This window comes from Triturus cristatus, chromosome 12 (assembly GCF_964204655.1).
Source record: "Triturus cristatus chromosome 12, aTriCri1.1, whole genome shotgun sequence".
Taxonomy (NCBI): Eukaryota; Metazoa; Chordata; class Amphibia; order Caudata; family Salamandridae; genus Triturus; species Triturus cristatus.
The window spans coordinates 42895205-42967293 of record NC_140595.1 but is presented as its reverse complement, the minus strand read 5'-3'; the positions used below and the strand labels follow the sequence as shown (position 1 = coordinate 42967293).

The 72089-nt window shown below is 48.1% G+C and overlaps 1 non-coding gene and 1 pseudogene across 1 annotated transcript; both read right to left on the bottom strand.

The window, feature by feature from the left end:
- Positions 1 to 40897: 40897 nt before the first annotated feature.
- LOC146772372 (28S ribosomal RNA) lies at positions 40898 to 48773 on the bottom strand (annotated as a pseudogene).
- A 381-nt stretch (positions 48774 to 49154) lies between these two features.
- Positions 49155 to 49307, bottom strand: LOC146772371 (5.8S ribosomal RNA). Its single transcript, XR_014973798.1, has one exon. It is a non-coding gene; the product is annotated as a 5.8S ribosomal RNA (ribosomal RNA).
- Between the last annotated feature and the right edge of the window lie 22782 nt (positions 49308 to 72089).

Sequence of the window (72089 nt, the reverse complement as noted above, 5' to 3'; positions counted from 1 at the left end):
AAACCGTGGTGCTGTTGCACCTGCTGCTGTATGTGCTGGAACCTCGTCACGAGCACCCCCACCCACAGGTGTATCAGATACAATTCTCTACTACTTCCAAGACATTTGAACAACTCTTCTGGAAGATGTGTGCGCTTTATGAGACGGGTGGAAAAAAACGACATTTTAAAATGCAAAAGGTACTTAACCTGTGGTGGAACGGAAGATAGCTGTAAACACAGCGAGACAATAAGGACTTTTCAACCCACAGCACTCTAATGCCGAGATTTAAAGGCCTGCACTCTAAACTGAAACTACAAGTCCCATAATGCAAAACGTTGTGGTGAAAAGTCGGGGTTGACTTATGGTGTCGAACTTGGTAGCTGACAATTTGTAATGTGTCTAACCACCCTCCGAGGTTGTTAGATCTTTGGTCATGCGTGTTTTGGGTGTGGAGTACAGAGGTTCATCCAATGTCATGAAGCCGTGCTGACTCGGGTTAGGGTGTCCTTCGCAGTGGTGCTGGGGGGCGGGGGGGGGGGGTGGAGTACGAGTACAGCACTATTTTCACTGCTGGTCCCTAGTGGGGAAGGGAGAAGCGGAGTTCCATCCGGCACTCGAAGTGGAGCGGACACCCCCCTGCACATTTACGTGTGTTATCGTCAAGGATTTCCCTACAATGGGAGTGCACGTTCACGGCTCATGAAACACTCAGGGTATGTGGGGAGGAGAGGCTTAGGTAAAGGGAGAGGAGGTAGAAAACTGGAGAAACAAGATAAAGAGAGCTGGAGAACTGAGAGGGCGATGATACCATATAAATACAGACAATGGTGAATGGGTAAAGAGGGAATCAAAATTTAGATCTAAAATATAGAATAACAATTGGAAAGTGAATGACGGGTAAATCGCGTAAACATAGTGCAAAGAGACTGAAAGAACATTGCACTAGAGAGTGGAAGATCAGAAAGAGACACCTACAGACGCTGTAAAAAGACGAGAGCAAACCTACGAAGTTGGGTTGAAGAGGAGGGAAAGAAATTAAACACATGGCTAAAATAAGTAAAGTCCAGATAGGAGGAGAGCAAGAAACGCGTGAGAAAAGACGACAATGCTGCGTGGCGTCAAGGTGAACGTTAAAGATGAAAGGATAAAGGGACACATAGGGAATGGAGGAGGGACCTGCAAAGAACAAGCATTGGCCACGCAGCCGTGAAAATGACGTGGCCGCGAAAGTGACGCGGCCGTCAAAGTGAAAGTGATCGCGATCGCGGGCTGTAAGCGATGCACTTAATGAGCCATGACGGCTCGTCACTGTGCGTGTAACCGCACGCTCTATGCCACACAAAAAGCAGTGGTCGGCTTTTTAAAGCCCACTCACTAAATGTCTCGCCAGAGCAGCGCATGCGATGGCTCAGGCAAGACCTAAAAATGAAACATTTGATTTGTTATTTTGAAACGTATCCCAGGCTGCCTTAAAAAAAAAATGAGTGCTTTTTTAAAAGCAATCATAGACATGGAGACGTGGTGGTCTGCTGACCCCAACAGGCCACCATCCCTGTGATGGCAGCGAATTTAAGTGGGTCACAAATTGTGACCTTCCCTATTAATATTCATGAGGTAGGTCGTATTGCGACCCCCTAAAAATCGGTAATTTGCAAAAACAAACTATTAGTACGTAGGCTGTTTTGCAAATTACTACACTGATCTCAAATATACTTTTTTGTGACCAGTTGTACGCTCTTCTAGCCCTAAGAAGCTTATTTACAGTTGGGATGATGGGATAATCTGTCACAAACATGGCGTATGCCCCATGTGCCGTGTTATATGCCTATTGTAGCCGCTGAAGCCTGTAATACGGATATCCACAAATATGATGGAGTATCCTGTTTGCCAAACTCTGAATTAGGCCCTAAATCAGACTTTCTATGAATTTCTTAGCTTGCCCACCAGCGCGCGCATGTTAGAATTTCCAGCTGTGCACAAAGCATAGGGGTTGGCTGGTGCTCTTGTGATTACTGCTGTAGATCGGGTGTAGAAGGGTTGGGTGTCTGCCGGGAATTGGGATCTGACTGGGGATGTTTTTTCATTATTTTTGTAAAACAGGAGCTGACTGGTGGTTGCCTGGACTTTGGTTTGAAAGCCCATTTGCAGTTGGCTGGTGAGCATAAAGACTGTTCTCTCAAATTCTCTCCTTGAAATTCCTCTCTTGCCCTTGTTGCCATGTTAGGTGTTATCTGGTGGGTGGCTTTATGTTAAAGTGGAAGGATGTATGCCAATGATGACACTGGGGTGAGGCCAGCTCAGATATAGGGGCTGTTTTATTGACTTCCAAGGGGTTTTTAAGGCACCTCTTTCATATTTTTTGTTGATAGTCCCTGGATGGAGCTAAGGATTACTTATAAAATCACATTCTAGAATCAAAAACTGCTTTAGACACAATTAGGGCTGTGTGGCAACCAAGGTGTTTGAAAAGTAGTCGGGCCATCAAACAAATGGACGGTCCCTTGGGGTTTCCAGATTGTGAGAAAAGGAGGCTTCCTTTGGTACCTGGTGAGTAATATGAGAGGGTATAATCCTAGTTGAATAACCCTTACTTTCCTTTTTGTTAATAGACCCTCACACTCAAACCCAGCCTGGTACCGCATCACCGAACCCTCAGACAGCTGGCTCATGGGTGCGTACACTTCCTAGGCCCAGGTCAAATTTTCATTATGTTGGTGCAACCTGTCATAACTCCATAAAGTTCGAGTTACGCTTGTTACTGGAGATTCCCAAAACTACACCATTATGCCACGTGGTGAAATTACATTCAGTTTCCAGCAAAAGTTTAGCACAGGACAACCACAACTCGGACAACCATTGTTTGTGTTTTTTGCCCTTTTTTTTAGTAGTGCAAACTGCGTTCGCATTTCAAAAATGGACGTGACGAGGTATTTCACAATAAAATATTGGGCTAAGTGCCAGTTTGGGATTTTGCATAATTTCAAGTAATTGTTTTGCAGAACTTCAGGTAAAAAAGCAGATGTCATGAACTTTGCCCACCCCCATCACTCACCCCAGCCAGATGAGCACCAACCCATGAACCTGCAGAAGGGCATTGTGGGACTGGCCACTCTGGTCCAGGCTTTGGCATCAACTCCGCCCCCCGGAGCATACCCATTGGTGGCAAAGGTTCCACTTCGCTTACGCGTCTTCATCACCCGCCCGCGAGCCTGGCCAGTGCCACGAACAGAAATAGCTCTCCCCATCCTAGGGAAGGAAAAAGGACAAGAGCTCTTTCAAACAGAAATTATATTATGTTCTATTAAACCATGATTAAATTATGTAATCAAGAAAGCGGTCCTGTGTGCCTAAGCTCTTAATTAGCTCACTGCGCATCGCGCCACGGATCTCCTGCTCGAGTGTTTAGAGCTTCGCTTTCTGGCGCTTCTAACAAGAACACAAAGTCTCTACCGCTTGTATTTGTTGTATGAATTTTATTGTAAAAGGTGTGGGAATGCCAGCTGGTGATTTGGACCTCTGCTGTGCGAGGCTTGATTTGGCTTTACCCCAACCTTCTGCCATCTTTTTTTTATGGGATTATTGACTTTCATATTCTATTGGGTTTTAACTAGGCCTGGGTAAAATGTAAAATATTCTAGCGAAAGTCCTAAATTTTGTGTTACATGAAATTTGCAAAGTTTCTCAAAAATTCACATTAGACAATTTCAAGTAGGATTTGTGGGAGGCTGGTTGGTGCGTATAATGTCTCAACAAGAGACATTTTCTGCCAGTCAGTCTCCTGCTAGCATCTTGGAAAACTCCTTTATATGAAGTTCACTTGCAACTTGTGCAAAAAAGTTACATGCAATACTGGCAAACCACATCTCACTCTGAATGTGTAATGTCATGGAAATGTGAACAGTTTCACAAACAATTACGCAGTTTCTCACATCTATAATTTTAGCTTTTTGCTTTTAGGGCCCTCCAGTTAAGGTTTGCCCTTTAGCTTCATATGGGGTTATCTGGTTGTAGATAAAGTCTCCCCAGCCTAAAATGTCAGCTATTTTTCTGACCCCTACAGCACAGACAATTACAAAGATCCAGCAAATGTTCTTATACACACTCTTGGGTCGAAGGCTGAATTGCTGGATGTGAGTTTTCTAGGAGAACTGCATGTTTGCTTGATCCAGGGTCAATGCCTTTGCTAGGGAAGAGGTTCCCAAGATCATCGTTACGGACAGTGGTGTGTATTTTGAGTCGGTGGCAATGAAGACATTTTTGGGAACCAGTCTATTGAACACAGAAGAACTACTCTCAATTCACCGAAGGCTAGTAGTCTTGCAGAACGCATGAACAGGATGGTCAACTCTTGTCTTGGATCAAAAGAGTCTACTAAATGAGATTTTGAGAGAGACTTGGTGGGCGCATCGTGACGCTCATGACTCTATTACTTTGAGGTATCCCCTCTTCCTTCTGACAGGAAGAGTTCCTAATGCTAAACTCAACCCAGCATGGCTAAGTACTGCACAAAGGACAAAGCATGGCAGGAGGACTTTGGACAAGAAATGTGTTATGACCAGGAGGGGGAGTTATCACAGGAAATTTAAAGCTAGGTATGATATTAATAATTGTGAAAAAGATATTGTGTGGAGAGTTGGTGAAAAAACAGGGTTTGTTCAAAAAGGAGCTTTCGAATTTTCTGGTCCAATTGTGATGAAAGATGTACGAAGGGATGTTGTGGTCCTGGATAAGCAGACGTGTGGAGCATGTCCAGACTATTAAAGTCTACTGCAGGCTCATCATCAGAAGGGGGGATGAGTGACATAGATGGTTGTGATGCTCCAAGATGTTTAATTCCTGCAAAGAAAAGGGGGAACTGTGTAGGTAGGAGGAAGGGTGGAAGGTCAAAGCTGTTGAAAGATTATGTACCAAAAGAATCTGTTTTTCGGCCTTTATTCCTCCTTTGTTTCCACACTGTAGTGTGTTTCTCCACCTTTGTTTACACACTGATTAGTGTGCAAATTCATCTTATTTTTTGAGGTCCTCAAATGTATTTAAATTGTTTAGAAATTGTATTGCTGATTTATGTTACTTTTGTGGTTTAGCTGAGCTGTGCTATAGTTCAGTTAGTGTACTTCTGTTAATTTATTGGGTGGGAGATGTGCTGTGGTTAACCTTTGTCGGTAGCCGTGCAGTCGTCCTTCTGTAGAACGTAGAACCCTCGTACGGCTTGGATAATGCCTTGAGGTATTCCTGGGAGATCTGTTGTTTCTGGCTGCCCTGCTGTGTAGTCAGTGGTTTACGTTATACGACTTGCCAAATAAAGGCGGTTACACCGCTGCTATATGATCTGGGATGTCAAGCAACTTAGCAGTCTATTCCTTGGTACAAGCACTCTGGGGAGCTAGCTGCTAATGCCGTACCCTCAGTACCAAGCGTCCTGCCATCCTTTCAGCCAGTGAGTCACATCAATTTATGTTAAGTATAGCTTTTAATGTAGAGAAATCAGTATGGGACATCAGGCAGGCAAAATTAGTGATATATACAAAATGCAAATTTAAACAACTAATTATTGTTGCCTGAAACTGAAGGAGGAGCTTCTAAATTTGAAGAGCAGGAGTGGATTGCTTCTTCATTTTGGTTGTTATCTCAGATATTAAGTTTCCTTGCCAAAGTAGGCATATCTTGCAAATCCCACAGACTCCCTAAAATCATGGCCTCCTCAGCAATGAAAGTAGGCAATTAGAAATTGTGCACTTGAGAGTCAGACATACTGCATTTTACATTATAAGTCGGTAAAGCGGTAGCTAGTGTCACATCCTGAAGCTAGCATGTTAATTTCCAGTTGCCCATATCCTAAGATGAGCCTGTCCAGGAGGCAACAGGAGAATAGTTGAGTTAAAGACTATCTCTCCGGTAACATTCAGATCTCTTTGACATCTCACTCTATCATCTTATCATCTTATCTGGGGATACTAGACTTTCACACTAGCTTGTCTTGGAGAGAAATTACTTTACTGGAAGATGCTCAAAATTAGTGACCAGATTTATTTTGAAGGATTCAATTAATACTTTATTCTTATTTGCTACTTAGCTTTTTCAGCCCTATTTCTTGGTCTTATGCACAATATCGTATTGCATAAATATTGTCTAACATAAATTTTGTGTCCTAATTTTTCTTTACAAATGAAAATATTCATTGAAGCGCAGCAGAATTAAATTGATTTTGCATCAGTTTTACTATTTAGGTAATAAGGGAAAAAAGCTAATTTCACCAATTTGCAGAGGGCAAACATCTGGGCTACACACGATGCACCATCACTTTGCTCTGTTTAATTATATATAAGCTGCAAAATAATTTTGTTTGCTTTGAGACCATCTGCACACTGTAAGTAATATGGTTCCATTTGTTTAACTAGGCCAGACATTTTCATTCACAGGGAGAGTTTAAATACATTTAGAGTTCTGCGGATCAATCTTTTACACCGTCTGGATGGGGGAAGACAATACCTCCATCATACCGAGGAACCTCCGCCTGTCAAAGTAAGAATTGTCTGCAAACCACTCTCTACATTTACAGGAACCACTGTCACAACGATTCTTGCCAAATTAGGAAAAGTTTGACGGGTAGTGCCATCACTCATGATGGCCAGCCGTATAACTAATCCAAATGTTTTTGTTTTTCAAAAACAAAAGAGGAAATTTGTCTCTGAAAATACAAATGGTTTCCACACCGTGGGAGTTTTTTCCACCAAAGTGTGTTTTTTTTCCTGTCCTTTACTGCCAGGGTTTTCCTGGAGATGATACACAGAAAAAATATATATTTCACCACCTACCCTAACTAGAGCACGTGGTTTGAAGTCCTTCCTCCATTTGGACGAAGTATTCCATCGAAAGAGTCAACAGGGGCTTCATTGACTGACTAGTTACATTCCACTGGACTCTAAATGAGGCGGGCAGGCCAAGAGTTTGGCAGGCAGGGTACGCTGTTGTGTTTGTGGAGTAGAATCCTATCTGCCCATAATTTTAAATGCCAGAAATCCATTTCCTAGCCCGGGACCTCTGGAGGACGGAATGGATAGTGCACGGCTATTTCAAAGTTTCCCCAATGCCACTCAGGGCCAAGGGCCACCCTACGTGGAAGCTAGGAAAAATCCTCCCACTGTACAATCAGTTCGCTGCAGCCAGATGTCCCGCCCTTCCTTGGGACACCCGACTGCAGGAAATCGGGAGCATTTAAACTGCACGAATGGTAAGCATACTAAGAAACTTTACCCATCTTCATGAAGTTGCCAAACTCGTAAGCGAAGTTTAAATTTGCATACCTCCAACCCGTATCACATTTTTCAGGATATTCACTTAAGAAGAATAGACATAAATCATTGTAAATAGAGATCTTTTCTATAGCCAGTGATTTCCACGAAAATCTGGCATGGATCTGGCCATCCTGAATCAACATCAGAGATCCAACCGAGCCCTAAATAGTGCTCCAATACCTGGTCAATCTTTCCCTTTCAGTTTTTTAAAAAGGCACTGGCTTTGAAACCCCTTTAAAGATCCCTACTAGGTTGACAGAAATTAATATATTGACATCGCTGCCGCTGTGCCCTGACATTGTTAAGTAATCAACATTTTTTGAATCAATGCCGGAATCCTGCAAAGAAGCAGCATTATCCCCAGCCCTGGGAATTACCCAGACTTCCGAAGTTTGAACAACTCCGGGCTATGAGAATTGCGCTCCGCGGTTATTAACTTCCCATCTGGTGCTCTTTTTTCGAAAGGGAGGATGTTTACATGTTTCCTGCAGAGAAAAGCTGTTCTAGTTCAGAAAAATTGTACGTTCTCAGAACTAGCAGATGAGACCAGTTTGAGCAACTGGGGTTATAGGTTTCGCCAGCTGCCCTTTTATTTCTAAGTATGATTGGGCGCTTCAGACTGACACCCATTATCTCGCTTGAGGACTTGGCTCCTGACAACGGGCGCTTCCATCCCTCGCGGGCTCGCGGCAACAGAAATAAGACATGTCTCCTCCCCTCCCCGCCACGGTGCCCGCGCCCCGGAGGCCAGCGCCTCCATCTTCGCTACAATGAGATTCTGAGACCCATCAATATTGAGAAACGCTGGAGGTGAGGGCCAGATGTTGGATCACTTGTTAAGATAAATTGAGTTATCACTGCTGTTAAGCGCACAACAAGGCACTGGTTCCTTTTTGTTCAATTCCCATCAAACACCGTTATTGATGTGAGTGGCCATTACCCCGCCTGAGTTCGAGAATTTAATGGCTGCAAGAATGCTTGAGAGATTTGTGGTTTATCATTGTATAGTTTGGAATAATTCCTATATTCACCTCCCTCCACTGGTGGAAAACAGCAAGCCTCAGAGTTTTATCGGCTTTACTTTCTTTGCTCTCTCTTGTTATGATGCTTACACAAATCAGGGTTTTAAAATACTTCAAACCAAGCTGTGACTTTCTTACTCAGAGAAGCTAAGGGCCTGGTTCATTGGCTGGCCGGTGCTCCGCCGTCCAACAGGGTGATGGAGGACATGACATGCCACCCTGGCAGACCACTGCCTACCACACCAGGGGATCACCTCTCCCATCTCTGTGCCTTAACAGGAGCCTCCATCATAGAAGCTCTTGTGAATACACACAACTTTGGTGAGCATCCACCGTGTTCCGGAGGGCCACGCTCCAAACGTTGTTTGTTTTTCAACAACAAACTCTCAAAGGGGGAGCTTGTTTCTGAAAACAAAATACTAAAGACATTGACAGCCTGGGAGTTTTCCCTGATGGTGTGGGGGTCGTTTAGTAATTTTTATTTTCTGTTCAGGACTGCTAGTTTCTCCGCCATCTTTGCAGCCGGGTACCCTGTCTGTCAAAGTATAAATCAAGCACTAGATATAAATTCATATGTTGGTGTCAGAGCGAACGCAGGACACGCGCCTACGCTTTCCTTTCCTTCAGTCCTGAGACCCAGATTTCTTGGAGGAGGGCAGAATCCATGCCAGATTTTCCTGATACTCTGTGGTTCCCTCTCTTTCTATGTGTCTCTGTCTCTCTCTCTCTCTCTCTGTTTCTCATTGTGTCTCTATCTCTCTTGTATCCCTGTATCTCCTATCTCTGTCCCTCTCTGCCTCTCTTCACTCTTTCTCTATGTCTCTTTTCTTTTTCTCTCTGTTTCTTTTCTCGTTCTCTCTGTCTCTCCCTACATCTCTATCTCTCTCTCTTGTTTCTATGTATCTCTGAACCTCCTATCTCTCCCTGTCTCTCATTTCTCTTTCTCTGTCTCTCCATGTGTCTCTATCTGTCTCTCGTCTGTATTTATTTCTGAATTTCCTCTGTGTTCTGTACCTCTCTGACTCTTCTCTCATTCTCCCTCTGTTTTCTCGTTGTCTGTCTCTTTTCTCTTTCTCTCTGTCTCTCCCTCCAACTCTATTTCTCTCTCTCGTCTGTATGTATTTCTGAACCACCTCTCTCTTTCTCTCTCTCTCTGCCTCTCTTCTCTCGTTCTCTGTCTATGTCTTTCCCTGTGTGTCTCTCTCTCTCTCTCTCCTGCCTCCATGTATCTCTGCATCTCCTCTGTTTCTGTCTCTCTTCTCTTCTCTCTCTTGTCTCTAAGCGCTGATTCTTCTCTCTCTGTTTCTCCTCTCTTTCTATCTCTCTTCTCTCTCTTCTCTCTTTCTCCCTGCCAATCTGTCTCTCTTGTCTCTATGTATCTCTAATTCTCCTCTCTCTCTCTTTCTCTCCCTCTCCCTGTCTCTCATCTCTATGTATCTCCTCTCTCTGTATCTCCCATCGCTGTCTCTCTTCTCTCTTTCGTTCTCTCTCCAGAGCTTGCCCCCTTGAGAGGCGAGAGCCGAGAGCCATGTCAGGAGCCTAAGGCAAGTCCGGCTCAGTTGGTTTATACTCCGTCATCAGCTGCAAACATAAACCCATCTGAGGATGAATTTTCGCATCACCCAATAACCAAACAAGCAGATTATGAAATAAACAGCCGGAGAAAACAAGTGCCACTAATGTGTTCTTCACCCTTCAGTGTGCTTTATTGCCCAATATCTCAGAGGAGGAGGAGCAAACATGAAAGCCTTGTTTCATTCCTAGAAAGTCTCATAAACTCGTCTGGCGTGAAGAGACCCTGCGCAGTGACACAGAGCTAAACATGATAAAGGTCTTTTTAATGAGACTTTACAGCCACCTTTGATGCACGCATGCGAGTAGGAATAATAAAGGAACGTTTCTGAGTGTTTCCATACCTTTTATTGGGTATACGGGGAAGAGAAAGACCAGAAACAATGATACAACGATGCATTTCTCAGATGCTGCCAACATCTTGTTGTCGACATGGCCATGTAACACCCACCTCCGTGATGTAAGGCCTTGTGAGCCAATCAGACAATAGAAAACAACGGTCCTCAGGAGAAAACTCACTAAACTCTCTAGGAGAAATAACAAGCATTGAAAATGCAATAGGTCTCGCCTTTCATTAAGTTAAAGCCATTTGCTTTGCTATACAATACCATTAGCAAAGCAAATGGCTTTAACTTAATCAAAGGCGAGACCTATTGCATTTTCAATGCTTGTTTATATAGGTATTAAAATGGCGCCGCGTTCAGCATAAGACACCCAGACGCCCTGTTACCTCTGTACATGTCAGGTACTGCATAATAGTATCATAAAGATATATACTCCGGGGATTAAGTTAGTGAAAGTAACGCGGAATACAGATCGGGCGTACTGCTTCTCATACGCATTGTACTTTAGCGACCTGGACTTATCAAGGTCAGTGCTGTATACGATTGGACCTTATCGTGTTTGACTTTTTGTGCAAATTAACTTTAAATAAGATCATTCTTTCTGTAGCTCTCGGGGTTCCCGGGGCGAAGACTTTAGTTCTTTTGAACTTTCCTCTGGATGAATCAGTTTTACTACTTAGAAGCCTTGAAAAAGTTGTTGAGTACGACGAAACACGTGTCTACGAAACACGTGTTGGCTGTTTGTGTGATTTTACTTGCATCTACATATAGAATAAAAACTAATGGAACCATCGTTTTTCTGTGTTTACCTTATGTTTATTTAAGTTTATCCTACTGGAACGGTCCCTTTAGAGTGACGGACCTCTTACTTCCCATTGTGGTTGTGCTCTGGACATTTTTTGGATTTTCAACATGAGACACACACACACAGGCCAAGCCGACTTGTGCCTCTGAGCCAGAACCCAGGGATTTCAGGGTGAGTAATCACACCCTGAACCCAAACCGACATAACGGCCTAGGAAGAGTGGGCAAATATAGAGGACTTGTTTAAATACTTTACAGGTCTGCATCTATGACAAAATAGCACCTTCCTTTGCCCGCTGCATTGCGGGCTGACCGACAGTCCCCGCAGGGGACCCTCATAAGAGGGCGGCCCCTTTAGTGCCACAAGAATGGGACACTGGGCAGCCTAGTGTTAGGCCTGAGCCCCTGTCGGGGTCCCCTGCACGTCACTTCCGGCCGGGGGGGGGGGTCAGGGAGAGGTATATATTCCTCCCCCGCCCCCCTGGTGGCCTCTTTGTCCCCTCGCTCTGACGCCGAACAGGTATCCCTGGAGCTGTCAAGAGATAGGTATCACGCACACCAATTATTTGTCAAAATCTCGATAAATCTTTTGCAGGTAATTTGCGTGCTGCTGGAGGAGCGACCCCTGAACCTAGGTCGGTAGATAATGTTAGTTGCACTGCCCCATCCGGGGTGGTGTCCCTCTATGCGCACAGCACTATGGGGTAACGAAGTTACCAGTCTTCACAAGCATAAATTAAATCAAAGGTTCATTTATTCATGATGAAAAATATGTCTGCCATATTATAAACTTCATATGTTGAGTCACAACGATATCAACGGATATCCTCTATGCATTTCGGGTAAAACCCTTCGTCAGGAGGAATCCTGTAACAGAAATAGGAGATCATGTTGCTAGCCCCCTTGAAATTACAATAATTAAACAAATCATACAAAAGAATGAATGACATATCCCTTCCATGAAAGATCAAAGTTGAACTATGCGGAGTTACTCGAAAGAGTATACTGAAAGGTAACAGTGTTGCGGTAAATGATAAAGCGAAGAGAAACATAGTAACAGTGAACATTAAAAAATAAGGCACAAGTGAAATTAGATGGTGAGAGACACCACGTGTTGTGATGCAACAGTGAGTTCAACACATAAACGAAATAGTCAAGTTTTGAATAAACCTTAATCAAACGCGGGTCAATAAGTGAAGTGGTAATAGTTAAAAATGCGTGTGTAAAGTTATGCGTATGAAACGCTAAGGTGGGTTCAACGCTTAAAAAAAGTACTCGAACGTTGTGAACAAGCTAGTAAGCGTAATAAGATCAAAAAGAAACAAGGTCAAAAGAGCCAGAGTTAGAGAAGAAGGTTACCTCGATTCGTTGGTTAAACGGGCATGGTGAAATTGTGCCGATCGGGAAGACCGTGAATAGTAAAGGTCGCCATGTTAAATAGGAAAATAAGTGATTAACAAAAAAAGAGGACTCAAAGTGCGGCGGCCATCTTAAAGATGCGAAGTGTGTTAGTAGTTGTGAATGTGAACCGAAGTAAAAAGCGAGAAGTTTGTGTGATAACAAAAGATTAATGAAAGTTTACCAAAGCAGCTTGAAAATAAAATGTCAGATATTGAATAGAAGACATGTCGAAAACACTAAGATACAGTTGAAAGGAATAATAAAGTTAAAAAATGTTCAAGAAAATAAATAAAGTTGGGAAAAAAAGGTCAGAGGTGTTAGAAAAGTTGAAAACGAAGGTTAGAAATTGAAGATTAAGGAAGGTTAAAAGAAAAAAGATAAAACTGAGAAAAAACAATAACATTGAAAAAGATCCAATGAACATTGAAAGATAATCAAAACATTGTAGAATTAAACGTAAATACATGAGTTTTCACACAGGCATCGATGCAAAGTTAAATAAAGCAACTGAGTTCGAGGCGGTCATTCAGACCATGTGGTACCATCGAGTTCATTTTGTATATCCAAGATGTTTCTCTTTGGATCAAGAATTTTCGATTGTCACATCCATCTCTTAATGGGACAGTCTCGCACACTAGAAAGCGTAATTGACTGACATTGTGTTTGTGTTCATTGAAGTGTATTGCTACTGAAGATTTGAGATTGTTATTACGGATATTGCTTTTGTGTTCATTTAATCGTATTTTCATCTTTCTTTCCGTCTTCCCAATGTATGGAAGACCACATGGACACTTCAACGTGTACACGACGTTTTTGGAATCGCAAGTTGCTGACACAAAGAGTTTAATGTTATGACCCTTGGTTGGGTGCTGTATGTTGTTGCCTTTGATAATGTTATTGCAGTTGCCGCAGTTATGGCAGGGTGTGGTGCCCTTATATTCAGAAATGCACTGTGGTGAGCGTGTCGGTTTCAGTAGATCCATGAGATTCTTGCTCCTTTCATAGGCAAACAGTGGTTGATCTGAAAAAATTTGATTGAAGTCAGGCTCCATACTTAACAAAGGCCAATGCCTAAGAATGGATTTTCGTATGTTGAAACTTTCAGTTGAAAATTTAGTAACCATAACCAATCTCGCATGTGGTTCTGAGGATGTTGGTTGGTTGGTTAATAATGATCTCCTTGGCTTGTTTAGCGATTTCTCAATGGCCTTTTCTAGAATTTGTGATGGATAGCCTCGCTCAGCAAAGCGTCGTTCCATGTCTGAAGTTTGTTGGTTGAGTTGATCCGGCTCAGAAATAATGCGTTTTATCCTGAGGATCTGTGAGTATGGTAAATGACGTTTCAGTGATGGCTGATGAAAACTGAGATAGTGTAGCAAGTTGTTTCTATCAGTAAACAAGCCAAGGAGATCATTATTAACCAACCAACCAACATCCTCAGAACCACATGCGAGATTGGTTATGGTTACTAAATTTTCAACTGAAAGTTTCAACATACGAAAATCCATTCTTAGGCATTGGCCTTTGTTAAGTATGGAGCCTGACTTCAATCAAATTTTTTCAGATCAACCACTGTTTGCCTATGAAAGGAGCAAGAATCTCATGGATCTACTGAAACCGACACGCTCACCACAGTGCATTTCTGAATATAAGGGCACCACACCCTGCCATAACTGCGGCAACTGCAATAACATTATCAAAGGCAACAACATACAGCACCCAACCAAGGGTCATAACATTAAACTCTTTGTGTCAGCAACTTGCGATTCCAAAAACGTCGTGTACATGTTGAAGTGTCCATGTGGTCTTCCATACATTGGGAAGACGGAAAGAAAGATGAAAATACGATTAAATGAACACAAAAGCAATATCCGTAATAACAATCTCAAATCTTCAGTAGCAATACACTTCAATGAACACAAACACAATGTCAGTCAATTACGCTTTCTAGTGTGCGAGACTGTCCCATTAAGAGATGGATGTGACAATCGAAAATTCTTGATCCAAAGAGAAACATCTTGGATATACAAAATGAACTCGATGGTACCACATGGTCTGAATGACCGCCTCGAACTCAGTTGCTTTATTTAACTTTGCATCGATGCCTGTGTGAAAACTCATGTATTTACGTTTAATTCTACAATGTTTTGATTATCTTTCAATGTTCATTGGATCTTTTTCAATGTTATTGTTTTTTCTCAGTTTTATCTTTTTTCTTTTAACCTTCCTTAATCTTCATTTTCTAACCTTCGTTTTCAACTTTTCTAACACCTCTGACCTTTTTTTCCCAACTTTATTTATTTTCTTGAACATTTTTTAACTTTATTATTCCTTTCAACTGTATCTTAGTGTTTTCGACATGTCTTCTATTCAATATCTGACATTTTATTTTCAAGCTGCTTTGGTAAACTTTCATTAATCTTTTGTTATCACACAAACTTCTCGCTTTTTACTTCGGTTCACATTCACAACTACTAACACACTTCGCATCTTTAAGATGGCCGCCGCACTTTGAGTCCTCTTTTTTTGTTAATCACTTATTTTCCTATTTAACATGGCGACCTTTACTATTCACGGTCTTCCCGATCGGCACAATTTCACCATGCCCGTTTAACCAACGAATCGAGGTAACCTTCTTCTCTAACTCTGGCTCTTTTGACCTTGTTTCTTTTTGATCTTATTACGCTTACTAGCTTGTTCACAACGTTCGAGTACTTTTTTTAAGCGTTGAACCCACCTTAGCGTTTCATACGCATAACTTTACACACGCATTTTTAACTATTACCACTTCACTTATTGACCCGCGTTTGATTAAGGTTTATTCAAAACTTGACTATTTCGTTTATGTGTTGAACTCACTGTTGCATCACAACACGTGGTGTCTCTCACCATCTAATTTCACTTGTGCCTTATTTTTTAATGTTCACTGTTACTATGTTTCTCTTCGCTTTATCATTTACCGCAACACTGTTACCTTTCAGTATACTCTTTCGAGTAACTCCGCATAGTTCAACTTTGATCTTTCATGGAAGGGATATGTCATTCATTCTTTTGTATGATTTGTTTAATTATTGTAATTTCAAGGGGGCTAGCAACATGATCTCCTATTTCTGTTACAGGATTCCTCCTGACGAAGGGTTTTACCCGAAATGCATAGAGGATATCCGTTGATATCGTTGTGACTCAACATATGAAGTTTATAATATGGCAGACATATTTTTCATCATGAATAAATGAACCTTTGATTTAATTTATGCTTGTGAAGACTGGTAACTTCGTTACCCCATAGTGCTGTGCGCATAGAGGGACACCACCCCGGATGGGGCAGTGCAACTAACATCCCTGGAGCTGTACCACATTGCGGTGAGTTGGTGAACTCTGTATCCGCCCCCCCCCCACTTTCTTAAATGGCATGGATCCTGCGCCCGGCCATCGCCGCGGCTGCGGATCGCCAAGTGTGTGTGTGGGGGGGGGGGGGTGGTTGGTACAGCTCCATGGGTCCACATGTGTCAACCCTGGGCGTGGGTTGCGGTTAGGAGGCGTCTCATCACTGACGCCGTTCGGGTGCCCCTCGGGAGCTGCTGACTCGATTTACACGGTAAGCAGTAATGCATAGCTATACCCCCCGTTTCTTCATTTGGCTGTTGTGCGGGCCAGCTTTGTCTCGGGCCGCCTGTGGGTAAGGGAGGGGGGGTCGGGCAGCTCCGTTTTCTCTGGGGCGTCTCCGTCGGGCTGCCCTCCCCGTCAGCTGTGCCCGACACCAAGTCCCCCACTTTCCGGTGCCCTTTGTTATTGAGCACAGGCGGTCAGGAGCATATGGGGCTTTAGGCCCGTGTTGCGCGTTGGGGCACAGAGGATTCCGGCGGTGCTGGGGGCGGAGCTTTATGCGGGACACCTTCCACAGGGATTTAGGCCCGGGACCTCCTGCTTCCATGCGCGCTGCGGTGAGGTTGTGGCGGGGTATCCCGGCTCGCCCAGTGCCTGCTCAAGCTTGTGGCTTCCCCCTAGCGCAAGGGGCAAACAGTCCTTTCGCGGGGCACGTAGGGGAGGGGGGCAAAGGGGAGGTTTCAGGAGGTCCCCCCCAGGTACATGCCGCCTTTTTAACAATGGATCTTGCTCCTAGGGTAAGACGTGCAAGTTCTGCATGCGTGTAACACATGTGGCGGGCCCCACACAGCGGTGTCCTGCCATACCAAGCGGGATAGGCAGCCAGCCGACAAAGGCGGCCAACAAAGTTGAGGCAGGAACACAACCGTTACCAAGATCTCTCCCCCCCCCACATTGCAGTTTATACAGCACCTGTGTGCAGGGCTCTAGTGCCTTATGTTGTTATTTGTGTATGGAGGTAATTTAGAGGCATTACCGAAGAGGCATACTTCAATCCCAACGTGCACATATCGCGCCCCCCGGATGGCACGTGAATTGGTGAACCTCCTCCCAAGAGAGACAGTTTCTCCCACCAGACATTTCGGGAAGGGGCAGAGGTATAGGAGGCCAGGCTAGTTTTGGAGAGCCCGGTTCCGCTGCTGACACCTATGTCTTTCAGGGAAGGGGCGGGCTGCTATTGTTTCCTGTTCAGGCCCTGCAAACACCATTACACAATGAAACAAGTGCTCCAAGTCCGCCTAATTAGTCACACCCACAGCGCTGCTCTTGAGCCCGCCCAATAAAACAAAAAACAATCTAGGGCTGGGGGTTGTGCATAACCTGGAGATCAGGGAGTTACAGTGCCCGAACTCGAACAGCACTGCAAGACCACTCTAGCGACAGCAGAGCGCTATTCGGATCTTTGTAACATTATTGTTCCCGTTTCACAGAGGAGAGCGGGACGGGGTGCCTGTGGCACCGTCACGAGTAGCGGCCCTGCTGCGTGGCAATAACTGACAGCGTGCAGATGATGACGGGGTAGGGGTCTGTCTTCTCTGGTCACTCCCCGCTAATAACCCCTCCCCTCTGCAGAGATCACCCCGGAGAGAGCTCCCCCGGGGGGAGTGCATGAATGGGGGAGGGCATGAATGGGGGAGGGGATCTCCTCCCCCGCGCACAGACAGATGCTCCTTTCACAAGGCCCCGCTACGCAGGCGGAGGCCGACATATCCCACTATATTATAACACCGTCCTTTCGTTGGCAGGTCTGCACCGCAAACATTTCAATCTCACCTTCTCCAAGGCCCATACCTGGCTGTTTAAAGCCCAGTATCTCCTTCTGCCAGAACCACATGTGGCATCCCCACCTCCGCTCACTCTGTCATATACATTACGGGTATATTTATTATCTCCAATTTGGGTCAGCATAAAGTTGGCTTAAGATAGGATAAGATAAGATAAGAAGATGGGATGAGATGAGACTGGGCGGGACATGACAAGGTAACATAAGATAATAATAAGCAGGGCCAAATGTGGCTCAAAAAACCACCCCTAAAGGGCATAAAGGCCCCTTCACAAAAGTATAGACCCCAGCAATAGCCTTATATTTGGGAATAAGCATTTATTTGTGTTACGATTTTGCACTGCAAATCCAGAAATTTACTAGTGCTTTAACACTGAACACACATCTGAAATGTGGGTTCTGGGCATTTTCTTTTAGCCCACTTCATACTTTCAAACGTTGAAAAGTTACTCCAAGCCACAACATCCTGATAAAAAAAAACATGAATTTGACATTAATTCAGGAACTAGACAAGAAAAAATTCTACTTGGTGAAAAAAAAGTTAAAGTCCTTAGAATGGAACCCTTGTTTTGGGTATCTTCAGTTCAGCATCATGTACTTCTGGCCCAGGAGTGTGCTGGGAGAAAATTGGTATCCTTTGTACCTGGGAAGTCCATCCTGGCAGGAGGGGTGCATGAAAGGAGCTATAGGGACCTTCTGCTCCAAGTAGCCTCTGCCTCGACTGCCCGATATAGACCATTTTGAAGAAGCGCTAGCATAAGGGGTTCTTTCAAGCAGAGAGATGTGTGCCCATCATTGCCATCCACAGCTGCTGGTGGCCATCCAGAAGTCCATCCGGCTAGGGATTCACTTCGATCCAATGTCCAACCTACCTCCCCTCATCAATCTTCAATTTCTGTATCTATCCTTGGGTCCCTGGGTTTCTCTGTGTGAATTCCATTGCCGACGGCCTATCAATCTGCCCCCTATCCAGGTGAATTAGTGCACCCAGTATGGGCTACTGCCCACAACCATCAGCATTTGTGAATTGGAGCCGAGAAATTCAGGCCTTTTCCTGTGGCCAGTGCTGATGAAAGGAGATGAACAATTATGTGTGTGGGGTAGGCAAACAGTTGCATGGATCAAGGTGCAACAAAAGTCGACGGTGGCTATTGAGCGGCAGGTTCCAAAAGAACTCAGCAAAATATTCCATCTCAGTGAAACCCTTAGAATGCAGCAACTAGTTTCCAAGTACCTGTACTGCTGGTGAGCATCACCTCCCTGGTCTAGAAAAACATGGCGTCTGCTGCAGGACAAAGCAACAAGCAACTTCTGAATGGTGACTCCATTGTCACACACCTTGGCAAGATGCCACAGGTATACTGGTGAGGTTGTGTGGTCATCCATACAGAAATCACCTTCTGTGAAACCTTGGCTGTCAAACCAATGTTCTTTCCATTAAGGTTGGCCTCCTTTCTGCAAAGGTTCCACTGATTGGACATGGGCAAGACGCATGAGTACTAATGGTACCTCGGGATGCTTGCGTTCCTGTTCAGAGGGGATGCAGCCTGACAGTTTGTGCTGGACTGTTCCTATTGGAGAAGGCCAAGAGTGCTTGTTTTGATGTGCAGTTGCTCTTATATTGTGCTCAATAGCTTTCATGAGCTGCCAAGGTACTTTTTTGCAGACAAGTAATACGCAACTACGTACATTTTGGGCCAAGAGAGAGCGCTCACTGGGATTACTATGGACTTTGATTTTCAGATTTTTTTAAATGGCCAAGATAAGACTGGTTTCAAATGGTTGATGCCAAAAAATATGGAATGCACCCAGAATCATGGTGCAGATATGCATACTTTGCATAGGCAACACGCACTCAATGTAGTTTGTGGTCCCACAGAAAGGCGGCGCCAGCAAACACCTCCTTGTGCGCCGCACAGATTGCTAAACTCCTCGCTAGACAGCATCCTAGTGCCAAATGATCTGCGCCGTTTCGCATTATTTCCACTTAGCGTTCATTGTGTAATTACACCAATACTTTGCTTCCATGTAATTGACAATTTAAGTCTGCGCTGTAGAGGGAAATCGCTCATCTTCATTGAATGTTCCATAAGTAATTGCTGTTCACACATTGACTAATTGAGCATACAAACCTTGGTAGGTTCCTCAATGATTAATTGGAAAAGAGGCTATCTGCCACGTATAATGTTTCTTTTCATTCAAGAGCTACTTTCTAATGAAGAACACAATTCTCTCGGCCTGTCCTTTGTGTGGCGGCTAACAAATGATTCACCATTAAATTGGTGCGCCCAATTCGCTACAATGCTTCGATTACTTACTGGTAATCTCATTAAATGGATTCTCCTTTCTCGTCCAAGTCCTTACGTCATGAGGGGTGTTGCCACCCTAGAGGCGGGCACCTTGTTGCCAACTTAAAAAAGCAAAAGGGACACTCCTCCCTATCCGTGTGTGCCACTTTTATCTATTAACCGTCTGAGTCAACCACCAAAGCACCCCAGTGAATAATGTTACAAATGAGTGGTGTGTTGAGGGGGTTTCACCATTTTAACTATGATTTATGACAGTTTTTGTGTTTTTTCTAAGGTCTGGTAAAGGTTATCTGATGATTATTGATACATAAAGTAAGGAATGGATCATCATCAATTAATACTGCCCCCTCTTTAACCCCTGTATTTTGCCGGCCTAAGGCTTTGCCTGGCATTCCCAGATGGGCACTGGGCAGGGGTTGCCTCGGCTCTTGGATGTTTGATTTCTGGCTTCTGGTTCTCCAGTGTTTCTCAACCCACTTTCCCTCTATACTGGAAATCCTGTACTTGGCTGGTCTTGCCTGTGCTCTGATGGTGGTAGACACACCTTAGAGCATTGCATGCATGTATTTTATCTCGTGACCTTATCGCTTTCAATGGCATGCTGGGACCTGACTTTATTTTTAATCGAATGTGCCTGTTCCTTTGAGTCAGATCTTTGCCCTCTGTTTTTTTAGTTTTATAGCGCAAACTCGACCCAAAGGTATTGAAGCGATTTACATAAACATCAGTTTAGGACAGCAGCCAAGACCGCAAACCCTAGATACCTAACTACAAACCCATCTAGGTGGACCCTTTCAATGACCATGTATGAGCAGCAGAGCCGATAGCCCCTCCTTACAGCAAAGACCAAGCTAACACCATAGACACAGATGAGCAGGGCTGTCAAAGAAGGTACCAACATCATGACCCAGCAAAATGCAGGAGGAAACCCACAAAAGGCACATGCCCCAAAGGAGAGGCAAGCAACCGCTGCATACCCTTTCAAAAGATCCCCAAAACCCCGACCAACAAATTCACTTTTTTTTAGTTTAGTGAGCTTCACGAAACACGTAACTCACAAGATTTATCCCCTAAAAAGAAGTTGAAACTTTATTGACCCTTTGTGGCAGAAGGAAACTATTGCCCTAAGAGGCCACAGTAGTCAGTCGGTGACCGCTGCTGGACAGCCACCACCTGCTCCAAACCTACACCGGAACAAAGTCCTGGTCTTCACCTCACCTGAACTGTGCCACTCTCCATCTCTAAATTCCTCTCTCCTCACCTGCAGCACTGTCCCCTTATGATACTGACACACAGGAGTCCCAAACAACTATCTGCTGTCGCTGTAGAGTAGGAGGGAAGGTTTTCATTGGCTTCCGCTCCATTTCCGGCTCCGCGACGTCTCGCCTATGTAACATCTAGCAGCAGGAAACCCAAAGATCCAGTTTGCCAGGTGGGATTTATTACGCCTCAGGTGAAGATGAACAAATGTGCCCACCTTGACAGCTAAGGCTCCACACAGCCCATGTTATGAAGTGCACTGGTGATCCAATCCATGAGCACAACTCAGAAACAGAACAGCAGCCAAGACCAGACCAATCTCACCAGCCATGCCGCTGCTGCAGTTACATTTCTTAAGTTCAAACAAGACATTTTCCATACTGGTCACTCTCCACTCCCACACCACTCAGCACCACTTTACTAAGCTTTGGAGGTGATGCAAATCCACTCTCGCTGTCATACAGCTATGAAACAGACGGACACAGCCAAGACTTCTGACAAGAGCCCTGGGATTAAAAGATCTCTAGGCTGTGAGAATTTGAAGAGCAAATCCATTGCAAAACAGTCACATCCAGCAGGTGAAGAACCTAGCTCAGTGCTAAAGAAAGTCAACTAAACTTTCTACGCGATAAGTCATTTAGTGATGGGGCGGACATGGTAGAGAGAAGCTCTGCGCTCAGGGGCTGCCATCCTCTGTGCACCAGCACACTTTAGAACTTTGAGATCTGGGACACATCTCTGGGATGCAATAAAGAGGAGAACTCATTTGCAGAATCTTTGTTTCCACTCCATTTCACCTCCTCCCAAGGTAGAGCCTTGCCCAGGTCAGCGCTTTAAGTGCCTACAGGCTGCATTAGAGTCTGGGGGCCTGAAGCTACTCTTTATCCGTAGGAGTGACAGACGCTTCTCCTCGCGGAGCGTCTACGAAGAAGGGGTTGTTTGCAGGTGGTTGATGGTGGCAGTGTGACCAGCGGAGCAGTCAATACTTCAAGTGAGCTGACCCCTGCAGAGTCGGGCAAGCCCTTTGCACAACCTACATAGATCCAGGCACTCACAAACATTTACACCCATCAATAAAAGAACAGTGGCCTGTACACTGTAAGGAGGGTCGGGTGTGGGGTATTTGTCACGTTGTGTGTGTGGCTGCATTGTTTTCACACGTACAATCACAATCAATGTCTCACTTACGAGCTTTTGGATGTTTTAAATCCCAAAAAGTGAAAATAGAAGTAAAATAGTCAAATTGTATTATTTTAAAAATATACTTTCCAGCTGTGGAGCCTCAGATGCGATATTAATCTAGTTTATGGATATTTCTTGAAAGTCTCTTTCTACTGTCTCTGCGAGTTTATCCAAATCGATGTGTTGCTCTGCCACTTACTTTGATTTGAAAGTTTAAAAATAAAATGTAGATGGATTCTGCCCAGCCCTTCATCTAACTGCCCACTTTACTTTTTGGACAACCAAGTCTTTTACACGTCCCTAAACTCAATGCCTCGAACTTTTTAAGCAGGTCATGTTGTAACTTCAGCTCTCAAATGTTCAAATGAAGGACTTGTCCCACACACAAGCCTTGGCAGACTGGCCCAGTCACTGTGCACCCAGGGCAAAGAATGCAGACACTTTGTTAGTTTGTTAGTTTTGCACTCGAAGCCAAAGATACACCATTTGTTGTTATCATGAGTCTCACATATAGGATGCTAAAATGACACAAAGTGTTCATTTGACCCACTTCGCGTTCATTTGAATTAGTTTTGGAGTCGAACCATTGCAGCTCTGAATATCTGATGACCAAAGCACCGGTGATCCCACTGCATCTGTTAATTAGTTGGAGTAACTCATTAATTGAGGTTCTTGGTACTTCTGTAGAGGTATCTGAAAAGCACAAACCTAGCTAAAGAGCAACCAGACACATTGCAACGTTGGGAGCCCTAAGATACAATCCAGAGTGTTTACAAAAAGCTGAATTATTGTGGGAGGGGAATGCTATCGTGTAATGTGCTCTGAAGAGGGGTCCTCAACTTGTTATGAGTTTCATACATTTGGGGAAAGTTCTGATACTAACTGGGATGTTGTCCCAGATCCTGGGCATAAATGGTAATGTCTTTCAGTTTCCACTTGTTTACAGTTTTTGTTTACAGTCTTGCAGGGTCCTGGCTTCTCATGGGGTGAGGTCTTCCTCATGTGGTTTCATTTCAGCGTGCATTCAGCGGTGCCCCCCTTGCATGTGATGCAGCTTGTCTTGAGAAGATGAAGGCTTGGTGAGGGAGTGGGCACAGCTCCTCCAGGTTTGGGGTGATGTGGTCAAAGTTCTTGAGGCTGATGACGAGACATTCTGTAGCACATAGGATGCCTTTCACTACAGTCTGTGGGATATCGGCGACTCCTAAGAGCTGGGCTTTGACTCCATCCAGGTGTGAGACGACCAGGGCATGGACTGTTGTTCTCAAATCATTTTCTGGAAGGAAATACTGTATTTTCCTCCTCTGGAGGGAGAAAAGGTAACATGCAGTCTTCATTTTCTTGCCGATGTGTTCTTTGAAGGAGTGGTCGGTGTCAAAGTTGAATCCAAGTGTTTTGCCTTGGATGTCAGCTGGAGGCAAAAACCACCCAGGTTATTTTGAGATTACCAGAAGTTAATATGTGATTGGATCTTGCAGCTGGTGAACAGGAGGAATTCTGTTTTGGTTGGGTTGAGTTATAAGTAGGTGCTGAATTTCCATTTCGGAATGAGATCATGGCAGGTTTTGAGTCACCAAATCTCCTGAGTGGTGGAGATTTTTAGCTAGAACTGCATGTCATGTCCATATGAATAGATCAATAGATATTGATGCTGATATTGGTGAGTAAGGTTTCAAATAGGCCTGGCGTGAAATTCTGTTCCGCTGAGTTTTTCCCACTCCGTGTAGCGCGCGGAGTTCCGAAAAAATCCACTCCGAGAAACGCAGGGTAGTGTTTTCCTTGCTCGTGCTCACCTACATTAAGTTGGCAAGCACGAGCAAGGAAACTTACTCAAGACCACCTCCCGGCGAAATTTCTGAACGCGGTCGGTCACAGATGACCGCGACCGCTCGCGTTGAGAAACCTTTCGTTCGGATTGAGGAAGCCGCAGAAAGAAGCAGCGCCCTCTCATGCTGCGCATGGTGCTGTTGCGCTTATTTGCCAGCACAGGACAAACAACCGGCGCTAAAAACCAACGCAAACAGCGCGACCTAACGCACTCTGCCGCTTGCAGAACTCTGTTTAGCGCAGCTGAGTTTTTTGGTCACTTCACGAAGTTCGGCATAGCGGAACGCCGCAAACTCCGCCCAGGCCTAGTTTCAAGGTGCTCAACGCAAAGGATGAATTTGATGGCTGAGAGGAAGGAGTCCTTGGGTACTCTGCAAGAGATTGGGCGTTTCTGTCTGTGATATTGAGGTTTTCATCTGAAACAAATGGAAATGATTGACAACATAGGTGTTGAGCCACTCCAGTACCGTACTGTACAAGCCAATGTATGTAGCTGTATAAAGATTGAGTTTGGTTTCACTGGAGGAAGGGGTTTTCTTGTCGGTGATTTTGATAACATCGTCGAATACCTGAAATTTAGCAATCTGTCTGCTGCAGTGTGGTCTGAAGCAAGGTTGGTAATACTGGAAAAGGGTATTTTTGCATTCTGGTGTTTGCATCGGGTGAACAATGCCTACTTCATGCGTTTTTCTGATGAATGGAAGATGTTAGCGTAGTTGGGAGCTGATGCGATCATCTGGTTTCAGGATGGGTTTTGGAAGAGTGGGGAGATCTGTCCACTTTGAAGTTGTCTGGGAAGGGTCCTTGATTGAGGAAGGCTTTGACGATGCTTCATATGGGTGTGAGGGTATCTCTGTGAAAGGATTTCACGATGGATACGGCCATAGCTTTGTATTTATGGGCGGTGACCTTCAGGGAGTTAAAGAGGCTGGTGAGGTCTGTGTTCAAGAGGAGGACAAAAGCTGTGGACCATGTAAGGATTTGGGGAAGACTGGATGTCTGTTTGGTGTGGTCATGTGGTTTCTGATCTTATTTGTCTTTTTAATGAGGGAGTGATTGATGGGGTGGACCTTGCTGATGGAGGGTGGGGCCAGGGGCTCCAGCACCAGATTGTTGTAGTGTCTGCAATATTGTCAAATGGAACAACTATACATGACAAGTAGACAAATCAGTATTTACAGATTGTAATGTATCAAAGAAACCCACCAGTCAGGAATCCCCAAATACCAAACCAGAAATGAAGTGTTGAATGCTTCCACAGGAGAGCCCAAGAACAGGAGCATAACAAAGAAAAGACAAATGTTTTAACAACCAATGCAACCAAACCTATGCGCAATCAAGAGTGATAGGTGAAAGAACAAGGGGAAAATATCACTTACTTGTGCGTATTTCTTTTTCCGCTAATCATCATCTCCAATATCTCCAAACTAAATTTGTTCATATTGTGTTACTTCAATGGTTTGAGTCTCGCATCGCCCATTCTGTATAACTAATTTTCATTGGCATATTGAAATCCTACGCTAGAATGATTGAATGCTTAAATGTAACGATTAATTGATGTGCACTTATTTCTATGATGACTGAAAAGACGGTTGCATCCAGTGGTGGACAGGGAGCTCTGGGACTGGTGGGGTGTAAATACACCGTGTAATTGCAACGAGTGGGCAAGCAAGCAAGCTTCAACAACCACCCTTTTCCTGACCAAATGGTCAAATTTACAGCTCAATTTTGAAAATAAATTAGCTAAATCCTCAGGTTTTGGTGGCACTTATGAAGAGGCACTCATAAAATAATGCAATACTTCCTGGTCTGTCAAGTGAACTTAAGCACTTAATTTGTAAAAAGAAAGAATTGCCGGGCCGACGTCAAGAGGTCACTGCAGCTTGCACCATCCATTGCCCCTGTCAGGCCAGCCAATGACAGTACTGACACACCTACTCCACACTTACAAGTGTGACAACTGGGAATTCCAGGCCCCCAAAGCTATAAAAGTGGCTTGGGCAGCAGGTATCAGTCATTTTGACACCTATTGAATTAATAAGCAATTGTTATTGTGCTGATCTATAAATTAGAATAACAGCGCCACCATGTGGCAGACTGCCATTAGTGCCGGTGTTGGCAATTAATTGCCGGTGTCAAGTTCCGGAAACCACCGGCTCAATTTAAGCACTGGAGAACTTTATCATCTCGAGTGAATTTTGAGGGTGTTTGGTCTTAAACTTAATTTAAAAAATGAGCCCAGAAATATTTTTTTTGCAACAATAATTGTGTCAAAACATTAGCTAATACCCTAATTTAAAATGTTTTGGTTGGGCTTCAGATTACTTTTAAGCGGTAGATAACATCTGCCTTCCCTTTAGCTTTAATTATGCCAGTTTTAGTAGATTTTCTAGCATAGCACACCCTGAATTTAGCAAGCACTGCGTACCTCACTTCAACTGCCCTCTAGTGGCTTCCTGGTGGTCTGGAGAGTGGTGGAAAGGAGGATTTATGGCTACAGTACAGATCGAAATAATCATATGCAGTTGTAATATGGCACAGTGAGCAGGGAACCCAAGTCGGGGTAATCCTGTCACGTGCGTTTATTGCAACTAGAACAAAGTGATGGATGGATTGCTTGACTTAATCTCTACTACTTTCAGTCACTGGGGGCTTCATTCCATTCCATCGTTTTGCACCCACTATGAGCTCTACACGGAGATCGGTCATATGCAATCAGTCGGGGACCCTTTTCCTATTTTTAGAGACCTATGATATTTTTTTTAGCCGCATAATCTAGTATTTTGGCTCCCTAAGCACTAATCGTAAGTAGCGGGCCAAAAACAGGGACGGTGACTCTGCTAGATAGGGTTCTACCTACCATGCTGGTATTTTAGGCCGATCTTGGCCCTGGTGTTCGTCGGTGTAGAACTGCCTGGGAGGTCCCTGGATGGTCAGAGACTGAGGTCCACACATCTAGACAAACCTTAGTCCTCCGTGGCTGAGACGTTTCAGCCTCACCCTCGCAAGTGCTGATCTTATCCAGGATTGACTGTGTTCATGGTTGTTCTGGCTTTCTAGAGCATTCCAGACTAGGGCCTAACTAGTCATGGAAGTCCTCATTCTTGTCGTATTGTACTTTTGTAGAATTCACATGCCCCACCCACTGTTCTCGACACACCTTTGAAAAAACACACAGGTACAACTTGCCCAGACTTTTTGATGCTGAGCAGCTCTTTGCACCACTGAAAAAAACTGGGTCACATCAGACCTGTTTTTCACATTCTCTTGTTAGTACTGTTTAAAAATATGACGTTTTTGACGTGGTTAATTAGCCATGTTTTAGCTTTGTATTTAAAATTCAGTACTGCATTTTTGTGACACTGATTTAATTACAGAGAAGTGCTCAGTGGCCACATTAGCATGTGTCTGCCTTGTACAAAGAACATGTTTAATATCGGAGTCGAAAGAAATTGCAGTAAAACTAGGAATGTTGTTCTCATATGGAGCCCCTGGCTTAAATGTTGCCCCTTCCTGTCACCTAGAGAAATCAGAAACGTAATGAACCTGCCCCAAGTACCCCAGCCTGACTGGCTTGGGATATACGAGACTCGTGCAGTTCCACACTGCTGTTCTGCAGAAATAGCGGCTTGTTTGTTATATAGTGCTTGCTGCCCCAGTGGGTTGCCTTTGACTTCTGTAACGGGTGTTGGTATTACCCAAGTCTGTGACACTTGTGTTTCCGACCTCGGTAGGATGAAAGGCTATGCCAGGATTAAAAAATTTATTTTGCTATTTACTAACAGATCTGTGCAGGGGGTGCTTGCTTTGCTCTACGTCCCAAGCAAAGGTTGAAGTGCATTAAAAAAAAAGTATGGGAACTCGGCCTGCCCAGATTTCTCAGCACTTTTGTAAAAACCGCAGGCTTTTTACAAAACTGCCAATTTCGAGATTTTTTTGCAACTCTAGAAATCCTGGGTCTGACTAAGCTATTGCAAAAAGGACTAGAATTCATTTTGCAGAAACTGTTTTGCATTTCTACACCAGTTATTTACCTATAAAAATGCAAGACCATTTCAGAGCTCTGTGACTTGGAATACGTACCTCACAGTTTTGCTGCCCTGCGTGTTTACAACTGGACGACTGCAGCCAATTGGAGGAAAACTGGGCCCGCCCATCAGTAGGCATTATTTCCGGTTGACTGACAGCTGCTATTGGACCAGAAAGTCTACCTCCGAGTCCAGATGGCCAGGATGCTTCTCCCTACTTACCCTTAATTTCACTTTCAGCAGCATTATGTGACATTATGGGAAGAGGATGTGGTCCATCAGCTAGACTGCCGACTTTGGTGCTGCTGGAAACCAGGGTTCGAGCCTCGGGGTCGCGTCCACATCCTGTGATTCTGGGCAAATCACTTAATCTCCCCGTGCCTGAATGTGTAATGTAAATGCGGTGCTCGTGTAAAGCGCTCCAATACCCTCGGGTCGAGTTCGCGCTATATAAATATGCAAAAAAAAGTCGCTTTCAGCAGCATTATGTGACACAATTTGTGAGCACGGCCTGCATATGTCCTGTGCACGCACAGTGTGATTTTGTTTGACAAATAAAGACTCCTGGATTAAAGATATGGAGTTGCAGTGCGCGTGGGCAGCGTTCAGGAATGGCGTGTGCGTTTCAAGAGTCCGTCGAGCTCTTTCCGTCCATCAACGTGCCGCGTGCTTCGGGCCGATGTCCGCCGCGGCCACGCGGGACCCGTCGTGTTATTATTTTTAATAATAGCCTCCCTCTGCCGACCAATCCGATGATTACCCGGCCTAGTCGGGGAGAGTGCCTCTTAATTAACGGAGGCAGCTCTCGCGGACAGATGGCTGCCAACTGGCAGCGGTTTTACGAGAATGGCGGGCCTGGCAGCTGCAAACATACAGCCGTCACCGGGGGCGCGCGCCGGCCCGGGCCCAGCCTGTCTCGCGCCGCCTCAATCTAAGATGGAGGCATGGCTCCCATCCACAGGGGCTGCCTCCTCTGACAAGAGCATCACCGACGTGCTCCTAGCTGTCACAGCTTTCTAACGGGCAGCTGCACGCCTTATTGCTTCACAGTCTAGAAACAAACATTGGCAAAGACAATACTAGGTTTGTTTCACAACACAATACTATTTACAAGACAGTCACCCAATGGTTTTGCCACCAATGGTTGTGTGCAGCTGGTCCTTGGCAGCACCAACCCCAGGCTGGTGAGAGGGCGGGGTTTAAACCAGAATCACTAGGTGCGCACATACGTAGTGGACCAGGGGAGCAGTAGGTTAAAGTGATAAAAGTGTGACCAGTGTCGCCGACACAATAAAGAGGTGGGGGGGGGGGGGGGGCGGGAGGGGACGCGCACGGGGGAAATAATAATTTAGATATTTAGATGGGAAATAGTCCCCGATTCATTCTAATGAAGGTGGAAGGCTACATCTGAACAGCCAAGACGCTAAGGTTAAAATACTCCTGTGAGCTGATCAAGGGCCATGTCTCAAGCTAATGGCTGAAGGGTCTGGAACCAAAGGAGGCAACGGATGAAGAAAGTTGCCAAAAGACCACTACATTTGTGTATTTTATATACTTAAGTCCCAGATGTACTAAAATGTGGTCACATAATGCAGTCTCAATGTGTGTACCAACCTTTTGCAATCACTAAATTATTTTGCAAACTGACCGATGTACGGATAAGTCGCTTCACAAAATAAGGAATCAGAAAGGTTGCAATCTGGCCTACTCCATTATTGTTCATGTGGTGGCCGCAAATTTTGCCTAAAACTGATAATTGGCCATTACATGGATGGTGGCTTGCTGGGGTCAGCAGACCATCGTGTTTATAATCCCCTTTAAAAAAAAGTGAACCTTTTTGTTTAAATGCAACCCAGTTTCCTTAAACCATGATGTGTGTTAAAGAAGTTTTTTTGTTGTTGTTTTTTTAAAAAGTTTGTTTGAATGTTGGCAGTGGTACTCTAGACCAGTGCCTGCTCTCAAACTTCTTTTTATATTTATAGTGGGAAAGCGAGCCCAAGGGGACCCCTTCCCTTTTGTGAATGGGCTACTGTCACAACTCATGAGTCAGTAACTTCTCAATGATTTGGGAATGGACGTGATGGCAAATTTCATGCTAAAATATGGTGCTAAATGCCAGATTTGCATTTCACACATTTTTCTGATTGGACCAAAGGTAATTATGTGAATTTTGCACACCCCTACCGTATTTTATTTATTGATTTATTTATTTGGGTTAATTTAAGGCAAACATGTACTACAATAACTTAAAAGCATCACTGGAAATTCAAATGACACCTTTGGGCCTAATTACCCATATTTGCTTGAGTGTAATTGTGTAAATGCCAAGACACTGATATAGTGGCTGTTATGTAAATAAAAATCTGCAATTCTGCGCCATTTAACTGTTCGAAGCTTACGGAAAAAATGTGATATTTATCAGAAGCAAAAACATCATTCCGAATTGGTTTTTGCTAAGAATGGACTAGGATGCGGTTCAGGTGATTAATAGCGGTTGAGAATAATTCAAGCATCTTATCTATTACTTTGTTGTATACTTCAGTTTGACACCCTAAGTAGGACAGGCACGCCCATATGTGAGTTTTGTGCACACTGTGCCACTGGAACCAGGCTATACCCTACTGATTAGCCCTAATAAAGGTGAAACAGTTCTTGGGTTGCTTGTGTTCAACGAATGATGACTTGGGATGTGGCCTGAGTGATTACCAGTGACAGAGATCAATTATAGCATTCCCTCCATCACTTTTATGTTTACTTTAATGTGTTACCCTAAGTGGGTATGCCCCGATAACGATCCTGTGCGCACTGTGTCACTGAAACCAAGCTATACCTGGCTGATGAGCCCAGAGTAGGGTGAAAACGGTCGTCGGTTGCTTGTGTTCGGGTTCAGGGAGGGCCTGACCTGGCAGTTCAGGCTGGACTGTTCCCATTAGAGCAGGGTCAAGAGTGATTTCCATATGACTGAATCCAAACTGAGTTAGCATGGTCTGCAAAATAACAATGGGCTGGAATGTGGCCCAAAGTGTTTATGAATACTTAGGCTTGTTTTGTGCATCAGCAACATTTCTGAGGACCCCTCAATTTACTCTGCAAACCTACTAATGCGAGGCACAGCATGATTGCTGCTTCCAGTTAAAGAGACAGGCCAATGCCTGACAGCCAAGAAGAACCAAAGACCATTTTTAGCCAATTTAAGTTGTCTTTCATAGAAATGTAAATAATGTTAGGTCTTAGAGATACAGCTATCTCTTCAAACTAAGATTCACCCAAAGTCAACATATGAGTCACCTGCCCCTTTTCTTCTAATGATTTTGCCGCAGAAGTCTCAGCACACAATCCAAAAATGAGTGTTTTTTAAAGCTTTTTAGATTCTGCTTGTTAGACTTTTCTGTTGTCTTCAAAGCCAGCGACCATAGACTTGAGTTATTGATTGCCACTGAAACATCCAACACCATGTTAGTCAGATACAAAGGCCTTCACCGGTTCAAGAAGGCACAGCTAAGGGAAAAGGAATTCTATTAGCAAGTGTGATACCAGGAATGATTATTAGAAATGCACTCAATATCTCAGGGGCCAGCTGGTGCCTTATGAAAGATACGCTGCAAAGAGGAGAGCTTTCACATCTAACAAGAGGTGCTCCCACTCAAATGAGCACAGTGCGCAGCTAAAGCCGTGTTCATAGAGAGCGATGGCGCGAGTTCTTAAAGTGCAAAGTTGAAAATATCCAGATGTGCAAACAATGCAAAATATCATCATTGTCAGCTAAATTAAGGAGCTTCAGTTAACTTCTAGTACACAATAGAAGACCTTTGTAAATTGATTTTCAAGGGATTTGGAGTTTCCAAAACCAGTGGTTGTTAACCTTTTGACTACTGTGGACCTAACTGAACCTCAACTGGAAGCCAGGGACCTCCGAGCCATCTCTAAACTCTGAATCCCAGCAGTGACACGACGACACCCAAGTAATGCCCACATGAGTAAACACTGTAGGAACTCAGCACAGCTACTGTTCTCTGCAAATGGATGTTTACATTTTACAGCAACTACGTACAACTATAAGATCTTGGTTCTATTCATAAATCAGTAGGAAATCATATGAAAACAGAGCCCTCAATAGAAGCGGTAACTGGATCCACAATGGCCTTGGACTGATGCCGGGCAGCAATCAAGCCTGGTATGGACAAACGGGAGAACATTCAGGTTCTTTGTATCAAAAGGTGACAAAGACAGGAATTACATAAAAGCTACAAGGCCAGGTGCTCATTATGCCAGACTATATGCTTCCTACTGGGTAATGGATCTCTGCTTGTGGAACTGTTTTAGCTCTGCTGGAGAGTGCAAATGTGGCCTCTTTCAGATAAAAGAAGTGTAGGTGATTGGAGTCTGTAATTGCTTGCAGTGGATGGGAGAATGTGCAGGCTGGAAAGAAAGGCCTTTTGGGCAGTCCACCCATGTATAATGCATATATCGCTAGCCACTTAAAACACTGGCTGTGAGTTTGCAGGTGCGTCTAATTTTGGAGAAAATTATAAGCAATTCAAAAGTGTTTTTAGTCATGAGCTGATTGCTAGTTTGAGTTGGGGCGTATTTGTCTGTGAACGACGGCTCTCTACATTCACACATGCTCTGTCCTGAACTAGCAGTCACTTTCTGGCTAAAATCCTTTAAAAATGTCGTATTTTTTAATCGCATCTTTATTCATTTTGTTAACGCATATATCAAAAACATTAGGCAAGCAATATAGGTAAATTCAAGTAAGCAATTAATTTAATAAACTATTATCCTCTTTTTTTTTAGTATTATATGTAGCGCGAACTCGATCCGAAGGTATCAGAGCGCTTTACATGGGAACCAGTTGAGTTACAGATGGACACATTTATTTTATTAGGCATGGAAAGATTAAGTGATTTGCCCCGAAACCCAGGATGTTGAGCGTCTCTGCGAGACTCGAACCCGGTTCCCTAGCTTTGAGGTCGACCGCTCTAGCCTTTAGGCCACATCCTTATAAGGGGAACCAACTTCGTAAAGTTCCGTGGCTCCAAATGCATACACTTATCAACAGAAAATTATGGCTAGAGGTCATATGTGTTTAGAGACCTCCTGAATAGGTGTGGGGTCTGTGGACAACAGGTTCAGAAACACTGGTGTAAACTACTCAAATCTTTGGGAGTTTACACCTCAAATCTTTGGGAGTGTAAGGTAAACATGACGAACAGGAGAGCGAGGGAAAGGTCCTAGCAGTTCCTGGCTGGTGCTATTTACAAGAAGTCAGGTGCCCAATTCAAGGGTGTTTAAAAAAGAACTGTGGTAACATACAAGGAACAAATCTAGAAGGGTGAAATCCAGACGCCCAAAAAGTCTTCTTTACATTTTTTAGAGTACAATTCAAAGATTGGTACCTAGTTTGCATGTCACTGGCTGCAAATTTTGCTGGACCGCTGAATTCTCTCTGAGCACTTATAGTAGCTGACAAACATGTCTGCGACTCTGCCTGAGCCCTAAATTGTGTCTTTTTCTTGGCTGACTGAAAGGCACATCTCAAAATTGTCAAACTCTGACCCTACCTTTTCTTAGTTTGGGAGACACCAACTTGTGATGAAATCATAGGTAGATTGGCTGGGTGGAAAACTGGGTATTTTCCCGGCTCCTCAGTGCTTTGGGTTGCCAGGAAGTACCGGGTATATTGAGTCGGACACCCGGCAAGGACACAGATTGGTGGAGACATCTCCAGGTTTCTCCGGGGGCAGGGTTTCCCTCGAGTCCTCGGATCAGTGATATTCTTTATCCATTTCAAAAGGATCGTGCTTGTGCGGATCCTGAATATCCACTACGGAATATTATGGGACACTAGTATCAATGACAGGATATTGAGCGTACAAAATATCGAAGCGTAAGTATGTATAGATTTTCTATACCTAACTCCACATCTATGTACCTAGACAATATGTATATATTTCCATTTCCAAATCTGTTCTTTCCTACATGCATTTACCTTTCATATTTTGTCCATCAACATTCCATCCACGATATTACTGCGCCACAGTATTCTTATACTTGATATTCCAGAGTACAATCTCTTGCTCAACTGTGATTGACTTAAAGGGAACAAATACATAAAACAACACAGGACTGAGTGGAACCAAAAAAGGATGATCATGCTCTCAACCCTACGACTGCAATCCAAGAGTTCCATGTGAAATTAATGAAGTTAAAATTGATAAAAACAACACCACTCCACTGAGTCATTCAAGCCATGACCAGGCTTCCCTTCACCCTCTCACTCTTTGATCTAATTCTGTTTTTTTATTGCTTGCTTTCTTGCTCTTCTTTCCTTTCCCCAGATTTTCACATCTCTGATTGTTATATCTCTCACATTTCATTGTATTACTCTCTCTGCTAAGCTAGATGTTCATGACCAACTTTAACCTTTGATTGTTTTACCTATTCTTGCTTTTTTTGTTTATTGCGCCTAGACTCTGGACCTTTGGCACTGGCTGGGCATTACAAATAATAAATACAAATCTTCAGAATAATTACTTTCACAAGCCAACTCGTTTGCTTGAAAATTACTTTACTCACAGTTTTTTCCAATCGGAGAACAAATTGAAGGCCAACACTTTGGAAAAGCATGCTTGGCATTAATGCAATAAACAGCCAGTGATCATGTATACCCTCACTTGCTTACATCATGTGGTAAAAATCTACTTTTTTATTGTTGTTGGGTTCAAGATAAAGACTATGACCACCAAAGGACATATATGATAAATAAGTGAGATCTAATATAAGAATATCTAATCTCCCATAGGATATGGAGGAACGGTGCATTTTTTCACTTATGCTACCTGAGAACACCTCCTGTTAAAGCCTAGTTAAGGATAGTGGGGTCTGGGGTCACAGTGTGGGGAGTCTTGACACTTTCTGCACATATGGAGTCGTTAATGGCATGCTATTTGAATACTGTCGTTGTGGGAGGAATTTTCTTTAATGCGCACATTGGGAAAATCATTAGTTTTTTGCCCCGGAGTTTTACATAGCACAAAATTGATCTGAAGGTATCAGAGCGCTTTACATGAGCACCAGTTGTGTTACCCAAGGACACATTCATTTTTGTTAGGCACGGGGAGATTACGTGTTTTGCCCAGAATCACAGGATGTTGAGCGTTATTGCCGAGACTCAAACCTGGTTCTCCAGATTTGAGATCGACCGCCCTACCCGTTAGGCTACATCATTCAAAGGTGCCTTTTTCTCCCAATGTAGTGAATCTAGGTGTCACAGCTACTTTCTTGGTAAACAAGACCCATCTTGTGTACTGTTACGCACTTCCTTAAAACCGTATGTGAAATATCACAAAGAAAATCACATCTTCTCTGATAACTCCCACGGAGCCTGGCCTCCCTCTCACAGTCCACTACAATCTCCTAAACCGCTCTACTCTCACAGTCCTCCACTTCTCCCTTTAGGCTGTGTCCATGCAGGAAGCGTGTGGCACCACAGCACCAGAGGAGGGAGTAGGGTGTGTCCAAAAGTGGCAGCCTCTTTAGATAGATTTTGGGCACCGCCACTTTTCTTTCTTTGTTTAATTTTTACAAATTAAGCATTCTCGGTTGCTGCCAACATGCAGTGGGGCAGGTGGCATGGCAGCAGTGGTGGGAGAGGGGAATTGAATAAAAAAAATATAATAAAAAATAAACGTACTTGATCCTGCGGCTGCCTCACGCTTCGTTGCTCCTTGTTCTTTTGCTGTTCTTGACAGTCCCTGGGTCAGACTCCCCAACCAATCCAGACGATGCTCTCATACTATGAGAGCAGCACCGGGATTGGCCTGGGAGCCTGCGCTGTTCCTCCACCCAGCTGTAGAATACAGCCGGGTTAGAGAAACCTAACTGCGCATGTCTGTTTGCCTGGCTTAACACTGCCGGCCAAACAGACATGCGCACTTAGCAGTAGGAGTGGGCAGAAAACTCCGCTCCGCTGAGCCAGCCGCCCCCGCTCCCCGGCCCGGTCCCTGCTTCTGAATGCAGCCAGGCCGGGGACAGCCTCCCCAGGGCCTGGTGGATCCCCGTCCCCAGCGCCCGGACCCTCGCCTGGCTTGCAGGACGGGGGCTCCCGTACCCCAGGACCCGCCGGACGGAGCTCGAGCCCCGGGCCTGGTCCCAACTTCTTAACCCTAGCCAGGCCGGGGAGAGCCTCCCCGGGCCCCGGTGGACCCCCTTCCCCAGCGCCTGGACCCTTGGCTGGCTTACAGGACGGGGGCTCCCGCACCCTGGGCCCGCCAGATGGAGCAGAGCCCCGGGCCAGGTCCCAGCTTCCGAACCCTATCCACCCCGGGGAGAGCCTCCCCAGGCCCCGGTGGACCCCCATCCCCAGCGCCCGGACCCTCGGCTGGCTTGCAGGACAGGGGGCTTCCGCACGCCGGGGCCCACCGGATAGAGCACAAGCCCCGGACCCGGTCCCAGCTTCCAAACCCTAGCCAGGCCTGGGAGAGCCTCCCAGGGCCATGGTGGACCCCCGTCCCCAGCTCATGGGCCCTCGGCTGGAACCAAGGAGGGTTAAGCCCAGGCCACGTTCTCTCCCCGCCGGTCTGCCTGGGGAGCCCATTTTCTTCAACTAGGGGCTTACAGAACTCTGGGGAAGGACAAAAGTTGGAAAAAGGCCATCCATCTGGTCACCCAGCCTACAGGGCCATCTGGTCACACGGCCCGCAGGGCCATCTGGTCGCCTGGCCCGCAGGGCCATCTGGTCACGCAGCCAGGCAAACAGATGGCCCGGGACGACCCAGCGCCCAGATGGACTGGGAGGGTGCCCTTGCAGTCCGGCCGAGGGTGGACAGGCGCTTCGAGGCAGCTTCTTGGGAGTCTCCTTCTCTGGGGCTGCCGCTGCTCGTCGCCCTGCTCGACTTGCCCGGGAGCAGCGGGAAGTGGAGGCCCAGCCGGCCCAGGCCATCTGGTCACCCTGCCGACCCGCAAGGGATGGTGGCCCCCATTCTCGCACCCCGTGGAGCAGGGATGGGAGGGTGAGGCCCCCATGCCGGAGGGCACATGGTGGTGGCGGCCTCCCGCAGGCCCGTGTTACCCCCTCCGCATCCCTCCCAGTGGCAGAGAGACCCACCCCTGGGTGTGGTGGAGGAGGGCGTCGGCGGGCGCCCATGCACGGAGAGACAAAAGCTTGGCTCAGAGGATGACTTTTAATAGATTGCAGCAAGGTAGCTACTCTGCTACTTACAAATCCCTGACCCAGAATCAGGTAATCTATGAATGATTTAGCACTGGGTGCCCCACGAACATGCGGTGCACTAAGGGCGATGGAGGCGGCTCCCTTCCGTCCGCGCGTCGATCCCTAAGCGAGCAACTCTACGCACCGACCCCCCGCGAGAGGCCGGCTATCCCAGGCCAACCGAGGCTCCGCGGCACTGCGGTATCGTTATGGTTTAGGGGGGATTCCGACTTAGAGACGTTCAGTTATAATCCCACAGATGGTAGCTTCGCCCCATTGGCCCCTCAGCCAAGCACATAATCAATCAATCAATCAATCAAGATATTTGTAAAGCGCGCTACTCACCCGGAGGGTCTCAAGGCGCTAGGGGAAGGGGGTCCGCTACTGCTCGAACAGCCAGGTCTTGAGATGCTTCCTGAAGGAGAGGTGGTCTTGGGTAAGACGGAGGTGGATGGGGAGGGAGTTCCAAGTCTTGGCTGCCAGGTAGGAGAAGGATCTTCCTCCCATGGTGGCTCTTCGAATGCGTGGAACGGCGGCGAGGGCGTGGCTGGACGATCGTAGCTGGCGGGTGGGAGTGTAGAAGGTCAGGCAGTTGTTGAGGTACCTGGGGCCCTGGTCGTGGAGGGCTTTGTGTGCATGGGTGAGCAGTCGGAACGTGATTCTCTTGCTGACGGGGAGCCAGTGAAGGTCTTTCAGGTGTCCAGAGATGTGGCTGTGTCCGGGGATGTCCAGGATGAGTCGTGCGGAGGCGTTCTGGATGCGTTGGAGTCTTTTCTGTAGTTTGGCTGTGGTTCCGGTGTAGAGGGTGTTACCGTAGTCCAGACGGCTGGTGACGAGAGCCTGGGTGACCGTCTTCCTGGTTTTGGTGGGGATCCATCGCAAGATCTTTCGGAGCATGCGTAGGATGTTGAAGCATGATGATGAGACGGCGTTGACTTGTCTGGTCATCGAGAGGGAGGAGTCCAGGATGAAGCCCAGGTTGCGTGCGTGGTCCGTTGGTTTGGGTGCGCTGCCCAGGGCAGGGGGCCACCAGGAATCGTCCCAGGCAGAGGGTGATAGTCCGAGGATGAGGACTTCCGTTTTGTCTGAGTTCAATTTCAGGCGGCTGTTCGTCATCCACTCGGCTACGTCTTTCATCCCTTCGTGTAGGTTGGTTCTGGCGGTGGCTGGGTCGTTGGTAAGGGAGAGGATCAGCTGGGTGTCGTCAGCGTAGGAGATGATGTTGAGGTTGTGTTGGCGTGCGATGGCTGCGAGGGGGCTCATGTAGACGTTGAAGAGGGTGGGGCTGAGTGATGATCCTTGTGGTACGCCGCAGATGACTTCGGTGGCTTCGGACCTGAACGGGGGGAGGCGGACTCTCTGGGTTCTTCCGGCGAGGAATGAGATGATCCACTCCAGGGCCTTCTCTTGGATTCCGATGTTGCGGAGGCACTGCACCAGGGTGTGGTGGCAGACAGTATCGAATGCTGCGGAGAGGTCTAGGAGGATGAGGGCCGCTGTTACCCCGTTGTCGAGCAAGGTTCGGATGTCATCAGTGGCTGCGATGAGGGCGGTCTCGGTGCTGTGGTTGGCTCTGAAGCCGGACTGCGAGTGGTCGAGGGATCCGTTCGTCTCGAGGAAGGTGGCAAGCTGTCTGTTGATGGTCTTCTCGATGACTTTGGCAGGAAACGGGAGGAGCGAGATGGGGCGGTAGTTCTTGAGGTCGGTGGGGTCTGCTGATGGTTTCTTCAGGAGGGCGCTGAGTTCGGCATGCTTCCAGCTCTCCGGGAAGGTGGCGGTGTTGAAGGAGCAGTTGATGATGTTCCGGAGTTGGCCTTGACGGAGTCGGCCTTGTTGAAGACGTGGTGGGGGCATGGGTCGGTTGGTGATCCGGAGTGGATGGTGTTCATCGTGCGGATGGTGTCTTCGGTGCTGACCGGGGTCCAGGCTCGGAGGGTGGTGGTGGGGGGCGTCGGTTTGGTGGTTGGGTGCGTGGTCTGTGCGCCAAAGCTGTTGTGTATGTCGGCGATCTTGCGGTGAAAGAACGAGGCCAGTGAGTCACAGAGGTCTTGTGAGGGAGTGATGTCGTTGTTTCCGGAGCTGGGGTTGAAGAGCTCTTTGACGATGTTGAAGAGTTCCTTGCTGTTGTGTGCGTTGTTGTCTAGTCATTCCTTGAATGCTGTCCTCTTGGTTGTGTGGACCAGCTGGTGGTGTTTGCGGGAGGCGTGCTTGAGGGCGTTCATGTTGTCTGTAGTCGGGTTTTTTCGCCAGGCTTTCTCGAGGGTGCGGCAGTTCTTCTTGGAGTTTTTGAGGTCGTCGTTGAACCAGGGGGCTGTCTTGCTTTTGTTCCTGTTGGCATGGTTTTTCAGGGGTGCGAGGTCATTGGCGCAGTTGGTGATCCACTGTGAGAGGTTGTTGGCTGCTTGGTTGGGGTCCGTTGAGCTGGCGGGAGGGTTCTGGCTCAGTGCTGTGGAGAGCTGGTCGGTTGTGATCTTGTTCCAGCTCCTGCGGGGAACCTGTTGCTGGTGGTGGTGAGTCGTGGTTCTTCTGAAGCTGAAATGGACGCAGCTGTGGTCTGTCCAGTGGAGTCCGGTGGAGTGGCTGAAGGAGATGTGCTTGCTGGAGGAGAAGACTGGGTCAAGCGTGTGTCCGGCGTAATGTGTGGGGGTGTTCACCAGTTGCTTGAGTCCGAGGTTGGTGAGGTTGTCCAGCAGGGTGGTGGTGTTGTTGTTGTTGCTGTTGTTCTCCAGGTGGAAGTTGAGGTCCCCTAGGAGGATGTAGTCAGCGGAGGGGAGGGCGTGTGGGCTGTGAAGTCAGCGATGTCTTCACTGAATTGTGTGCGGGGTCCTGGTGGTCTGTAGATGAGGGTGCCTCTGAGTGTGGTCTTGGGGTCGGTGTGAATCTGGAAGTGAAGATGTTCGGCGGCTGTGAGGGTGTCGTCGGAGTTCGTCGTGATGCGGATGGCGTTCTTGTGGACGATGGCGAGGCCTCCTCCTGTCTAGTTGGCGGGGTCCCTCTGGGTGATCTTGTATCCCTCCGGGATGGCGATGGCGATGTCGGACGCTGAGGAGGCGTTCATCCATGTTTCCGTGAGGAAGGCGACGTCTGGAGATGTGGTGTCGAGCAGGTTCCAGAGTTCCACGGCGTGTCTGTGGACGGAGCGGGTGTTGAGCAGGATGCACTTCAGGTGGTTGCGGCTGGTGCTTGGCTTGGTGGGTGTGGTGCGGGTCCGGATGCAGGAGAATTTGCAGGATTGGCAGGTGAAGGGTCCGTGGGTGCGTCTTGGGGCGGCGTGGCAGCAGCCGGGGATTCGGGCGGTGTTGAGTGCGATGAGAGTGGCGGTGCTGTAGGTCTGGTGGGTGGGCTGGCATCTGCGGGTGCCAGGGGGACCGGCGCTGGGCGCGGGCCTGGCGCGGACGGGCGCAGACAGGCCAGGCCCGGGAGAGGGAGGGAGGAGCAGCTGGGAGGTGGGAGCGGGGCGGCCAATGGGGTGTGAGGGGGCGGAGCTACGGGACGCAGTGGCGGGAAGCGGGCGGCGAGGCACGGGAACAGAAGAGAAAGGGGGAACAGAAGAGAACACCAAATGTCTGAACCTGCGGTTCCTCTCATACTGAGCAGGATTACTATTGCAACAACACATCATCAGTAGGGTAAAACTAACCTTTCTCACGACGGTCTAAACCCAACTTACGTTCCCTATTAGTGGGTGAGCAATCCAGCGCTTGGTAAATTCTGCTTCACAATGATAGGAAGAGCCGACATCGAAGGATCAAAAAGTGACGTCGCTATGAACGCTTGGCCGCCACAAGCCAGTTATCCCTGTGGTAACTTTTCTGACACCTCCTGCTTGATACCCAAAAAGTCAGAAGGATCATGAGTTCCCGCTTTCACGGTCTGTATTCATACTGAAAATCGAGATCAAGCGAGCTTTTGCCCTTCTGCTCCGCGAGAGGCTTCTGTCCTCCCTGAGCTCGCCTTAGGACACCTGCTTTATCGTTTGGCAGGTGTACGGCCCCAGTCAAACTCCCCACCTGCCACTGTCCCTGGAGGGGGTCGCGCCGGGCGCTTGGAGCCAGAAGCGAGAGCCCCACAGGGCTAGGATCCCCGCCTCACCGGGAAGTGAAAAAAACCATAAGAGTAGTGGTATTTCACCGGCGGCCCGAGGGCCTCCCACTTATCCTACACCTCTCATGTCTCTTCACAGTGCCAGACTAGATTTTGCCAAGCCCGTTCCCTTGACTGTGGTTTCGCAAGATAGTAGGTAGGGACAGTGGGAATCTCGTTCATCCATTCATGCGCGTCACTAATTAGATGACGAGGCATTTGGCTATCTGTACCACCTCACGGTGGCTCATTCTGGGTTATTATGCTGCCCATCAGCGTCAAATCGGTTTTGCTTCCAACAATACAACATTTGTTCACTGCGGAGTACAGCCGCACTTTAAGTTGTCCTCACTGGAACTGGGGTCACGTATAGGCCAGAAATAGTACACCCTGTAGTACTATTCCAACAATATAAAATTGTCTACGAACAGTCCTGTTTAGCAGGACATCAATAATCAATGCAATATGTAGTGACTATGTGTATGTAATTATTTGAGACCTATTTTTCATTCAAGATATTTCAATAGTCATGATGTACACATTTGTATCTAAATTATTATAATATAAGCACACATCTATAAAAATGACATCTATAAATTGCACATCTAGTTAGAAAATACATCTCTATAAAAATTCACATCTATAAAATCCACATCTATACTAATTCTTGTGTCAACTATTAACTAATATATAACTGTTGAACCACATGTAAATATTAGTGAATCAACATTTTAGGATAATACGTTTTTTATATGAGTCACATGTGTGCTGTGCGATAGTGTACATCTCAGTGTTTGGCTTGAAATGTAATTGTCCATGAATACTTGGCACATTTTGAGAGTGTCCATTAAAGTGGTCAGGCAAACATTCTTCTTGAATGGGAACGACATTTGCAGACCAAGATCAGCCAGAGCAACATCATTACATTGAAGCTAAATACCCTGACATCCGACAATAAAGCCATGAAATTTTACAGTTTTACAGTTGGTAAGATCTTTGATTTGCTGTGATAGATCCTGATAGTATTTAACTTTACTCTCATACGCTAATTCAAGGGAATTCTGTGAGTTTTCATAACGAATTAAAACATCAACCACTACAGCAGTACCATTTTTGGTGAACACTACATCTGGTTTTCTTAGTTCACCTTGACTATTTTTGACATGAGGTTCCCTGTATGTCATCCACCCACACCTTTTTGCTCTATCAATTAGCAATTCCAACACTTTGTTATGCCTTTTTATCCTCATGTCACCTTGCTTAACTCCTGACTTCATTGTTATTTCTGGAGTTGCTTCATTGTTTTTTCCCTTTAAAAATGTTGTTGAGTCAGTGTATAAGTCTTTTATTATGTCTCTGATGCATGATGGAACTCTGTGTCTTTCAAGACTCTGTAGAATATGACCATGGCTGACAGAGTCAAAAGCTTTTGAGATATCTATGAACACCACTGCCAACCAGCTTCTGTTCTTTTGTGCCCCTTTTATAATGTTTTGCAAAACAGTCAGATTTTCGAGACAACCTCTCACCTTCATGAAGCCTTTTTGTCTCGTATTTATTTCAACGAAAAATGTGAGCCTTTTAGTTAAAATTTTCGTGAACAACTTCAAGAATGCCGTACCGATGGTAATTGGACGCCAATTACTGATTTTTTTGAGTACGCTAATTGGTACATTCTTAGGTATTAGTATCGGCCGGTTCTTTTAATACTGTCTGGTACTCTTCTCATTGATAACCAAGACGATAAGATTCTGGGCAGCAGTCTTGGTTGCCTACTATGCACTTTATATAAGTCATTCACACCAATCTTATCAGGCCAAACTGCTTTCCTTAAATCTGATTCATCGAAGGCTTTAGTTATTTCGAGCAGTGTAATTTCTTTACACAGACTTCCAATTTCCCATTCATCTGGTATCCGATCAATTGGGATGAATTTGGGATTTTTCTTGTTTTCTTTTTCAATGATGTCTTTATAGTATTGGAAGATTTCATCAGCACTGATTTGGCAGGTGGCATCTTCTGCCCCATCAGTGATTATCCTGGCAATTTTCTTTTTGTAACATTGCCTGGTATTCTGTGTAGCCGCCCTTTGCTTTTGCATAGTTTTTCTTGTGTTTCTGATTGAGCCTTCCATTTTTCTTATCTTTCTTTGGTATCTTGTTTTGTACAGAGGCAGTCTGTTGCTAATCTTGAGCAGAGTTCATAGGCTCCATTATTGGGTTCGCTCGTTGGTTCGGTACGATTCGCTGGTACAGGACTTATATAATTGGTGTTTTCTGATATATAAGTCACTATCTCATCCATCAGATCCATAGCAGCATCGTGATGCTGGATGTTTTTGGTGTACTTCTCGATTTCTGTGATTCTATCATTCAGTTCATCAAAGTTTTTTATTTTTGGCACTCGTTTCCGATTGATAAAGTCTCTGTGCTTTTCTGTTGTTACTTCTACTGCAATCTCTTGTTCATTGCAGGAGTCATTCTCAGAGATATTGGATGCTTGCAGTACATCCTTTGCCGATTTTTTGCTCTTATCTCTTCTATCTCTTCTTTTTTGTGCAATTTGTTTACTATTTTTATTGTCAGAATGCGGAACCATCAGCGCATTAATGTTTCTCTTGTTCTCATACACTTTTTCCAATTCTGCTAATAGCAGTATTTCTTCCTGTGACCATAGTTTTGATGGTTTGCTGCTTGCTAGAGCTGCTAGTCTAGCCTCATTTTGCACTCTTGGATGCGCATGCCGTTGTGAAACTCCAATCTTTGTTCCAAATCTGAGGTCACAGAAGCTGCACAGGAATGGCAACTCTCCTTTTTGAGGTCTTCCTTTACATTTTGCATAATGGCATGCAATATTGTGGTATTCGGCTTCTTTGTCACATTTTGAACAATACGTTTTGAGATAGAAGCCTTCATGCTTGTTGGAGACATGTTTTCTCAATTCTTTAAAAGTTCCCAATATTTCTCCACACAAATCACATTTATACTTTTCGTTCGGGTATTTCCAATATGTGACTTTTTTTGTGTAGTCACTTTTCTTTGTTATCAATTCTTTGCTGACCTCGTACACATCAGGTAGATTTTCAAAGTTGTTTGTACCAATGTCATTCTTGGCTGAGGAGGCCACAAACTGAATGGTTTCGCTGAGGTCTACTGTTGTGTCTTCATCTGCTTCGGAGGGTGAACTAAGGCTTATAACGTGACCTGAATCGTTGTTGTTTGTTGTATTGTTTGAAGCGGGTGCTGGTTTGTCAAATTCGGTGAGGAGGTTAATGATTTCTTGAAATGACAGCACCTCCTTACGCCATCTTAACGGGGTTTTTATTCTCCAAGAACTACCCCATCTGGAATTGTGTTTGTTTGCTTCACCACTTCTCACTATTACGCTCGCTGCCATGATAGAACCTTGTTTGGCCTGTCTCTATAGACTTCTCAACGCATAGTCTAGTACCATAGAGGCAGTTACCGGCGGGACCACCGGGAGGTAAAGGCCACTACAACTGAGACTAGGTTAAGAGAGTCATAGTTACTCCCGCCGTTTACCCTCGCTGCATCAAATTTCTTCACTTTGACATTCAGAGCACTGGGAAGAAATCACATCGTGTCAACACCCGCCTTGGGCCTTCGCGATGCTATGTTTTAATTAAACAGTTGGATTCCCCTGGTCCGCACCAGTTTTAAGTCAGCTGCTAGGCGCCGGCCGAGACAGAACGCCGGCCCCGCGCACCCGGGGAGGTGAGGTTCCGTGCGAGACGGAACAACACTTTTTGGGTGTTGTCGAATATGGATGAGTTTGGTATCTACGAACCGCAAATGACGAGTTTAGTGGGTGTACGCGGTTTCGCTACGCAACCACGTATGGTTCGTCTCGTTTTTGGGTTTGTCCATCCGAACCCTCGGGTTCCATTTTAGATGCGGCATCCATCTTGTCTCTTGCCCTCAAGTAGCCAGCGAACGGACTTTGTCCGCTCTGTGACCCTGGGATTCCCAAGCTTACACTAAAGACACGTGTTTCTTTGAGGGTGACTTTTATGATAGGGGGAATGACACGGCAAAGGCAGATGGCCCCGCTCGAGGCTCATCTTACCGTGCTAGTCTATTGTTTCAGTCGTGCATGCATTGGGCGCGAGGTCTTTGATCCTGTAATCAAGTTCCCGTTATTACTTCCAACACTCTTTTCCAATCTGTCGTGCATCCTTGTTCTTTCTTTCCATCTGTTTCTGTCCCTTCTCTTAATGTGTTTACAGTCAGAATGGAATGTGTTTAACTGTGGGGATGATATGCTTTTATAGTTGGGAACCGGCAATGCTGCTGTAATTATGTTCCGGCCTCCTGAAACATGAACGCGACTCTTTTGAAGTTTATTGTGGGAACTGAGTTGTAACCTTTGTTTGCCATGTTGTGCAATGGCAAAAATAGGTATAAAAGGAGCGATCCACTTTTGCAATTCGAAGCAGTCTCCTAGAACCTACACGTTGTGTACTTCTTGCGATTTCTGTATCCCTGCAGTAAATAAATACCGATCTTTGACGTCGCTGGAAGTGTCCCGTGTCTCTGTATTTTGTACGCCAGAACAGGTAACCCACGAAGGTTTCAGGTGTTGTCCCCTGGCACCGCTGGGTCTTAGAATAACCCAGTCCTTCAGAGGGGGCATGGGGAGAGGCGACCACCGCAGCTGGGACGATCCACAGGAAGGGCCCGGCTCGCGTCCAGAATCGCCGGCGCCCCGGAGGGAGGCGTCTCGTCCAGCCGCGGTGCGCGCCCAGCCCCGCTTCGCGCCCCAGCCCGACTGAGCCAGCCATTAGAGCCAATCCTTATCCCGAAGTTACGGATCTGACTTGCCGACTTCCCTTACCTACATTGTTCCAACATGCCAGAGGTTGTTCACCTTGGAGACCTGCTGCGGATTTGGGTACAGCCCCGCGCAAGATTTAAACCATCTCCCCCGGATTTTCAGGGACCAGCGAGAGCTCACCGGATGCCGCCGGAATCACAACGTTTTCATAGGCTCGGGCCCCTCTCTCTGGGCGAACCCATTCCAGGGTGCCCTGCCCTTCACAAATAAAAGAGAACTCTCCCCAGCGCTCCCGCCGGCTTCTCCGGGATCGTTTGCGTTACTGCACTGTACGCCACGAGGGGGTCCGTCTCCGCCACTCCGGGATCGGGGATCTGAACCCGACTCCCTTTTGATCGGCCGAGGGCAACGGAGGCCATCGCCCGTCCCTTCCGAACGGCGCTCGCCCATCTCTTAGGACCAACTGACCCTTGTTCAACTGCTGTTCACATGGAACCCTTTTCCACTTCGGCCTTCAAAGTTCTTGTTTGAATATTTGCTACTACCACCAAGATCTGGGAGGACCTGGCTTGGCAGTTTAGGCTGGACTGTTCCCATGGGGCACAGGGCCAAGACTAATTTGCATATGGCTGGGTTCAAACTGGAATGGCATGGTGAGCAAAAAAACAATGGATTTAGGCCCAGATCTCTGTACTGGGGTGAATGTATGACATTGTTCTGCATTCTGTCCATCAACTTTTGTATCGGCACCTGCGGTGGCTCCACCCGGGCCCTCGCCCCGGGCTTCCGTGCACACCGCAGCGGCCCTCCTACTCGTCGCGGCTTAGCCCCTGCAGCTCTCAGCGGCGGCGACGGCCGGGTATGGGCCCAACACTCCAGCGCCATCCATTTTCAGGGCTAGTTGATTCGGCAGGTGAGTTGTTAACACTCCTTAGCGGATTCCGACTTCCATGGCCACCGTCCTGCTGTCTATATCAACCAACACCTTTTCTGGGGTCTGATGAGCGTCGGCATCAGGCGCCTTAACCCGGCGCTCGGTTCATCCCGCAGTGCCAGTTCTGCTTACCAAAAGTGGCCCACTAGGCACTCGCATTCCATGCCCGGCTCCACACCAGCGAGCCGGGCTTCTAACCCATTTAAAATTTGAGAATAGGTTAAGATCGTTTCGGCCCCAAGACCTCTAATCATTCGCTTTACCAGATAAAACTGGGGGCTCCGAGCACCAGCTATCCTGAGGGAAACTTTGGAGGAAACCAGCTACTAGATGGTTCGATTAGTCTTTCGCCCCTATACCCAGGTCGGACGACCGACTTGCAAGTCAGGACCGCTACGGACCTCCACCAGAGTTCCCTCTGGCTTCGCCATGCCCAGGCATAGTTCACCATCTTTCGGGTCCTATCACGCACGCTCATGCTCCACCTCCCCGTCGGAGTGGGCGAGATGGGCCGGTGGTGCACCCAAGCGCGGCGGGATCCCACCTCAGCCGGCACGTGCCGGCCCTCACCTTCATTGCACCACAGGGTTTCACTCGGCCCTCCAACTCGTGCACATGTTAGACTCCTTGGTCCATGTTTCAAGACGGGTTGGTGGGTAACTGACATCGCCACAGATCCCTGGCGCCCGGCGTGGGCCTCCCCACCCGGCAGCGCGATGCAGTCGGGCGCACTGAGAACAGTCTGCCCCAGTCGACAGTTGCGCTGGGAGCAGGGGGGCCCGTACCCCCTTCCCCGCCCCGGCGCACCCCTAGGGTCGGTTGGGAATGGGTGCCCAGGGGAGGGCGCGGAGGCGGTCGAATCTCCCTCGGCCCCGCGGACACGGCGAAGCTGCTGCCAGGGAGGCTGTAACACCCTCCGCCGGAGCGAAGGGCCACCTGCCACCCCGAAGCCTTCCCAGCCGACCCGGAGTCGGTCGCGGTGCACCGCCGTGGAGGAAATGCGCCCTGCGGGGGCCGGGTAGGGCCCTGGCGCCGGTCCGACGGAGGGGATCCGGAAATCCCGGGCCACCGACCTTCCCACTATGTGTGGAATCCTCCGGGCAGACTGCACGGATCACACCCGTTTACCTCTCGACGGTTTCACGCCCTCTTGCACTCTCTCTTCAAAGTTCTTTTCAACTTTCCCTTACGGTACTTGTTGGCTATCGGTCTCGCGCCTGTATTTAGCCTTAGATGGAGTTTACCACCCGCTTTGGGCTGCATTCCCAAGCAACCCGACTCCGACAAGACCCGATCCCGGTGTGCCGGGGGCCACTACCGGCCTAACACCGTCCGCGGGGTGAGCCTCGATCAGAAGGACTTGGGCTCTCTGAGCGACGCCGGGGAGTCGGTCTTCTGTACGACATATATCCCGCGCCCGCCGCCAGGCGGGGATTCGGCACTGGGCTCTTCCCTCTACACTAGCCGTTACTGGGAGAATCCTGGTTAGTTTCTTTTCCTCTGCTTAATAATAAGCTTAAATTGAGCAGTCGTAGTTGGAAAAAAAATACCGAGCCGTCGGGGGAGGCCAGGCCCTTGCCGGAGCAGGGGCCTGGCGTCCCGGAAGTGCATGCGCCCTCTTTCCCCGGATCGGATCTGGAGGGCGTTCGCCTTCCCCGGGGAGCCGGCCGCGGAGGTGGGTGCGGGCAGCCGGAGGGACACCACAGACAGTCATGCAGCCAGGCACCCCGTGACAGGCCCAGGGTGGACCGGTCGCCAGACCCCTTCTCGGGGCCAGGCGCCCCAGGGCGTACCTCAGCGGCAGGACCCGGCAAGGGACCCTGCCAAGGGCGATCGGGGGTCTGACCTTGTGGGGGGATGAAGGGAAGCGGAGCTAACTCTGCGACGGCCCCAGCCTTGTCCTGGGGAAGCCCTGGGGCGATTGACGATCAAGCGACCCTCAAACAGGCGTAGCCCCCGGAGGAACTCGGGCTGCAAGGTGCGTTCAAAGTGTCGATGTTCAATGTGTCCTGCAATTCACACTAATTCTCGCAGCTAGCTGCGTTCTTCATCGACGCGCGAGCCGAGTGATCCACCGCCAAGAATCACAGGCAACTTTTCGAAAATCATTCTTAATTTCTTAATCATGGTCCCAGTTCCGAAAACCAACAAAATAGAACCAGAGTCCTATTCCATTATTCCTAGCTGAAGTATTCAGGAAACCGAGGACAAAGCCCGTGGTGGGGAGGCCGCCTTCCCCGTGGCCCCTGGGAGCCTCTGAACCCAGCTGAGCAGGGGAGGCTTCCCGGGCACAACGGAACCCCGTCCTGGGCCTTTGGCGGGCCAGCAGGCAGGATTACGGGGCCCAGGGCTGGAGAGCCCGACCCGGGGGCCCGACGGGGCCCCTGGACCCACCAGGGGCTCCCGGGCAAGGAGGCAAAGGGGAAGCATCCCTGGGCCGGCGGGACCCCGTCCCGGGTACTCTGCCATGTGGCAGGACTGAGGACGGAGCCTGGGGTGGGGAGGCCACCCTCCCCGGGGCCCCTGGGAGCCGCTGAACCCAGCCGAGCAGGGGGAGGCTTCCCGGGCATGACAGAACCCCGTCCTAGGCATTTGGCGGGCCAGCAGGCCGGAGGACGGGGCCCATGGCTGGAACACCCGACCCGAGGGCCTAGCGGGGCTCCCGGGCCCGGAGGCGAAGGGCAAGCCTCCCCGGGCCCAGGGAACCCATCCTGGGCACCCTGCCATGCGGCAGGACCAAGGACGGAGCCCGGGGTGGGGAGGTCGCCCTCCCCGGGGCCCCTGGAAGCACCTGAACCCAGCCAAGCAGGGGGAGGCCCGCGGGGCCCCATCCGGGGCAGCCTGCCACGCAGCAGGCCCGGAGACAGACCCAGGGCTGGGGCGGCGTCCTGGCCCATCCAGCTGCCGGCTGAGGACCGCTAGGCCGAGAGGGGTCCCAGAGTACCCTGTCCCTAGTAATCCGAAGGAAGGCTACCCCTCTTTCTGGGAACCCGTGTGCACCGAGAGACTCAGGGGACCCTAGGCCCAGACGTGCCCGACCTCCTGGAGCCCTGGCTGGGATCAGGGAGGCGAATGAGCCCCCATCGGGACTTCCAGGGCGGTCTGGCCATCTGGTCGCCCCATTAGAAAGCATGGCGTGCGACCAGATGGCCGGGACCGAAAGGACACCCATCTGCCCGCCCCGAGCCTTCGCCGTAGGGCTCCCGCCTGCCCTTGCAGGGCTCGGGGGATGCGCTTCCCATGGGCTCTGAGACCCCGGCTGGGCCTCAGGGGGAGGACTGCCCGGCACCGATGGAGCCCGTCCCGGGCACTTTCCCACGGCACGGGCCGGTCAGAGGGAGCCCCGGAGGGTGGGGAGGTGTCGTCCGGGCCCAGTCCATCAGGTCCATAGCTCAGAACCACCAGCCCGGGAGGGTTGTTCCGGCATACGCTGCCCCTACTAATCCGGAGGAAGGTTACCCCCCTTTCCCGCAACCTGTGCGCACCGCAAGACTCAGGGGACCCTAGGAGCGTAAGCGCCTGACCTCCTGGAGCCCTGGCTGGCATCCGGGAGGCAAATGAGCCCTCATCAGGACTTCCAGAGCAGCCCGGCCATCTGGTAGCCCCATTGGAAAGCATTGTGCGCGACTAGATGGCCAAGGGGAAATGTGCAGCCAGATGGCCGGGACCGAAAGGATGCCCATCTGCCCGCTCCGAGCCTTTGCTGTAAGGCTCTCGCCTGCCCTTGCAGGGCTCGGGGGCTCCGCTTCCCGAGGGGCTCGGGGACCCCGGCTGGGCCGTAGGCATGGGTAGGGCCACCGGAGCTCTCGGGCCCGGACGCCCTGTGGAGGACTGTCCGGGACCCATGGAGCCCGTCCCGGGCACTTTGCCATGCTGTGGGCCGGTAGAGGGAGCCCCCGGATGGAGGAGAGGTGTTGTCTGGGCATAGCCCCTCTGGTCTCCGGCAAAGAACCTCCAGCCCAGGAGGGGTGTTCCAGCATACCCTGCCCCTATTAATCCAGAGGAAAGCTACCCCCCTTTCCGGGAACCCGTGCACACCCCGAGACTCAGGGGACCCTGGGCGCGAACGTGCTCGACCTCCTGGACCCCTGGCTGGGATCCGGGAGGCAAATGAGCCCTAATCAGGACTTCCAGGACAGCCCGGCCATCTGGTCGCCCCATTGGAAAGCATTGCATGCAACCAGTTAGCCGAGGGGAAAGGTGCAACCAGATGGCCGGGACTGAAAGGACTCCCATCTGCCCGCCCCGAGCCTTCGCGGTAGGGCTCCCGCCTGCCCACACAGGGCTCGGGGGCTCCGCGTCCCGGGGGGCTCGGGGACCCCGGCTGGGCCTTAGGCACGGGGAGGACCCCCGGAGCTCTCCGGCCCGGACGCCCAGGGAAGGACTGCCCGGGACCCATGGAGCCCGTCCCGGGCACTTTGCCATGCCGTGGGGTGGAGGATGGAGTCCCCGGACAGAGGGGAGGTGTTGTCCGGGCATAGCCCATCTGGTCTCCGGCAAAGAACCGCCAGCCCAGGAGGGGTGTTCCGGCATACCCTGCCACTGCTAATTTGGAGGAAAGCTACTCCTCTTTCTGGGAACCCGTGCGCACCGCGAGACTCAGGGGACCCTGGGCGCGAACATGCCTGACCTCCTGGAGCCCTGGCTGGGATCTGGGAGGCAAATGAGCCCTCATCGGGACTTCCAGGGCAGCCCGTCCATCTGGTCGCCCCATTGGAAAGCATTGCGTGCGACCCGATAGCCGAGGGGAAAGGTGCGACCAGATGGCCAGGACCGAAAGGACTCCCATCTGCCCGTCCGAGCCTTCGCGGTAGGGCTCCCGCCTGCACACACAGGACTCGGGGGCTCCGCGTGCCGGGGGCTCGGGGACCCCGGCTGGGCCTTAGGCATGGGAAGGACAACCGGAGCTCTCCGGCCCGGACGCCCAGGGGAGGACTGCCTGGGACCCATGGAGCCCTTCCCAGGCACATTGCCACGCGTGGGCCGGAGGAGGGAGCCCCCCGGATGGAGGGGAGGTGTTGTCCGGGCATAGCCCATCTAGTCCCCGGCAAAGAACCGCCAGCCTGGGAGGGGTGTTCCGGCATACCCTGCCCCTACTAATCCAGAGGAAAGCTACCCCTCTTTCTGGGAACCCGTGCGCCCCGCGAGACTCCGGCGACCCTGCGCACGAACGTGCCCGACCTCCTGGAGCCCTGGCTGGGATCCGGGAGGCAAATGAGCCCTCATCAGAACTTCCAGGGTAGCCCGGCCCTCTGGTCACCCCATTGGTTGGAAAGCATTGGGGAAAGGTGCGACCAGATGGCCGGGACCGAAAGGACGCCCATCTGCCCGCACCGAGCCTTCACGGTAGGGCTCACGCCTGCCCATACAGGGCTCGGGGGCTCCGCGTCCTGGGGGGCTCGGGGACCCCGGCTGGGCCTTAGGCAAGGGGAGGACCACGGGAGCTCTCCGACCCGGACGCCCGGGGGGGACTGCCAGAGACCCATAGAGCCCGTCTTGGGCACTTTGCCATGCCGTGGGGCGGAGGAGGGAGCCCCCGGACGGAGGGGAGGTGTTATCCGGGCATAGCCCATCTGGTCCCTGGCAAAGAACCGCCAGCCCAGGAGGGGTGTTCCGGCAAGCCCTGCCCCAAGTAATCCGGAAAACAGCTACCCCTCTTTCTGGGAACCCATGCGCATCACGAGACTCAGGGGACCCTAGGCCCGGACGCGCCCAACCTCCTTGAGCCCTGGCTGGGATCCGGAAGGCAAATGAGCCCTCATCGGGACTTCCAGGGCAGCCCGGACATCTGCTCGCCCCATTGGAAAGCATTGTGTGCGACCAGATGGCCGAGGGGAAAGGTGCGACCAGATGGCCGGGACCGAAAGGACGCCCATCTGCCTGCCCCGAGCCGAGCCATAGCGGTAGGGCTGCCGCCTGCCCTTGCAGGGCTCCGCAGCTCTGCACCAGGGACCCTGGTCCCGGGCAGAATGGACACTTGGCAGGCCGCAGGACGGGGGCTCCCACACCCCAGGCCCTGACCGAAACCCAGGGCCGGTCACTGCTTCTCAACCCAGCCAGGCCGGGGAGATTGGGGAGCCCGCCCGGGCGCGAGGAACTCCTGTCCCGGGCACACGGACCCTCAGGACGTGCGCTCATTTTCCACACATTTTTTCCATATCTCTGCGTAGAGGCGTTACGCCAATTCCGCCCAGACCTACTTAGCAGTTAGCAGTGCACCAACGACTCCTTCTTGTGACCCCAGCCAGGCACTACACACGCATCATTTTATTTTTCAGCTGCTGGCTCTGAGCCAGTGGTACGACGCTCTCCTGCCATTGTGGAGGAGCCGCTGCTGAAATTAAGCACTGGTGCAAAGTAGGCATCCACACAGTTAAACACCTGGGTGCAGTACACAAATCCAAAATAATTAGATGAATAAGTTAAATATTTTAGGGCAGGGTCAGAGGTCAACCTACCTAAACAACCAATTATCCCGGTGAAAAATACAGATAACAATGTAAGTGAGTCTTGCTGAATGTAAGCGTGGCCCGCAGAATTTTCTCAGCACCTTAAATCTGTCTCTGAAAGAAAAGCGCCGCTGAGACTGCAGTGCCGGAGCAGGTTTAGGCGCATAGGCAGATGGCCATATTGTACTTAAGTGCATAAATGTGTCTGGAAGGTGGCCATTTTGTAGAAGTGAGAAAACATGTGTGGCAGATGGCTATTTTGGACATCTGCGAAAAAAATATGCCTCGAAAAGTAGGACGTTTATGGAAGAGAGTCTAAGGGGACCGGAGGTGCATCTTACACTATGCTCGTTAAAGCTCAATGTACTATACATTGCGAGGAAATGGCCGCGTATCGAAGGCGGTGCTAATGGGTTTCTTTGAAAAACTCCCCCAAGTGTTCCTGGAACAGCGCACTCAGTGTTTTTTCGCTCGTTAAATCGCAGAGAAGGTTGAAATCCCACACACTTCTTCTAGGTCCATCTGATATTCCTATTTTCCTGTAGGCCAGGACTGTTCACCCGCTGCCACAATCTCAGGCTTTAACTCTAAATTTTATAAAGTCATTTATGCTTAAAAGGGTATTTTGTAACCTGCAAGACATGCCGGAAACTAGACCAGGCTTTACAAACAGCGAAAAAAGGCTTTCTCATGAAATTGCAAAGATTTAGAAAATCATAAAATGGAAAATCGTATTTCCGGAAATAAACCCTAGTAGTGAAGCATTTAAAAGAGCCATTCCCCCCAGTATACTTGGGGGTTGTTGCAGCATCAGCGACGTCAGCTTGGTCCGTTCTTTCTTTCTACCTTTGACTGCTGAAAGGAGTTCAATTGGATAGTTCAGATACCTCGTGCATTGAAAAGTGTCAGCCATCTTGTTTCTGGAGCACATTCGTGGTAGCAGCAGCATTCTAAGTTTAGAGAGGTCAGCTTAGTCCGTTCTTTCTTTTCACCTTTGACTGCTGAAAGGAGTTGGATTGGATAGCTCAGGTACCTCGTGCATTAAAAGGTGTCAGCCATTTCTGGAGCACCTCCGTGGTAGCAGCAGCATTCTAAGTTCAGAGGGTCAGCTCAGTCCATTCTTTCTTTTCACCTTTGACTGCTGAAAGGAGTTGGATTGGATAGCTCAGGTACCTCGTGCATTGAAAGGTGTCAGCCATATTGTTTCTGGAGCGCCTCCCTGGTTGCAGCAACATTCTTAGTTCACGTTGTGAATTTTTTTTAAGTTAGTAGTTAACTAAATTGAGCATGTCTGTCCAGTCGAATGTTATTTATCTCCAATCTACTGTTAAATCCGACTGTGCTGCCTAATTTTTGGCATTTTTTCTTTATTTAGGGGGATGAGCAACCAGCCTGATGGAGGAATGAAGACATTTTCCCAGGGTCTCACATTGTGATCAAGTGAAACAGCCAAGGATTTCTCCTTATATCAATTATCTCCCCCTATAATTCGCCCTATGTTGACAATGCCTGCAACCCCCCCCCCCCCCCTTCCCTCCACTCCCCACACCACTGTTACAGGTGGTGGGCAATGACGAGTCATTTTTGAGGACATATTTATCATTATTAGCCTTCGATCCAGATCAAGAGAGGCAAAGACCTCCATTGATTGCAGTCAGTGTAGAGGGTGTTGCGACACTGGTTATGGGAAACGGCGGCTTGTGAATCGAAGTCACGTGCCCCCGCCAGTGAACCACAATCCAAATGTTTTTGAACATACATGCTTAGATCTGCCAGCACGCATGGTGCAATCTTATGTCACACAATATTGTCTCTCCTCACACATACAGGGTTATATGCTCAAATGTGGAGGCTTTACACAGTTGGTGCCCATCAGGGGTTCTGCCTACGCCCCGGCACATGGGTGTCAGGTATTGAAGCCTTGGATATTTTGTTGGGAGGACATGAAGGTCTGCTCAGGTAAGTGGCCAGGACTAACCCTGTCCACTCACCTTGCATTGTCTTTTTAGCAAGGGCCTTCTTTGTTTTGGTAAGGTAGTAACTGTTTCGAAGGCGAGCCCCCATTTCTTGGTCCACCACTCTCCAACACCTCTACTCCTTTCACATGGTGGAAATATTTTAAAGGATGGCTGGACTGTTTGTTTGTGGTGTGTTTTTTGAGAGGTGTGGGCTTTTTTTCACTTCGGTGAGGTGTGCCTTTCTCACCACGAGATCGGAAATTGCTGCAGCCCTGGAGCATTTTGAGCCAGGCAAATGTTTTCACAGAGTTTTAAAAACAGCGCAGTGCCAAACTGCCCCAGGCAAGTCTTTTTCTGAAAGAGTTAAACAATGGTGTGCTTTAGAAAAATGTTAAATAATGATATTAATAAATAAATAAAAAAACAAATAGAGAAGGCTGACACAAAAATGCTCAACTGCTCCGTCAACCAATCACAATGGGTCTAGTTCATAGATCTTATAGTTCATCAATCAGTAAGATTTTTTTTTTTGGTTTGCTATCCTACTCTGAAAACTAGCCTGCGGTCAACACTGTTGACCTTGGACTATGAGCCTTTTTTTTTTTGATTTTGATTTTATTGTTAAGTTGACTTATCTGCTTACCTTTTATAAGTATTTTGCTGTAATGTATAATCATAATACTTTCTTCTTTTTGACAATAAAAAATTAATAAAAAAAAAAAAAAGAAAACTAGCCTGCATATATCATAGCATCATCATGGCAAAGGTTCCCCCCACCCTTAGCATAGATGCCCGCAAATAAATACACACCACACAAGTTTAGACTTGGGAAAAACTGCTGCAGGTTTATTACATACAACGTTATGCAATCTGGTGGGTTAACTTACGGGCGATCCAAGGGCAGGCAGCATCCTCGCCACCTGCCCGCCTGATGAGCCAAGCAGCACCGTGGCGAACCACCTTTGTGTACTGCACCTTCTGGTGATCCCCTTCCCGGATCACATGACCATTGGTTCCTTATACTCACGCCCCTTTCAGGGCGGAGCGTAGCTAGGCAAGCCCCCGGTTGCTCAGGCCCACAACCGCCCGAAGGACTAACGGGGCACCGACACAGATTCTAGGAACCTCCCATGAGGCTCCTGGGGTTAGGCTCGGGCACCCCTATGTGCCACGCAGAGGTATCCTTCTGTACCCATTTGCATCCAGATCGCCCTGTAACTCCACCTGCAACAAAAAAGTACAACATTACAAAGTTCTTGCCATGCTTCCTTCCGCCAACACGCCGGGTAAGCGGCAGGGTGGGAGACAGCGTGTCCATCTCGCTGGCGTCCGTGGCGTGTCTGGTGCAGCAAGAGGCAGAAAACCTGGTGAGGGGGACTTATGTACCCCTCACCCAGCCTGACGCACCGGACATGACGCGGCATGCCCGCAACCCTGAAGGGGACTCCTCCCCAGGCCACCCCCCCAAGGAGGGGGGGGGAGTGTCTCATGCTACTAGAGGGCTGACCTCCTGAGTGGCCCCCTGCGGAGGCCTCGGGCAGCCGCATAGCATCATCATGGCAAAGGTTCCCCTCACCCTTAGCATAGATGCCCGCAAATAAATACACACCACACAAGTTTAGACTTTGGAAAAACTGCTGCAGGTTTATTACATACAATGTTATGTAATCTGGTGGGTTAGCTTACGGTCGATCCAAGGGCAGGCAGCATCCTCGCCACCTGATGAGCCAAGCAGCACCGTGGCGAACCACCTTTGTACTGCACCTTCTGGTGATCCCCTTCCCGGATCACGTGACCATTGGTCCCTTATGCTCACGCCCCCTTCAGGGCGTAGCTTAGCTAGGCAAGCCCCCGGTTGCTCAGGCCCACAACCGCCCGAAGGACTAACGGGGCGCCGACACAGATTCCAGGAACCTCCCATGAGGCTTCCGGGGTTAGGCTCTGGCACCCCTATGTGCCGCGCAGAGGTATCCTTCTGTACCCATTTGCTTCCAGATCGCCCTGAACTCCGCCACAGCTCTGGAGGTGGCCACCGTCGCCGCCAGAGCCCCCCACCAAAACCGCTATAGTCTTACCCGCAACCTCTCCTGTCTAGAGCCTCCTGCAATTCTAGATGAAAGTGCACCATCCCTACTGGTTATAAATGACCCCGTCTATATCCCAATAGCCCCTGATTTGAGCCTGGTTCAGCTAGTGTCTGATGAAACAAAAGGCCCTTTTGGCCTGTGAAGTTGTGCCGAGCACTATTCACCCTCTTCGGGAAAGTTCCACCGCGTCACATGACTCAGCCCCGTGCCACTCTGAGCGGGACGATTTCAGACACCCTGGCTCGCACTGCCCCATCTATTTGCTGCTCTTACCTAGCTGCGGTCTTTCTAGCACGGAGTGTACCTGAACACCAGTGTCCCAACACCTATGGGACTGCAGCCCACTTGCTGGATGACCACTCCCATATCCCGCCCGCCTACCTTGGCTATTAGGGCGAGTAAGGTTGTCCTTAACATTTGAACAGTCCCGTAGCTTTCGAAATCATGACGCACAGGAATGTTCATAACTAGCAGTATGTGCAATAAGCAAGGCTGCCCTCCAGCACTTACCCTGCAACCCTTATTCCTTATGGAATTTCGCCTGCTCAGATCCCTCTGTGGTGATACCCCCTAGGAATCACCGCTTAGAGAATCTGTCTGATTTGAACAATGCGCGCTGTCTGCAATAGTAGCCCATTGTTGATGACACCTTATTACCCCATTTATTGGGACGGCAGTACACTATGTTGGCTGACCGCGTCCACACCAAGCATGGCTAATCTAGCTGACCGTGCGGGGCTTTTGAACTAACCTCAGAGTAGGTCACCTACCCTTGGTTCTGGGGTGCACTTACTTCCCCCCGTTGACCAGACAATTGCACATACCCCTTTGGGTGCTTCCCTGGTGAACACCTTTTTGTTGTGAAATCAGGTTTGACCCTGTATGTACTATGCCCGCTTTTGGCGACACCTCCCCCTTTCATGCCGTGACAACTTCTGCAGTGCACCTCGCTTAACTGCCGTTGGATCACAGATGCCAATACCTGCTAACCATCTCTTACCCTGGATGCTTAAACTCGTAAAAGTGTCGGAATCTCAGATTCTCAGTCTCATGTTAGCTGCAGTACACTTTAAGTGGATCCGCTGGGAGTTACCACAAACCGCATTGGTCATGAGAACATTAAGAAGCACCCAATTTTAACCTGGGCGTCTTCTAAATGATACTGGCTTCGCACAGCTGTAAGGCCAGAGACACATATTAAACCTGTTTGCTGGTTTACCACTTGGCACCCTTCTGGTTGCAGCTCTATGTTTGTGAAGCGCGCGTGCCCCCGGGGCACAATGTCACTGAACAGCCGGTGTCTGTAACCCACTCGCTGTTACTTATCTATCGCAAACTGCACTTACTTGGAATGAAGGAATGCTGGATGCTTCCTAAGGACTGTGGAATTAGTGCTCCAACCTAGTTTGACCCCAAAACTTAGGGAAAACCCAAGTAGTAATCCTGCCCTTCATGGCACATCTACCCCAGCGTTGACTATAAACGTAATTGGGACACCGGTAGCAGAAGCTGCCCCTTCCAGTGTCAGGTTCTAGCCCATAGAAGGATAGCCCAGGGGGCAGGCAAGTCTGTGGGAACCAGAGGGGAACATTCTGTGCTCCTACCTGCCCTTTCCTGAATGCAGGTAGTACCAAGGTCAATAATACCCTGTTGCCATTTGGTTCTAATGCAGTGTTTACCAAACTTTGTATGCACCGCAGCACACTTGTTAGATGACCACTACCACCATCCGCCTGCTGCCTTGGCTAAAGCGCGGGTGAATATGTCTTACTGAAGTGACCTGAAACCTGCCCATGGTTGCAGAGGGATGCCTACCCACAGTACATGGTACCTGTCTCCATATGGTGCCAGCAGGTGTTCCTCAAAAAGGCACTCGTGCCCAATGCAGTGTCAGCATTTTGCAGTACCGAAAGGAGTGCTGGCTTCCTAGGTGAGGTGATGCAGCCTGACATACTAAGTTAAGAGTAGAGTGCACATGCTCTGAAACCCCCTTGCTGCTTGTCTGGCCTTCCTATATGCCCAGGGATACCTAAGGCCATGCTTCAATTCTGAACTGGTTTGACTGTGCAAGAAATGTAGTGAGCCTTCACCTGCACTAGTCGCCCAACAGACAAGTAGGCCCTGACTAACCTTGTGTTCTGGTGCCAGATTTGGGAAGGCGTTTCCCCTGTTTAGTTGCATCGACCAGACACCGGCGCAAGCAAATTTGGTGATACTACGGTGCCAATTGAATGGTGTCACTCTGGCCTGCGATGTATGTCTATAGTGCATCAGACCCAGAGTGCCATGCTTTGTTTCGGCTGGGTGAAAACTTGCCTGCTCCACCTGTCTGGCCTATGACAATTGTGCAGAACTCCCGCTTCCAGCGGTCGCTGTATCTGTCAACCTAGCAACATTCACTTTCATATCATGAACATGGCGCAATCCACAACCTTGACTCGCAGCAAAACACGGGCTTATTTTAGGACTATTTTGTGCTCATATTATGCAGCGTAAAGATAAAATTATTGAACCTGCATTGCGAATGGCTGGCCGGAGTTGCCAATCCTTAATAAGACGTGTAACAGGACCTGTGGCCAGACTCTGCATTTAATCTTGGGCCCCTATGGTAAATAAGCAACAGCTGTGGCCTAGATGTAAGAATATTAACCAGATTTATACTACCAATTGGGCACTACACTTCCAAGCCAGTACTCTTGGCTTTCTCAATGCTTGTCGGATGCTTCAGCTCGCTAAGCTCCAATATGGCTTCGGTGGAGTAGTATACTGAAAGTGCTACCCTTCTGAAATGGTGAGACTGAGAATGAAGTACATTGACAAACCGCCCAACTGACCCCGAAAGAGGGACTCCTCTCTTCTAACTGAAAGAAAGTATTCCTGAAGCAAGCAGGTTCATCTATTGTACCAGTCATCCCCCTTAACTGCGCACACCTACGCAACATGCGCTCCGTCGCTTGATCGGTCAGCCTCCCAACTTTCACTTGCCTACGGACACCGGATGGCCCAATCCACCACCTAACTCGCCAGTAGAAACACTGCCTCAGCTTGGCACAATTCTAGAGCTCATGATGAGCCATTTGAGCAATGCAAAAACTCTAAGACCAAGATTTAAGGGTGATGTTGCGAGGCATTTCCGGGCTTGGAGTGCGCCTATGGGTGCATTAACATACCTGTGCCTCTTCGGTAGGTGAAGTGCCTGGTATGGTGCAAAATTGACAACGCTCGGGGAGAGCAGAGAACAGAGTCTGCTCCAGGCCAACCTTATTACCCAAGGCCTCCTGGAGTCTCCCCCAGATTGTAACCCACTCGGCAGCATCAAATCAAGCGGTCATTCCCAGTCCCCGAATGGGATTCAGGCCTTAACTCCTTCACAACCCCTCCTATACTCCCTCAAATCCGTAGACGACCCTGTCTCCCTGAGCCCCGTGTGTCTCATCTCGCAATCACGTCTCCTGCTGGGTAGATCTGTGCTTGACACTATTAGGCTTACAGAAGGGCGTCAGAGGGCGATGTTCCTTGGCCTTTGCTCATCGCTGCCACTGTTTCTCTCGCTCTGAGTGCCACTTATGTGATTCCACTAACGTTGGGGATGACCATTTTACATTTGCCCCACAATCCACTATCACATTATTATTATTAGTCCAGCGTATCCACATCCTAGTGACTAGTTCTGGCATCAACCTGGTATTTCGTTTTACAATCAGGACACCAGCTTGAAGGTGCCTAGCTTGCTCCGCCAGCAACCTGGGAATCTGGGCGCCTTGCATGAACACCACCAGGGAATAAGGGTGCTACCTGAACACCAATAGCGTAAAAGACATGTACCTAGGTCTTGCGTTGCCGGGGACTACTGATTTAGTGTTATAAATACATCACTTACTCTGCAGGACGGCAGTACAGCAAATCATGATCGCCCCGCGAATACATCAGTGAGGTTGGACTCGTTTTACAGGACCACCAATTGCCTTACAGATGGGCACATACCTTCATTTGGTTGGGCACAGGGAGATTAAGTGATTTGCCCAGTCTCACGGATGTAGCGCCGCCCTGCCGAGACTTGAATCCTGTTCCCAAACTTAGTGTCGACCGCTCTAGTCCTGCTATTCCCCTGTGTAGTGCGCATCAAAGTAATCAAAATTGGGGGCACGCTATACCCTCAGAGAATGTCGCAAGGCCCAGGGCCTGCCCGATCTGCCCTGCAGGCCGCAATTGCCACAGGCACTCGAGGCCTGTTAAGCTGCGTGCACCAACGTGCAACGGGAGCACCCCCACCTGAGGAATCTAACCGACCCGCAGGCGGAGCACTCTTGTGGGCCCCCCGGGAGGAGGGAGGCCCGTGCAGGTATATAGCGTGCAAGCGGGAGGTGGGGCGCCCCCTACGTATGGCCCGCTTCAAGCAGCAGTGCCCCATCACCGCTAGTTACCCCGGGGGCAGCACACGGCCCCACCACAAGAACCCGCAGAACCCTCTGCGCTCCCTTGCAGGCCGGCACGCCCAGGCGATAGCCTCAAGCTCCGTGTCCTCCCCCTATCCACACCGTGCTGCCCTAGGTCAAGGAAGGCTACCGCTGTCGTTGCCCCCCTGGAGTTTGCCTTCCCCCCCCCCCCTCGTGGGCGGCTGCCCAACCGGGAGCAGTCACGCAACCTGCCCTCCCGAGGTGGAGGGAAGGGGGGACGTGGTTGCATCACAACACTCACCGCGTCTCTCAGCAGCCCCTAGATAGTCCGAAGGGCGACCACGGGCAACTCACGACAGTCCTAAACGAAGACGACAACCAAAGGGCACGATCCTAAACGGCGTCCCCAACACATGGGCCCACCCAACACTGGCCTCACTACCCCCGTGTGAGAGAGCCTTCGCAAGCCCCCGACCTAAAAATTCTGGCTCGACGGTAGCAGGGGTGAGGGGGAGATCGTGGTCGGTCGTGAGATTGGGAAGGCTAACCTGGATTTTAAACACAGGGCAAGTCACTGCCGATCGCCCCCTCTCACCCACTCCCCAGTTCGGCCCAGGCTGCACCGCAGCATTCCCGGCATCGTGGGCCTTCGCTGGGCCTGGAATCCACGGATCCCTCAGCCCCATAGTCCGCGAGGAACCCCACGCAAGTGTTGCTCATGTCTTCAAGGGTGCCCTGCCGTAACCAGCTTATGCAGTGTGGCTGTCTCCTGTACTGCTGGTCTCAATCGTGGTCAGCTCCTAATAAACTTGCTGTGTCGTTTAAGAGGACAGATTGTTCAGAAAAGATTGGTCACTTGTTTCATGGCACTGTACACGTGATTGGTTGATACTAATCTTTAAGAAAACTAAACAACAATGGGATGCCATGCTGGTAAATTAGAACAAGTGAGGACAATTTAAAAACACAAGTCCAAATCAACTTCTTTAACAGGAAGCTAGAAGACGTAAATAAAGGCATCTCCAAATTTGAAAAGTTTCTGACTCCACCGTAAGATCAACAAACTCCAGAAGGACATTAAAAAGATCAGACACTAAACTGTATCCATATATTGAGAAGGAAAACATGGACAATTGGTCCAATATGATGAGCTTTATGGATAAGTTCTGCTCGTTCCAGGTTGCACACCTCCACCCCGTACACAGATCTGCTTGCAGACTATACAAATCAATTGCGGTTGTACAATCACCGCGTGACTATTGCACAGTAGTTGGCCTTATCTTGGGCAGCGCAGAACACAATCGCTCCACTGATTTCCGCAAGGAGACAATTCAGCGTTGTGTTCCTTGGACCGCGGTAATCTTGACTGACTGCAAAATTAGCTCACATGCCCTTTGCTCGCTAAAGGCTATTCAAGGCAAAGTATTTTTGTGCATTCGGCACCTGATCCGCTGACCTAATGCCTACTGTCACAATTACAGCGCAATACAGGCTTATTGTGTCCCCAATTGATGGTTGGATTTAGTAGCCCCTTCAGAACTGCAGCTTGTTTATCCTTTTTAACCCCTTCAGTGCCACGCCCTTTCCCCGCCCTGTGCCGGGTGTTACATTAGCGGGCGGGGTTCATGACGAGATAGTCTCGTCATGGGCACAGCGCAACCGTGCTCCATGACGAGACTATCTCGTCATGGGCACTGAAGAGGTTAAGAAATGCAGACATAGTCAGTCCCCCATCCAAGCAAGGATGGCCTATCCTGTTGAATGCCCTGGTGAAGAGAGCCAACTTCCAGAAGCTACTGTTCTGAAAATGAAATAATACTAGCCGGTTACTAAAGTCTATGCACATAAAAAAGCAAAATGTTCCACTGAAATTTTTACACCTCTGTAAAAGTGAAGAAATTTGAACTAGGAAGCTAAAAAGTGTCATGCTGATATCCCTGGCTTTATTTGATGGAGAAGAATGTAAGTACACTAAACGGTAGTTGGGACGCTTGGTGGCCTCAATTGAAATACTAGAATACACCAACAAAATGCATGCATTAAAAGCAAAAAATATAAAAGTGCTATGCTGGAATTTAGCATAATTCTTGGTCTTTTAGCACAAAAACAAAACAACTCCTGGAAGCTCCAACCTTTCCATTAAAATTTCGACTTTTGTATATTTTTATTAGTCAATTGAAAAAAATCTTGCATAATTTGTGTATTGGTTTGATATTTACTTGTTTCTGTAGTTCTGTATATTTTTGTTTTGAGATACAAGTGTTAGAAATTGCCTAGGCCGCGTTCCACAGCTCCCAGTTGTGATTCAGTGGGGGGTCCACAAAGTCAAAAGAACCGCTGGCCTGGACAGCTTAGGTTTCTGGGAGTGGTGGGATGCCCGGCTACCCGGTACAATTATTTCCTTGCAGTGAGGCTGCAGTGTTGACTCTTTGCTTTGTGTTGACATTGGGATGAAGCTGTTGTGTAAACTGTTCATATTAATGTTTGCTTGGCGGGAAGCTGTTAAAAACACCACCATCTTGTCGTCGCCGGCTGTTGAAGGCTTGTGTTGGGTTGTGGATCTCTTGGGGCTGCTTGTGGTGCTGCTGTGTTGTGCCCCTTGTTCATCATTGCAAACAGTACCACAGGGGGATCGTGCACGTTTACACCAAAGACAGTATCCTAAGGTGTTGATGAAAAGCTTTCAGCAAGCCTTGACATCTACTCAACATATCACTTTGATGCGCATTCAAATGTGTTTTTTGCTCTCAGGTGGGACGGCCTTATTTGGAGTCTAGTAGGCTCGATTCTTTAAACATGCCACGCAGGATGTTTTCCTGCAGCCCCTTTTGATCGAAGAGCCAAAGGCATCTCTAACATTTAAGGGGTCAATTTACGTTTCTGCTTTGGTTGTGGAGGTGACACCTCCAGCACGTCCTTAGCAGCACACCTTCCAGATTGTAAGTCTCAGCCATTCTTGCCAAAAGTGCTCCCATTGACACAGGAAGGCGGTGCCCTTGCAAAATGTACTTCCTGAAGGGCAGCCATTATTGTCCTTTTTCAGAAATCAACCACCCAAAGCAGGAGTTTGATTGTGAAAAACAAGAATTAAATGTGTCTGACTCACAGGAATGTTGCACCCTGCACATCTGCAGCATTTCTGCTTGTATCTGGCCAGGACAGCTGCACCTCGCGTAGCAGAATAGACGAGGAAAAATGAACATTGGAAAGTCCATGTTAAATCGGAGAGAGGATTTAGCATTACGGCTAGACAGGCCCGGACTGGCCGTAGCGGGCACCGGGCAATTCCCCGGTGCGCCGCACGGGTGGGGGCCGGTTTTGGGCCCCTGGGGGCCGTTTTTGTTAAAGGGCCGTTTTTGCAGGATAGCTGCAAAATCAGCCCTGTAACAAAATCGGCCGAAAACCGGCCCTGGCAAAGAGCTCGGCGGCACCCCCAAGCCGCGAAGGGGGAGGGGGAGGGGGGGCGGCCGAGCACTTTGCCAGGGCCGGTTTTGGTTCCCAGTCCGGCCCTGCGGCTAGAGCGGTCTCGGCAACAACGCTCAACATCCTGTGATTCAGGGCAAATCACTTAATCTCCCGATGCCCAACAAATATAAATGTGTCCATCTGTAACGAAACTGGTGCTCATGTAAAGCGCTCTGATACCGGATATCTTCAGGTCTAGTTCGCGCTATATAAAACTCAAACTACTTTCATATTTCACTATACTAATTCACCACTAATCCTTTATGGGTTCCGGAGTAGCGTGCTACTCGCTGAAAATAGCGCATTAACACCCCATCAGGGGAAACAAGCGCTATATAAAGGCAAACCTTTTTTCGCTCTTCTATCTCTCCGCTATCCTTCTGAATCCAAATAACTGACTAACCTATCCACCAATCAAATTACTTTCATATTTCACTATACTAACTCAACACTAATCCTTTATGGGTTCCGGAGTAGCAGGCTACTCGCCGAAAAAGAGCTTTGACGCCTCGTCAAGGGTAGTAAGCGCTATATAAATACAATTACAATACAATACAATAAAAAAAAAAAATAGGTCCGTCCTTCCAGGATCCAGATTCCAACCTCCCAGTGGTGGACCAACTGCCAGTGCGCAATTTCTCAGGGTGGGACCAGCTGAGACTCCGCCCTCAGAAACCCGTCACTTCCCCAAATTCTAAATTACATACTCTGTGTGCTTCAAAGCCTCTCTACCTTAATCTTTAAATTTAATTTAAATGAATGAGCCGTAGCCTAGTAATCTGATGCATCCATTCTTCAGATCCATGTTTTATCTCACAATTACAGATACAAATCCTTGCAGGGCCACTCAGCCTTGCATCCTTCCGAGGTCAATAAAATGAGTACCATCGAGTTGGACAACAATAAACACCAGCTACCTAGCGCCAAGATGCCCCAAGAAGTGAAAGTGTGCTTTAAAAATCCATGTTATGGGTTAATTTTACTTTGGACACAAGTTTGTGAATGGACTTGCAGTCACCGAGTTTATCTTTTATTTTCCTTTCTCTGATGACTGCAAGGTGAGAAAATGATGTTCTTGAAAGCCAGTGACACTTCCCCTGTGGTGCAGCCGTGTGTGACAGCCTACAGCATGACAGATTCTAAACTTTACAGGCATTTTCAATTATCCCAGCAGCTAGGTAAACGCAAGGCTCATAATAATGAAGTGAGATGGGAAAAAAACGAATGAATTAGGTTCACAATATGCAGAGGGATATTATGTTTAAGTTCACATTATGTGATCTTAAAATTGTTCAGATTTACTATTTCTCCATTTTCATTCTGTACTAGTTCCATTTAAAAGTAACACAGTTGCAAAACCAAAATTTGCTGAGATAGTTCAAATGCATATTCAGCTATAAAGGTAGGTGGACAAAAATGTTTACAGCTGCAACAGAAGGAATCCAGCAGGTGTCAATCTGTTTAATACCGCAGATTTACCTGTCGCAACTGTGGAGAAATCCAGAGTGGTACCTCCAGCGCAAGAGGGGAGAAGTGGGCGGAGCAAGGCATGGTCATGATTAGGCTTGCAAGCTTGTGATGGCCCTCAAGGCTCTCAGACCTCTACGTTTGGGGACATTGGGCCTTATTACGAGTTCAGCAGTCCATAGGACCGCCGAAACCGTGGTGGTAGTCCGACCACAGCCACACTCTGGGCCCACCTGCAGCATTGTGAGTGGGGTGGTCGGATCTCCACGAGACCGCCGGCACTGCCGGGATCAAGGATCCCACTGGGCCGGCAGTCTTTTACCGGCAGGAATATGCAGGCTTCCACAGCCGGCACGCCGAGCATATTCCGAGTTGCCATTTCACCGCCCTTTTGAAAGCAGTCAACCTGCCATGAAAAGGGTGGTGGAATGGCAATAAAGGGGGCCCTAACAGAGCCCCCTGCCAGAATTTGGCCTGGAGGTTTATGCAGGGGGGCACATGTAATGCGGCCCTTTTTTTACACCCCCATTTCGTGCACGGTGTGGCATGTATGCCATACAGTGCAGGAAGGTGCAGTTGACGCTCTGGCAGCGGCAGTCTGCATGTGAGGCTCTTATATGAGCCTCATAGACCTCCTCTGTCAGACCGCCACAGGAGCGCCCGTCAGACCAGGATTGAAGTCTTAATCCGACAGGCAGCAGCCTGGTGGCTTTTTGGGGTTCTACAGCATATGGCGCGTTGCACAGCCCGCTGTAGGACGTCAAAGTCGTAATAAGACCCATTGACAAACATCGACTCAGAACCTTTGCCGCCCGCAAAATGCTTGCCTGGAGTAACCCCGCCCTCCCCCCCCGTTCAAAGTTGGCAAGGGGATTGGATCACCTCTACACTTGAAGGAGATGTAGACGAAAGGCTTTCACCATGGGTAGAAATGTTTTCCAGGTAGAGAAAAAAACTGCTGGTTAAGTGTCAGCAAATAATCCTTCAATCTATTGTTGAGAGGTCCTGGGCCATTTCTAGTAAATTCTATTAAATTCCTAGTAAAGTGTAGTGTCGTAAAAAGTTTACACTGTGTGTATGGCTACAATAAATGAGACATATTAGTGTCTCCATGTGAAAATATGCTTATGGTAATTAAAAAAAATAAACTTCTATAAATTGTACTATTTGATGAGTAGTAAAGACACACAGGAAATATTAGATGGCTACAAGTTTAAATTTTTATCATTAATAAATAAATAATGTATAGCGGACCATAAAGTTTACAAACCACCAATTAGAATTTTTTGTTATTATTACGATTCTGATTGTTATTATTGTTAGTAGTAGTAGTTTTATTGGTATTATTATTATATTGCTTCTACTAGTGTTATAGTTAGTAGTAGTAGTATTACTACTACATCATAATAATAATTATTATTATTTAACTGCTGCCATGGGTGGGAGGCTCAGCGAGTTGGTAAGTGGCACGCTGGGTTCCTCTTACATTGCCACCTCAGTAGTCTGCACCGTTCTATATGCCTGCCGTGAGATTTGTAGGTGCCAACCCTAGTCAGCGTGTAAGGGAGATAATTGGGCACTTGTACTGCTCAGCATAGGTCCATGCTGCAAGGCTCTGCCCTGCAGGGGTGTGGCCCACATGTGTCAGTGTTAGGGATAAGGCTGCCAGGTCATCCATGCCAGCTGGGCACCACCTTTGCAGTTCTAGACTTATATTTAATACATCAGTGCATCTGGGAGTTCTATTCTGCATATGCTGTCCGTGGAAACAGGTAATCTAACTCGCGTGGCAACAAACCTGTGTAAAACTCGAGGACTCGAAACATTGTGGCACATTGTTATAGAGGCATTTGGCAACCCTAGGTAAGGAGCGTGAGATAGCATAGGCCACTAAGCTCCTCTTGGTGGGAGTAGTAAAGGTTTCTTGGGGTCACTATCAAAGGTACAGCCTGTCTTTGTAGGTTATGGTATGGTATCTTATGGTATATCTGTCATTTTATAGTACGTTACGGTAAGGGCAGTTATTGTATGGCATGTTATGGTATGGTCTGTAATTGTATAGCATGGTATCACATGGTATGGACTGTCATTGTATTGTATGGTATGGTTTCTTATTGTATAAGGTAGTATGCTATGGTCTGGTATTTATATTATGGCATGGTGGGTTATGTCATGGCCTGTTATTGTATAGTATATTATGGTATGAACATGGTATATAGTGTTTCTGAGGAATACAATCTATGAACTACTAACAACACGCATACACATGCATTTAGGCAAGCGCTGATATCACCAGTTGGTACAATTTAAAAACATGTAACTTACATTGGCTTTACCTAATTAGGTAGGAAGGCGCCATTACACAGAATATGACCAAAACAAAGACGTGCCAAACACAAACACACCCTTAGTGAATACTGCAACATGTAATCTATTAAAATGTGATAAATAGTGTTGTTATGCGGCTCAGAAAAGACTGACGGGAAAAAACGATTTACTGGAAAGTGAAGTTCTGAAAGATCTAGAAAGCAAACAGTGAGCGAAGGGAGTGACGTGCCCAACACGAAAAAACAACAAGCATTTGCAATGCAAGAGGTCTCGCATTTGCGAGAGTTTAAGCTATTGGTATTGTACATGACAATGCCTTTTATTTATCTTTTTTATAAACCAACACATAACTAAAAGGCATTGTCATTTACAATGTCAATAGCTCAAACTCTCGCAAATGCAAGACCTATTGCATTAATATGGCACGCACTTCAGTCGTAAGACCCTCAAACAAGAGCCACTCCTAGAGCAACAAGCTTTCGGAGAGAGGTTCGGATGAAGGCAGAGGATCAGCTAAAGTAAACAAACCTTCTGCCGCTGTCCATCATGCCTGCAAGGGGCTCTAGGGATCTTGGAGCTACCTACGTTCAGCAAACACACCAGCGCGGTTACGTAGGGAAAGCGGGCGATGACGAACTGCTGACAATAGGGGCACGGGCGCCATTGTTAAAGTTAAAGCGCAGCATTTTGCCGCTGTTGGAGAAAAGAATACGGCTTTTAAGAGTTGATTTATGCAGCGCGGTGTGGGGCATTGGGAAAAAAAGTATTTAAAGTTAAACCGCGAAGTCGTGGCACTTATGGGAAAAAGCATTAATATGGCAAAGGACGCCTTACGAAAGGCGTGTGCTGGTTAAATAAAGAAAAGTGTGCGCTGGATAAAAAAAAAGCAGTTAAGAGTATGTCCTGCCTGCAATGGCAGGCAGAAGAACGTCATTAAAGAAAACAGTGCAATAATAGTATTCAAACTGAAAGCACGACGTCGCAGCACTTTAAAAAAACAAAACATTAATATGGCGAGGGATGCATAAAGAAAGGTGCACGCTGGTTAAAAAAAATAAAGCACTTGAGAGCATGTCCTGGCAGGATAAAGTCATTAAAGAAAATAGTGCTCGAAGGCTGTAATCAAAGCCTACCGAGTAACAACACAAGTAAGGGGCCAGTCCTTATGGGAGGTTACAAAATGAGACAAGGCGGTACTAAGTAGGGACTGCTTAGCCTATTGGCCAAGGAAAAGCCGCAGTTTACAAAGGACAGTGACAGGAACCAATTTAAAAGATGGGCGGAAAATGGGTGGAGCTTCAAGTCCATACCTGAATACAGCATGCCACGCAGAGCGGCACATGCGCTGCCCAGCCTTGACCTAAAAACAAAGGGGCATAGAGCTTGTAAAAAGAACATACAAACAAACAATACATACTCACAAAAAAATAGTACCACTCACCAATGAAAAGGAAGAAAATAAGAGTGACAATGAGGCCAACCAATGGCAAGAAACGGGCCGCTAAAACTCTCCTTTTAGAGTTTTTTTTATTTTTTAGAAACAATAAGTCATCACAAGTGACAGTGCATGCATGCTGCCTCAGTCAAGACCTAATAAAGATGACATTTGTGTAGGAGGGCACAATTTGATCAGACAGGTATTTGAGTTTTTCTGGCTTCACATGGTTCAGTTCAGGCACTAGATGGGCATCTTTTTCTCTCACTCGTTTCACATTAAAAGTTAATGCTTTGTCCCTACTTCTTGGCACATGCAGTTAGAGCGTGGGGGTGGGCAGAAGCCACATGAAGCAAGCTCATCTCATGTTGAGCTCGAGGGTCCAAGAGGACCTCAAACTAAACCAGAGTCAGGCATCTGATTAGAGACTTCAGATGATCGCCCCCTCTAGCCGAGAGAGAGGGCTGGAAGCAGGGCCGGACTGGTCATAGCAGGCAGTAGGCGTTTTCCCGGTGGGCCAGAGGCCAGTTTCCGAGCCGTGGTGCCTGGTTTTGCAGCAGTGCTGCAATATCGGCCCCTTGTAAGAAAAGCGACAGCAGTGCTGCTTCTCACTAGCACAAGCACCCTCCCTCCCCCGTCCCCGGCGGTCCCGCGGAATTGCCAGGCCTGGCTGATGTTCCCAGTCTGGCCCTGGCTGGAAGCCATTCAACTCTCCCCTGACTGTGAGAGGAAGGAACTTCTTTCTACCCATAGGTAGCTAGTGTGCCATGGGCCCTAATGCAAGGAAGGAAATGGCCCTCTGGATGCTGTTTGAATTTTTTTATTTTTGTTTACGGAGTTTTATATAGCGTGAACTTGACCCAAAGGCATTGGGTATCAGAGCGCTTTACACGAACACCAGTTGCGTTACATGAGGACACATTCATTTTTAGGTCTCGGCTAGCGATGGCTGCGCTTGCGCAGTCTCGCTCGCGAGGGATAATGACTTGGGAGAAGAGGGGCTTGAACCCGCCCCTCTTCTCCCCTGTTCTCCATTGGCTGGCCTAGTAAATGCTGGCCAGCCATTGGAGAAGAGGTCCCGTCACTCCAATCCTGCCCCGTCCTTTTCGGATCGGGGGGCTGTTTTTTGCGAAAAGTCTCAGGGAGGAGACAACATCAAAACACGCCCCCGAATCCGAAAAGGACGCTCCCTTTCTCCGAGGCATTTCTGCTCGGCCTCGGAGAAAGGCGGTGGTGTCCCGGCGTTGATCCCTCACCTGATCTCCTTGTTTTCTCCCTCTTT